General features: G+C 40.6%; 1 protein-coding gene across 2 annotated transcripts; it reads right to left on the reverse strand.

Moving 5' to 3' along the window:
* Positions 1-28,020: 28,020 nt before the first annotated feature.
* Positions 28,021-48,465, reverse strand: TXNRD3 (thioredoxin reductase 3). 2 transcript variants are annotated; one of them, XM_042823548.1, is made up of 16 exons: positions 48,321-48,465; positions 42,149-42,209; positions 40,321-40,430; positions 39,689-39,802; positions 37,886-37,958; positions 36,952-37,071; positions 36,401-36,543; positions 34,918-35,033; positions 34,598-34,823; positions 34,366-34,458; positions 33,856-33,932; positions 32,323-32,479; positions 32,034-32,141; positions 31,145-31,240; positions 29,582-29,716; positions 28,021-29,297 (listed from the first exon to the last, which is right to left on the reverse strand). In XM_042823548.1, exons 1-16 carry the CDS (start codon positions 48,441-48,443, stop codon positions 29,235-29,237), a joined length of 1,815 nt encoding a protein of 604 aa, XP_042679482.1. In that variant the 5' UTR covers positions 48,444-48,465; the 3' UTR covers positions 28,021-29,234. The 2 variants fall into 2 exon arrangements, with proteins under 2 accessions (XP_042679482.1, XP_042679483.1); XM_042823549.1 differs by lacking the exon at positions 48,321-48,465 and adding an exon at positions 43,594-44,610.
* Positions 48,466-72,089: the final 23,624 nt, after the last annotated feature.

Consider the following 72,089-nt stretch of genomic DNA (forward strand, 5'->3'; position numbering starts at 1 on the left):
TTACACTTCATTTGAAATATATAGGAAAAGTTGAAAATATTAATTAGCAAATCCTAATGTGAATCTGCTCTGTAAAATGGAAATATTGTAACTAGAAAAAACAACTCAGTAGGAGGATATGATGCATATACTATACAAAAAAGATCAAATTCTGAGATAAAATTACAGATATTTTGAGTATGGGCAAAACAACCCCATAAGAAACAACTAAGCTTTTTTGCTGATTTCAGTCAGGTAAAAGCTACTGAAGTAATGAAGGATGGAAATGAAGTAATTAAGAAAGAAAATTCCAAACCTTAATTTGACCCTTTACTTCTAATGATTCATTTAATAACATGTACATAATAATATTGAATATCTGATTTGGAAAAGCAGCATGCCCATCATACCATGACTCTCTCAGCAGTAAATCACTGCCCACCACTTTCAGTCTGTGGGGGCAGAGGACAATCATTCCCTTGTCCGTTAACAAATACCCTGTTTTTGTTCTCGCCTTTCTCCAGTGACTTCACTTAGTTTTCTTTAGCTCAGATAACAACAATATTAACAGCTCCTGTCTTCAGGCCAAGCAATTCTTTGCAGGGCTGCAAAGCCATTTTACCACTGGTGTTGGCAGGAAGCAAGACATTTCTGCACTGATCAGGGCTTTGTTTTAAGGTGCCTCAGTCCCTCTGACTGCCTAGAAAGATTGCCAGTGGCTATGCTTACAAGATTTGATGTGTTAAACTCTTGGCAGTATTTTGCAGGAACGCTCCTAGGAAGTTTTGAGCTTGTCCCACATTAGAGAGACCCAATCTACAACATTATAATAAACTCTAGCAGAGGCAGTCTCAGCTTCTCCCTGCACACTTCTTCCTAAGATTATAGTGCTTTCTGTGCCTTATAAGTCAAGTGTTAAGATAAATTATATGAGAAAGAAACCCAGTCCTGCCTTGAAGTGCATTCATATTCCACATGAGCTCTGAGTACAATCCTGGTGGATGCCACCATCTTACTCCAGATATTGATCTGATGGAGCAAGAATTAGGCATCTCAACCCTTGGTCTGAACTAATATGCACCATAATGCTTGGCATAGTATCAGCTGACAATGCTCGACACCGTGTTTTAAATCAATTACCTGAAGTGATAATTGTTTGTTATCAGTAAGGGGAATTTTGTAAACGAGACACTTAATGAATCAGTGCACAGATAAATGCAGACATCATAAAGTAATTTACATGAATTTACTAAAAAGAGACTACTGGAATTACAATATTTTGATACACTAAACCAACATTACCAATTCTTGCAGCTCACTATGTTGAATACATCTCTGTCCATTTTGATCATTAGACTTTTGCTTCTGGTGAGATGATCAGATATTATGAGGAAACTAGGTTCAAAACCTTGATTGTTACTTTTTTTCCCAGTCTTATCATAGTGAGACCACAAGAGGAATTGTGGTGTTCTATCAGCTTAACAGCGTACCTCTGTTGCTGCATACTTGAAATTGTGTATTTAATAATGGACACTACTCCTCTACTCACTTGTAAATGAGAGCTACTGAAGAAGCAATGAGCCAAGTTCTGCTTTCTCAGGTCAGGAATACCACCAATAATGTGAGCATGTGAGCTGGTGAAACACATGAAGAGTGGTGGCAATAACAGACTGACCCATAGTAGTGCTTTGCATCTTTAGTCAACTAAATTGACTACAGTTAGATTCGTTGATCCTTAGGATCCCTCCCAGCTCAGGATGTTCTACGGTTCTTTGAAATGTAGTCCACACAGAACTACGGGTTGGACACAGTGGAAAATCTTGGCAGGGTGACTGGCAAACCTAAACTCATTCAAACTCATCTTTCCTGTGAACTATAGTCCAGTGCAACAAAAACCCCAACTATGAATACCTGAACAATAAGGTTCTTTTATACAAACACTTCCCGTTACCTCACAGTGACTTGCAGAAAATCTGGCTTATCAATGTAAGGCATTATTCTGTGTTGCAATCATAACTCACCGCACCAGAAAGCAAGAAGCACAGCAATGTCTGTGTTTGCTAAGCCTGCGTACCAAAGGCAGATACTAGAGGAAACCAAACATGTTTTTATGAGTTACAAAAGAGGACTATCATTTCTACTAGAAGGGATAGGAGCTTTTGGAATGTGCTTTTGGATATAGGAGTGCCTTTCAAAAACTATGGAATATATCTTCAAATGAAAACCATAAATTAAGTGTAATTACTATTTCTGGCAGCTTGCATGAGAAAAATAAAGCATTTATCCTGTCACCTTGGCTCGTATTTCAGCACAGTCTCGAGATTCCTGATTCGTGCTTCTGGCATGTCTGCACTGCTGTTGATACATACCTTCACCAAGAATTCTAAAATGCACCTAATTTTCCTTCAGAAATTTGTGCCTATCCTTTGGCTGTTTCAGTTTCATCTTTCACTACATTTAGCCATATGCCATTTCAGGTTGGATATTAGGAAAAATTTCTTCTCAGAACGAGTAGTGAGGCACTGACACAGGCTGCCCAGGGAGTGGTGGAGTCACCATCCCTGAGAAGTTGAAGATGTGGAGATGTAGCACCGAGGGACGTGGTCAGTGGGCATGGTTGGGGTGGGCTGGGGTTGGACTACATGATCTTAGTGGTCTTTCCCAACCTTAATGATTCTATGATGTTATTTTTTCCACATCATTACGCATCCCCATGCCCTTTGTCTTCAATTCCATCAGCCCTACAAGGCCAGTCCTTTCTGGAAAAGCCACAAATTACTCCCCCACAAAATCTGTCTGGATGGTTATATATCCAACATACATTCATCTGGTTATACAGGACATTCCAGAGAGGAGGGTCTTTTCTCTTGTGCCTTGTTCAGAATTTTATAATTTAAAATGCTGCCATTATCAGCCTCTTTGAAATGACACTGGCAACACAAATTTGCTGTGATTAGGAGGAAATGGGGTTTAAACTCTCATTGATAAAGAAAAATCAATGAAATGTTTAGTTGAGCTTTAATACAGAACCCAAGTGAGCTTCTAGAATTCCCATTCCAGTGTGGATCATCTGTACAAGAGATATGTCAAGTAAAGGATGATTTTCCTTGGCAAATGACCTGAGAGAAGTAAATGTGCTTGTACTGAGGCATGACGTTTTTCATTTTTTTGCTTTGATTTTTTTTTAAGTATATATATTTTTGAGTACTTTGCATGAAAGGCTGTAACATATGTTACCATTTTCTACTTAGAAAAGTAAATAGAAAAACAAGCATTCCAGACGACATCAAAAGCTGACAACAAAACTACCAGCCCAGTTTCCTGCAGTGTTTCTACAATGAAATCATTGCATAAGGCAGCATTTCAATCAAAGTTAATGAACATTTAATCTAGTAAACACTTCTTCAAGAGCAGGTTTTCACAAAATGGCCAAGAGACTTACCGATGGCCACCAACCAGCTCATTCCAGCAGACACTCAGTAGGAAACAGCAGTGAGGAGGAGGAAGGGCGCTGCATCTGTTCAAAGCAAAAGGAGTTCCCGTGGTGTCCCTGGACAGTGGAAGAGATTTCTAGGTTTTAATATCTGAAATAAACAAAGAAATGAATAAAAAACTAGGTCTGCCCCCAGAAGAGGCTGAAACATTTCTCTTTAGAGCAATAGCTGTTGTTTCTTTAAAGGCAGGCAAGTTGCTTTGCACACAGAAATAGGTTACTCGGAGTAGCCTTAACATTCTTGGGTTTGATTGTATCTTAGATGAAACAGGCAGAAGAAAACCACCTTATGCTGATTTTATTTTCTGTCTGACAGAACTTCATATGCATTAATTGGCTTTTACCCCTCAGGGTTTTTACAGACAGGTTTCCTGCAATAATTCAGGGAGAGGAGGATGCATGGGATGCTCTGGAAACACTCATGCAGGCACGTGCTCCCCAGCAAGCATAAGCAAACAGACCTTAAATCCATATTTGAGACCTTAGGTATAAAAACCTGTTTTTCAGATCACCACCAGATCCTACTGATAACAAAATAATTTACTCTGTGGGTTGCTTTATGCTTAGGCAACACAAAACAGAGTGTTATGGAAGTGTTAGTAACCATCCCTCCTTTGTGTAAGCCTTCTTATGCTTGCGAGGCTGTTTCTGAGTACTTCCGCTGAGCAGAACAAGTAGGCAGGAGAACCCAGCAAGAAGCGTGAGGCTCTTACCTGACCTGCTGTTTATGTTCAGAGAGAGCAGACCAGAACCTACGCTTTAAAGCAAGGATAATTTTAAAGCGTAATGGTAATAATTTTAATAAATCTGGTAATAATTTTACCAGAACTTAGACAGCCAAATTTAAATATTTTAGTCATTACATTTATCTTTTCTATAAAGTCACACAGGGAGCTTTGCATAGGACTTGCATCAGTTTGTCTCCAGCAGATGCGATGGAAGAGTTCACACAGCTCGAGATGACATCAGTAAATTGTTAACGTGGACATAATTTAAATGAGGAAAGAACGGATTCAATTCCTTCTATCTGTAGAAGCAGCACTTGAACAGTCAAGCTTTCAGCCCTCATGTTAATTACCCCTTCAATACAAGCTGAAGAACATCTCCCTTTACATAAAGACTGTTTAGATACTTAAAAAATAATCTCCTATAATAATTTTATCGGTCATTCCATTTTTTTTAAGGGAAGTCTTTCTAACTGATTGCTTTCAGTTCATAATTATGAGCAAGCACATACGGAGAGTTGCCGCTATCTCCACAGGGACTGAGAATTGTCAACACCACAAAATATTTTGTAAAAGTAAATATTGAAGATAGTACTAAATATTATTCAAACACACAGTAGTTCGGGATATGTGTCAGTGGAGAATATTGGTGGCAGTTGGACAGTTGGACTTGATATTCTTAAAAATATTTTCCAACCTTAATGATTCCATGACAAATCAGACACTATTCATCATTGGAGCCTAATTTAGTAAAAAAGATAAAAATATCTGAGCAATACTTAGAATGGGAAAGCGTGGCCTAGAGAGACCACTTGTGGTTCATTTCATATCAGCTGCATCTAGATGGATGGAAAAAACTGCATTAACGTACAAGGAATTACCACTGCCAATATTGGCGAAGAAATAATGAAAAGATGATTGGCATAAACTGTTCGGAAAGCTTATTGCACAGTCCTCAATATTGGATTGAAGTACATCTCAGCTCTGGAATGTCATAAGGTCAGGCTTGCAACATGGAACGAAATACTGTGCTCCAGAGTATTGTAAATAAAAGTGGAATTCTCACCCCATGGGAAATTCCAATATGTTGACATTTTTCAGTGCAAACAAAAAAAATATACTGGGTTGGAATCACCTAAACTCTTATATGCAATAGTATAGGAATATCAAAATAATGTAAATATCATAAAAGTTAAAATGAAAGGAATAAAATGCCAATAGAGAATATTTCAACGTAGTCAGAGAGAGATAAGGGAGAATTATTCGTTTTGATATTTTCCCATCAAATTTAATCTAAATCAATGTATTCACTTAAGATGATTCATTACTGATGAAATTGCATTGTCTGAATATAAAATTGTAATTTTTTTCCAGTTGGCTCATTATTAAAGATTGATCAGATTGTAAAAGTGTTGAGAAAAAATCCCTAAGAACTCAACTTCTGCAAATTGGTTCTGCTGAAAGTCGTTTTGATTCAAGTTTCAAAACCCACAGGAACAAAAAGCAAATAGTCGCTGTAATTGTCAATCACATCCAAAGAAAGTACAGGAGGCTCAGAGTGACTTCATAACAGGCAGCCAACCAGCCCAACAGCAACCACGAGTGCCTCCACTTGCACGCAGCTCTGTCTCCTGCAGGGCCCATGGGGAGACAGTTCCAAAGCCTTGGTCACCTCTGCTGAAATCCCACAGTGAGAATTTAGAGCCTCTTTTGTACCCATTTGTCAGTGCCAATTTATTGTCCTGTCAAGGAGAAGGGATGTTTGTGTGTCTAACTTTCTTCCCATTGATTTTCTGCTTCCCTCTCTCAGCTGCTGCACCAAATTTCTATGGCCTTACGTATCACCTTCTTTTCCTTTCCCGTTCTTATTGCGATCCTTTCGTTCTCTTCTTTTAATCTTCACTTCCCATTTTGTTTTAGGTCTTCTTACAAAACATGCTGCAGAGTTTGTGCTGTCACAGACCATAAACATTTTCTCCTCTCCATGGGAATAATTTCCTAACTCATTGACCTGTCTCTTATCCTACATTAAGTTTAAGCACTCCATAGCTCTTCGGGGAAAACAAAACGAAACATTTTATATAAATGGTGTAACTTCAGTAGTATTCCGAAAATAAAGAATAATGAGCAGAAAACTTTTTCTGCAGGGAAGGCAATTTAGTTCTATGCCAAGCTAATTAAGGGAACTCAAGAAGGGATGCCTTCTGTTCAGATGGTGGTATTTTTCTTCTACAGCCCATACTACTTCTGTACATACACTGTACACACGCTTACCAGGTGCAGAGGGAGATCAAACTTCAGTGTTTCAATGTCTTTAGCTGATTTATTATAATGAAACTACCTCTTACCCAGTAAAAATGATGGCAAGATCAGATTGATGCACCATATTATCCTGGAATTGTTAATAAAGAAAATAAGGAGGACTAACGAAAGAAATTAGTGTAATGTACTTCCTTGTTAACAGACCTTAGATGCTAATGAGTACAAATAAAGTCTAGCTTGGAAACCCAGTTGGCCCTGCTCATACTCACTGAACCTTCTTGCTTCTTAGGCACTGCTAAACTTCTTGCAGATGCTTAAGTGACTTACAACAAGCATTGCAAAGAGCAAAAATGTGAGAAACAGCATGTATCTCTGATTTTACAAGCAATGAGAAGCACTTTAGAATCTGGCCTTCGGACACCACTACTCTAAGAATGGTTTAGTAACTGTAACCTATTTCAAACTCATACCAGAGTCTTTCTTCCTATACAGCCAGTATTTTTATCTATTCTATTTCCAACTGTCTGTTTCAAAAGCTCTCTCAAGGAAGTTTTCTCTTAAGTCTATCTAATTACTACCAGGTGGCCCTGCCTCGTTCCACCCAAATAATTCCTGTTGGTATTTATATACTATAATTGTGGACATTTATCACTGGCAGTTCTCTGGGCAGTCTTCTGACTCAGGCAGCAGAATGTACCCCATGTTTGGCATTTGCTCTGCTTTGTACATTTGCAAAGCACTAAACAACTATTCATTACCTGTACTTGGCAGCTGCCCAAAAACCTCGAGCTTTTCAAGTAGCTTTTCAAGTCCTCATGAGGGTGGGAATGCCCTTAAAGCAGCAGTCCCAGGGGCCAGGATTCACATTAACTCCTGCTGCAGTTGAAGTGCTTCTGAGTACTTTTGAACAGCTCAGAGTCCTAGAAAGACAGCGATGCAATTCCTGTCCCTTCACGGTGGGTGCCTTAGAGACAGAGGTCATAGAATCACAGAATCATTTGAGTTGGAAGGGTCCCCCTGAAGTCCATCTGGTCCAACCCATCTGCAACGAACAGCAAAACCCACAGCTCCATCAGGTGCTCAGAGCCCATCCAGCCTGACCTTGGCTATCTTCAGGGTCAGGCCACCACTTCTGCGGGCAGCCTGTGCCAGTGCCTCACTGCCCTTACTGTAACAAGTCTCAGCTTGGGCTCCGTTACAGGACTACAGAGCTCCAACCAGAGTAAGCTCCAATCTGCCTAGAAGAGATTAAGCAGGAAAATACGCTGCTTACCATTACCTCAGGCAAATGCTGTGGTTGCTTTCTGCTTTACCTTCTTCCAAACAGTCGTAAACCTAGAAGCCTTTGCAGCATGGTTGAAAAATGGAAAATGTACAGAAAAACCTTCAGAAGAATCCTCCAGGTAATCAGTTGTAGGAAATGAGCTTGTCTTTCAGCTTAAGATTTTCTGTTTTGCAGAATTCACGTATTTTTTATTGCTGTTGTTGAGTGAAATAGCTGAATGTTTTCAGGGAAAAGCCCTTCTTTCCCTCTCCAGATTCTGTGCATTTCAGGAGGCACAAGATAAATCACAGATGAAGAGACCTGTTTAGGTGCTGTTTTCTCCAAGAAAATTATCACCCAGTCTACCCTTGCTGGCTGGAACCCAAGAGATTCAAGAGGGTGCAAGCAGTGGGAAACTCCCAGCAGAGACCTCAGGGCAGAGCATTTGGTGTAGCAGTGGGGGGGAGGGGTGGGATGGACTCAGCAAACAAACAGCACACACAGTGCTTAGAAATTAAACCAGTAAACAAATGCAAAGCATCGTGCAAGAAAGTATAGAAAGAAGACAGGGCTGGTAAATGGCTGAAACAATTTGGCTTGATGTGTTTTTCTGGTTTTGCACTGCTGCCTTCTCATGTCTTCAATGAAGTGTCACGTATAATTACTGTTAATAACAACATACAACTTTGCCATGGTTAGTGCATCAGAAAGAAAAATCTGAAAGTCTTCTTTCAAGAACAAACGTATTTGATAAATCAGCAATGATTAAATTCAGCCTTAATTACAGATGATTTTTAGTCATCAAAGCACAGGTAGCTTTGCTAATACAAGTCGCAACATTCATTTAAAGGAGTGCGTGTTGCTAACAAAGAGGATCTGTGAAACAAGGAGGATGTTCACCCATTTATACTATTTTATACTTAATTGCCCTTTGCAAAAGGAGAGCTGATGAGGGCAGTACCTAGAAACACCAAAAGGCCAAAATGCTCAAATATTCAGGGATGTGGTTTAGTGGGTTTGGTCATGATGGGCTGATGGTTGGACTGGATGATCTCAGAGTCCTTTCCAACCTTAATGATTCTGTGATTCTATTTGGTTGAAGGGGGAACTCAGATTCAAGCACTTGGTCTGAGAGAGAGCGAGCAGAAACCTGAACTTGCATTTCACATTGCCTCAGTGAAATCTTGAGTACCAAAATGTTTCTGAGCACAAAATAAATTAAAAAAATAAATACACCCTGGACTTCAGAACTTTTTCTGACGCAGATTTCAGCATAGCTGTTACGCTTCTAAGGAACACTGAGGTTGTGACAAGTCTGAGTCTCTCACTGACTACTAATTTAGTTGAAAAAGTTCATCTCACTCTAGTTAAAATCTTCTTAGTTCCACCCCAGTGTGTCAATTTTATGCTCTGTCACAAACTTCAGAACAACTTTCGGGCAGTCATTTTCTGCATATCTATTTTCTCAGTATGGTGCAGTAATTTTCCTTCTCCGTGAACTTCTCAGAGAAATGGCTGGTCTGCAATTGTGACAATAGATCATACCTTCCTTCTCACATCTCAGGTTGCTACTGCAATGAAGTTTGGGAGTACTCAACACAGGAAAGAAACTATTTGCTGACGGAGAAATCAGCGCTGTTCAGTCTGAGCTCCTGGTCTGAACACTACAAAAGTAATTTTGGATACGCTGTGATCCCGCAGATTGCACAACACAACTCCCAGTAGCTTTAGCATCCCAGCAGTCACACCCATTCCTCCAGAGCTCAGGGTAAGTCAGCAGAGCAATAACCTTCCCAGCTCCTATCATGAGGATGTACCGACTTACACGAACTTCAGCAGAGCACACAGCAAAGCACGTGAGAACACCACGCACAGCCCAAATATCTGTTCACCCACTGAATCATAACCTGCTGGTCTTCCATATCTCCACAGTGCTGCAAGCTATTGCATAATTCATTCAGAACTACGGTGCAACTTGCTTTATTGATTCTGGATTTAATACTGGCTCCGGCGGAGGGAAGGGTCAGATAACGATTACTTAGGGCTCCACAGAGACCCCACAAAGCTAAGTTAAATAACACAGTGAGTCATTCAATGCACTTGCCCCTTAATCTCTGCCTGCGGCCACTGCTCCTCTCACACAAGCTCTGTCAACAAAGAGGGATTGTTGCACCTCTGGGCACACGGGTGCTGCCTCTCTGAGAGCATGTGCATAAGGAGGAAGAATGACTCTGTTTTTGTTTTCCTATTGCTATGCTGGTAACTTCTTCACCATTTTCTGTGAGAAAGTACTTAAATCAGTGGTGCGCCTGAAGATGAAATTCATAGAGGCTGTGCAGTACATTTTAAAATAAGCCATTACTAAAAAGAGATGATAAAAAAAAAAAATGAAATAGATCTGCCCCGCACTTGCAATCTACTTCTACAATCATTTTAGTGAAAACAGATGATTTAATAGCCATTTTGTATAAGCAGCAATACAGCTCCTACAGAATCCAACTTGTATTTGGTAATTCCTCACATCCCATCACCAGTGTCCTTAAGCAGCTTTCAGATGCAGTACCAAACTCCATTGCCCTCTGAAACACCTTTACATACCCTTGGAGACTGCTGGTATTGCAGAGTTACTGCTGAGGGCAAAGGGTGAATTGAAGAGAATCACCTTGATCAAAGTACTGCATGGGATTTGTCCAGCAGGATTTCAGTAGTGCCCGATGCAAGCTGTACCAGTCAGCCTTAGCAATGCATGAGAAACAGCTGGGATGACTTTTTATTAATAAAGCTATCAATTAAAATAGTTACTGACAACTAAGCACAGATCTCACTTATCATAACAATTCTTTGTAGTTTTTTTCTATCTAAGAAGGCAGAACAAAGCTTTGAATGTGCCACTCCAAGCCAACTCTCACCTCCTCAGCACCACCTCACTCCTAAGGCAATACTACCATTAAAATGTTAGTCAATAACTCCATGCTCAGCAAGGGTTTGGGTCAGACACCTACATATGCCTCACTGTTATAGATGAAGTGATTTGAGCTTGTATTACAGCTATCAGGTTTTAAAATGCAAATGAAAGAGTGATATTACAAGGCCTGCCAAGAGAAAAACTGAATCAGACTTCCCAATTCCTAATGTTCAGTCTAAGCCTCATCTTCTTGCCTGAGTCTAATAACTTTGTAAATATACCAGAAAGTGAGATAATTATACTTGGGAAGATGTAGAGAAATCCACCAAGTACAGTACTGACCCTTTGAAGGTTTTTTTTTTCTCCTGCAAGTACCTGGTTCCATTCCCTGCTCTAAATCTGTGAAAAAGGGATTTGTCAGGAATTTTGTCTCCCATGAGCCCGTATCAGAACAAGAGAGCAGGTCTACCTGCCCATTTAGAAGCTTCGACAACAGCTTCTAGGAAGAGATGCAGGTTTCTTTAACTCTGATGGTAAATTAAAAGAAGTTGTGCATTTGAGGGCTGCTTTTGGTTCCTTGGGAACAGAAGATGCAGTAGGAAGTGTCACATCCTGCAAACGCATCACCCTGCTCTTCTGCTCCTGAGTGTGCCTTCCCAAAGGATGAGAACAGCTTTGAGAAGTGAAAACCAGACTTTGAGAGACCAGCTCCAGCTCTTGGCCTCTAGGTTTGATACCTGAAGCATAGGAGGTGTCATGCATGGGTTTGTGCACAAAGACAATCGACATGCTGTCCTCAGTCCTCCTTCCTGCTTCAAAGTGTTTGCATGCCAAGGCACCCAGTTACTGGAGGCAAACATCAGTGGAGGGCTAATCCATGCTAATCCTTGGCCATGTGGACGAATGACATCTATCAACAACAGGTGCACTGACGTGGCCAGAGGAATGGGAACACGAAGCAATAAGTGTGCAGCTTTCTTTGTGACCAAGTTGTTGCTTTCATAAAATAGCTGCTTCTCCAACATAAGGCTCACATCATAGGGATGCTAAAGCACTCAACTGATGATAATCTCAGCACTTCATTCACTGTAAATAAACAGGTTTGGGTAGCAAGTTCAAGGCTTACAGAGAAAAGCTGGAAGCTGAGATTTCCCTACTCACTGAGCACACCTGTAGAAGTAATGCAGACCTAGAGCAGCGATTGCAATAATGTTTTCTATTGAAAAGAGACGAAATTTTAACATAACAAAGAGAAAGCAGAACCCGCAGTCCATTGTGTGTGATTGCTGTAACAATTTGGTTTACCTTTTCCATCTTAAATGTAGCTCTTTCTTGCTTCCTGAGGTACAAGTGAGATGCTGGAATTGTCTGTATCGCTCCGTGATTCTCCAGGGACACATTAGAAAAGTCTTTGGTAATCAGCTCCACTGAAAAGCAAATGGAAGCGTCTTGGAGTCACTATTATATTATAAAGGAGCCACAGTTTAGGAAGACTGGAATTACTTTATAAAACAGAAAAACACAGTCTATTTAGTAATTCTACCTATTTTAAAATTCAGTCATTTTCTGAAATAGTATTTCCTTTGTTAATTAGAATATTTTAAGGGGTCTAGGGAGAATTAAGTATTGCTTTTTCTATTTTTCAGTTAACCTTAAGCTATCCCATTTCCTTCCTCGTGACTTGATTGTAAAGGATATTATACACTTCATCTTGAAATAAAATGAAAATAAAACTAAGAAGTGTTTGCTTGAGCATTCGCACCAGGTAAGACTACAGCCTGCCTGCAACTGCAGCTAATGCAAATATATTTCTGATCAGTATTATTCCCTCACATCATGTATTGCCATTTGGTGAATCTTGACATAACCATGAACAAATACAAAGGGAGTCCATCCTGTTAGTGAAACTTCTAAATCCCACAGCAACTCATGGAAATAAACAAATGCATAGCAACCCTCTCTGCATACACAAATCAATTATCAGGGTGCTACTTGGCAGATGGGGTACTTCCCAAGACAAAGGATATAAGCTTCCACTGAAAATACAGCCCTACCTATAGCATGAGCTTTTTAAGTGCTGGATTGAAATTTGATGCATATTCAGAATACAGTCACTAAAATGAAAATGAATTATCCAACTCTTACTCTCAAGAAAACTTTTCAGTTTCTTCCATCTTCAGAGGTTACAACTGAGTATTTGTATCTTATGTAGGCCAGCTGAATAAGCAGCGTTAGCAAGGTGGAAGCCTATATCAACACAAAAGCCTATGCATTTTTATTAGTATTAGGAAGGGGAACAGGAGGCCATGACAGCAAAGCTTTCTTTACAGCCAAGTCGCTGCTCTGAAAGAATAGCTTCTGCTGTAACATGATGTTCACAACAAAGAGATGCTAATGCACTCAATTGATGCAACACTCAACACTTGATTTGTAATAAGCAGGTTTGGGTAACAAGTACAAGGGCTTACACGAAAGGCAAACAGCAGCAGCACAGAGCAAGCTGCTCTGGTTTGTTTTTCAGGCATTCATTCACCTCCTTAACTCTAGATTTATACTTACATGTTCCAGGTAGGATAAAGTGGCTCTCGCATGTCTCATCTGCACTTTGTAGGTAACTGCCAAAGAGCTGAGAAATTGCAATTCTTTCTCACTTTCTGCCACACACTTACGTCTTCAAACTTGTCACTTCTTTCTCCTGAGAGGCTTTTTCTAACCTCTTGCTCCTATCAAACACATAAATAAAATCAATGGCAGAAGCAGGGGCTTTTCAAGCACTGGAAAAGGAAAGCTATGAATTTTCTGTCATCATCAGCTGTTGAGACTTGGCTCACTGTACACCAAGCATGATAGCTTTCAGTTGAAGTCAGCTTATTCCCACATTCAGTGTATACATACTCACCCCACACCATCATTTCTTCTCATTTCATTTAGAAATTAATCTCTCTAGTTTTCTTCTATGTTGAGAAATTAAGAAAAAACAAAATGGGACATTATTTTCAATACTATTTTGATGTTCCAACACACACTGCAAGCTTGCTCAACTGTCACACTGGGTAGCAACTCTGCATGTTTTCAAATATTGGAAGTTTTCAGACCTTGATGGAAACGTTGCAGCTGACAAATGACCAAATGGCCAATGGCCAGCCCCAGCTCTGCTGGATGGCGTGCTTCCGACGAGCAGCAAGAGCAAGCTTTGTTGGTTGAGACCTTTCCCAGGCATTTCATTTCTTTGACAACCCTACTGCTTGTCCCAAAATTCAGAGCTTAACCAAACCGCACCTGCATTAGCCTTCTTTCTGGAACAGGATGTTTCAGCATTTTGCAATTCCCATTAAATCCACAAACATGTTGGCTCCCGGCACTGCTACATTTATGTGTTGTGCAGCCTGGATTGCTGACAAACCCAGAGTTGGGTAGAACTTTGCAAACACGCAAAGGCTGCAGCCAGAACAGCAGCGTGGCAAATTCTCCTTTATGGGTTACATCCAAAGTATTCTTCCACTGCACAGGAACAGAGCACAGAAGCAGCAAAGAAAGTAATGAATGAAGTGAGGACCAAAGGTAGCTAACGTTAGTTGCAATAGATTGCAAGTTGAAACACACCTGACTTTTTTTTTGTTCAAAGCAAACCATCTTCTCTTATAAAGGAGTTCTTGTATTGTTTTTAAGTTCTAATGGTTTGCCTAGAACTCAAGATCAGTACAAAAGAAAAAAAAAATAATCAATTATTTGCTACAGATGGCCACTGGAATCAGTGGCAGCTGTGATATGGATGGGGAGATTACAGCAGTATGGCATTTTACCCATCTTGTTAGTTAGAGATTATACCGCATTAGATGATATTAAGAGGGTGGAGGGAATGAGAGCCCAGCTAAGACAGTGATGTATAGTGGAGTTGGATGAGCTAAATTTAGGCCATTTAAGCTCAGAAACTGGCAGCAATTTCTTCCTGAGATCTCAGTTAAAACTAATTTACCTTGAATCATGTGCTTCACTCATCCCGCAGATCACCAAAATGTAAAACTATCATGCACTTAGAGGATGAAAAAACACCATGCTAGTTCCTGCAGGTTACATAAAAACGCTTTTAGAAGCTGTAGTGCCAAGAGGACATGACTTGCATTTTTAGGCTTATGAACGCTCTTCCAAAGTAATTAAAAATGACATGCCCTATTAAATCACTTATAACAGACTATAACAAAGCATATGATGCAGAGTTTGCTTGAAGAAACCAATTATGCAGTACAGCTCGGTACAAGGCCAAAGCTTCAAAGCAATTTTCAGATTTCATGGATTACATATGCTTCAGAAAAGGATAATTTTTTTTTTTTTAAGCACAAGGAAGATGCACTGAAAATATGATGCAATATTTTCCACTTCATTTTTTTTGTTACTCTCAATAAGAAGTCTATTACAAATCTCATCTCTGGCACAAATATTTACAAATAAGAGGGGTGCACTTTGAAGGGGACAGGCCTGTCTTTTTAATTAACTTTGGTCTAAGTAAAGCATGGGTGGCAATGATAGGTGGCATGCAGCTTCGGTGTTGCACATCTACTCCTGTCAAAGAATGCTACTGATAGAATTCAGGCGTAGGACCCACTTCAAGTCTTTGTATGTAGCTACTCCAGCATACTTGAAAGACCACAGGTTCTAACATCATGTACCTCATGAAACATTTAAGGTTTTCTTCCACTGTCTCAAACATTTTGGATGTACACACACTTAACAATAAGTCTCTTCTGATTATTTTTTTTTTTTCCTAAGAAACCATTTTATAGTAACATTGTCCTTAAGGAATCACATCAATTCCTTGAAATTCAACCAAACTATTTCATCTCCACATCAACACTTGCGAAGTGTCTGCGCTGTGCCTACCGATTCTCCATTCAAGGATTCAAAGATGAACAAAAATGAAATATTTGGGTGAAAACGGAGATGCGTGAGAACCCTGGTAAGCCTGTGACATATGCAAACAGATCTTTTTATTCTAAAATTTAGCTTTTTAAAATAATTTTTTTTAAAGTCTTATCATATATTGGTAATAATTCACAAGGAAGATAAAGAATACTTCCATCTCCAATTATGATAACACCAATAGAGAACAGACACATTGCAGGGTAAAGAAGGAATTGTTGTAATGACAAAAAGATTAGAAGGCGATGTTGGCTTTTAGCCAGAGGGCTTGTTAAATCTGCAAAGAAGTTTCAAAATGCCCAAGACCATAGCAATTTATTTTTTCTTTAAATAATGAAAGATCTTGCCTTGTCCTGATAATAATCACAACAAAAGCAAAAGACTCTTGATATTTTTTCAGTGTTTAATGTTGGTTTTGACAGTAACTATCAGACACTCATTGCTATTAGTGGAGACGAAATCTGGGCTGCCTAAAGCATAAGCTTATCAGGAACACTTCCACTCTGACCTCTGAGAGGCATAAGTTTATGGCAGATGACAGGCAATTAAAAGCAATGACACCTTATTATAAGGAGTAGAGATAATAATTGAAAAATACAAACATGCTTGGAGTTGGGGCAAACCGAGTTCAGTTGCCGAACAGCCAAACGCCTTCATCAGCTAAGCTTGGTAACCTGCTGTTTCTGCTGTCCCAGAAAATGAATCTTGGTCATCCTTTCATGAAAAAGCTTTTGGAAAATCAAATGTTAATTTGTAAATATGAAGAATTTGACGTGCTTTGTTGCTAGAGTTGAAGATGTTCTAGCACCATATTCAGATTCCATTCATATTTGTATGAGTTAAAGTTAATAACATACATCTCTTTGGCTTCAAGTATTTATAGACTCACTAGGAGCTTTATTTTTGAAAATAAAAAGATAAAATGACTGAAGATGACCAATTCCAACACCTGCTCCTCTGCCCATACCATCTTGAAAAGACTAGAAGTAATACCAAAGCTACAAGGTTAATACTGGGTAGCTCACAACTCACTACAAACTTTGGGATTACTGCGATATATATATTTTTAATTTTATTGTTATTTTCCAAGATACTTGTGCTGGTTTTGATGAAGAGACATGTCAGTTGATGGCTGTACTCCTATTGCATTACAATTAGCATATACACTACAGTAAAATACGTAAAGTGCATTATAAAAGTCTTATTGATCTCCTTTTACAACAGCAATAGAACTTTCTTCTATCAGTGATTTATCCCATCTTCCCAAATCCTAGCAAATAACTCAGAACTCACTGCTATGTGCTGAAATGACAACATGAAGAATAGCTCTGGTGTGTAAAAGCATCTAAGAATTATTACTTGGCCTTTGAAACCAAATGCCCTAATCATCTAGAGTCCAATCCATGATTCTCAGAAAGCCATAAAGCTTTTAAACATTCGTTCTATGCTTCAAAGAGTTACATCTCAGGAATTTCCAGGGCAAGTCCTTGAATTCTCTGCACTGGTAGCATTCGCCTCCCAAAGTTCTAAAATTAACTTGGTTGCATTTTAATAGATTTTAGATCTGGACATTTTTAATGCACCAAAAAAGATAGCTTTGGATCGAGTATTATCTGTTTAATATGTAAAGACTATTAGTGTAATATGGGATAAGGAGAAGTCTCCCATGTTTGGCTGATCTGTAATCAGAACTAGATTACAGCTTTTAGGACTGAGAGGCAAAACTGGAAAGTGTGCATAAACATCTCCACTCTGCTATTGATTCTGAAACTCTCCCAGATTCTACAGACAGCCTTAGGAAATAGTTACCTTAAGATGCAGGGTGTTCTCTTGCCTTTACGACTCTAATTTCTCTCATAATGAGATCATAACCAGGTAGAGCACCAACACAAGTGACTACGATTTTGAGCAAGCAGATCTCTTCATACTTGTGTACCTTTTTAAACTCAGCCCAACACTTAGTAGAAGCTTATCTGTGTAAGTAAAAACATATCTGTCATTTAAAAAATAATGGCTTTTAAATACTCCACATTCTACTGAGAGTTCAAAATAGCCTTACATTGCAGATAGATCATTTCCTATTTGCAATGTTAAACAGCAATTCTATTTACTTGCTGTAAATGAAAAAACAATGAAAGTTTAGATATGTTTTCACCCCGGGATCATACAGAGACAGATGTGATTCCTAATCATATTCAATGGATCCAATGCAGCTGGCCCAGATGAGCCCACCATGCTCAGTGGTGCAAAAAACACTTTCTGCATGCTTCTCACACCCCCAAACTGGATAAGACAAGCAGACCTCCCTTCTCTCTCACGTTACCCCTTTTCCCTCCGCCCCCCCAACATGAGGACCTGAATGTGTTCCACCAAATTTTAAGGAACAGTTTTGTGAGAAACCTTAGATGTTCATTTGACAAAATGCACTGCTGTTCCTCAGAGAAGTAATCCACATTCCCTTCCTGCTCACTTTATGGGCCTCTGTTTTGGCAGAGATGAAAATACAGAAAGGCTTCATCATAAGATCAGAAACAGAACAGCAGTAAGACGAGTTAATTGCTTTGGTTCCCAAAACAATTATTAGTTCTTAACAACAAAATCAGCTGGAGGCTTTCATTAAAAATGCTGCAGCTATTTGGTATCATTTTCTGCTGCCTGAAGGTCAGAAGGTACAGTTCAATCTACCAGATTCACAGGCTTCCCCACCACCTAGAAAATATTTTACCTTCATAGCGTACAACACAGAAATGGAATCCCTGCCCACTCACTCACCTCAATCCAGGTAACAGAAAGAGATTGCAGCTAAGGCAAGTGATCTTGGTGCAAAATATCCATCCCATTTTTCAACTGTTATGCATCTCGCTGTTCATTTGGTGCTCATTAAGAACACTTTCCTTTTTTAAAAAAGAAATCAAAAGATTTGAAACGTGCTACTTCGTGAAGTTCTGAGTATAAGAGAGAATATTTTACCTACTGCACCTCTCATTATAAAACACAGCCTATCCTCTGCTTTGGAAAACTTGCCTCCTTTTCCACATGGATTCATTCAAAAAGCAGTAAAATATCTAAAGATGAATTTGCCCCCCTTTTATTTTAATTAAGACAACTGAATTTTTCCTATTGTGGTATCTTCAGAGAGATAACAGATGTCTCCAACAGGTTAAAGAAACCTTCACAAAAATGAGAAGAAAAACGAAAGCCTTACTCTCCATCAGGATTCTAATTTTGTACTTCATCAGGACTTTTCATTTTTGGAAATGTTATCACAAAGTCCTTTTCTGCATCTGTTTGGCACTACAGCATACGCTAATTTGGATTTATTACTGTTGCAGTAACCACTCAAACAGACCCTTGTGAGATAAGGGTTTGCTGATGCGCTTTGGTTTTGCACATATGATTCACTTCAGCATATGCAGACATATGGTTTGACAGTGCAATAATTTGGAAGCAGGGAAGATAGTAAACACCTGTTTTGCTTTGAGTAAAACCAGGACTCAGGAACTGGCACTAGAAACACTGCCCTGTTTATGATTTTTAAGTTAGACTATGCCTTTCTTTTTGAGATAACCTGTGGCTTCATAAATCAGAACCATCGGTTATTTATTCAGCACAGATCCTATGAAGGTTTATACAATGCAGTAGTGTACAATGTGCTACACACTGCATGAGAGCAGGATGTTCCTTCAGGATGTGTTCTGCAGGTCTGACAGATGAGCTGTAGACCTTTCAAACAGAATAATTCTACTGCTTGCACTGACTGCTGACCCTCTGAAGAGAAATACCTTGGGGAAAAAAAACCTGCTTTTAATGGCTACTTGATTTCATCTAAGAAAACAAGAAAAAGAAGCAACAACTGAGGCTGAAGTAAGGCTCTGTGCATTAATCTGTACGTAGCTCACACTGGCATCCTGAATTCAGTGTAACACAAATTAGTGATAAAGAGCATAGGCTATCATTTAGGTTTTTTCCCCCCAGTAGGTATGAACTCCTCAAATTAAAGGCTACAATTTTCCATGTTGTAATATTTAATGAATACATTTGAAGTACCATTTCTCTAATAAAGGATGACTTTGGAAACCACAAGAATGAGAAAACAATTTACCATAAGAATTATCCTGACATTTTAATATTTCACTTTGAAAATCATTTAGTTTTAACTATATGTTGCTATTTTTGCTAGCTGGAAAAATGATTTTGGTCTTCAGAATATTAATCATCTACTTAAAGCACAGAAGCAATTAAAAAGCAGGAGGGTGAGCACTCCATAGGTTAGCCCACCTTCACCAGAAGCAGCAGTGATGTGCAAAAATCCATGGTTCTGACTCCATTAATGCTGTGAAAAGAACCACAGCGTTGATCAGACATGAAGATGGTCCCTCTCTACTGCATTGTATGATTCACCCCCAGACACAATGGGAGTTAGATGACAACTAGACTTCAGTAAGTCTTTACTCTTATGGTCTGCCTTCCTTACTTCTGTTTTCTTCAGCTATTAAATCTCCAAACCAACCCAAATAAACAAAAAAACCCAACAAACCAAACGCAGAAAACCAACCCCAAGTAAAGCAATGTAACATTAACAACAGAATGCACTAGTGTGAGCAACTAACCCAGCTTACTTATGTTAGGCTTAAAGATGACAGTGCTTTTTTATCTCATTTTGGTATATACAAAAATCGCCAGTGGTGATTTTACTTAGTGGTAACAAGAAGTGCTGAAATCCACTGCATTTTGCAGAACAGGAAAAAGAACAACAAAGATAAGGAAAGCACGCTCAAACTATTCAAGAACTCATCTTTAGAACTTTCTGAATTTTGAGATATGATGAGTTCTTAAGCCCTGACCAACAAAGCTGTCCTCCCTTCCTAGTTTACTGGGACAAAGTAACACAATCCACAGCTTTTAGGAGCAATCTATGCTTGCTGTCACATACCACTAGAATGAATTGCAAGGATAGTTATTACAAATATCATCTTTTGAAACACTGGGGTAATGCACAGACACTGTGGCACCAAGTGCTCTGCCCTGCCTTTTTGAGGGCAGTAGGGGACAACAGGAAAAGTGCCAATTTCTTAACAGCTCAAAAGCATTGACTGCTTATTTGCACCTGATATTAGAACAAGCAATTCACGACAAAAGTGCAAATCTAAGTGCCTGAACACACTCCCTCCCCCTTACTGCAACACCAATAAAGGGGAGCTATCTGTATTCGGAGCTTACATAATCACCTCTCATTTCTTCAGTAGCTCCTCCCTCAGCTCTCTCTTCACTTAGGCCACAGATCTGCTTGTCACAGACATAGCATTTTCTGTATGGAGAACGCACAAGAACTCAGGACTATCTGGATGCTAAATCGAAACATCTTAAAGCTCCTCAGCACGTGGCTCAATTCCATTCTGCATGTGTCTTACTGAATCTTCCTTTAAACTGCCTGTGTGCAATGATCTCTTTTCAGAGACTACAGCAAAAAAAAAAAAACAAAAAAAAACAGCAGCATGATGAATGAGAATCACACAGCTAAATCCCAAATCACAGCTCTATAAATGAGCTTGCAGCCTCTTCTATTTGCACAGCTAACCTTGTCTACACACTCTATTTCACATATTTTACTGTATTCTCCCTCAAATTGGATTTTTTACTTCATTTATGCATTGCTATTAACCTCCTTCTTGACAAAAGATCGCTGTTTCATTACCTTCTGCTATATGTCAGCTTTACCTAGTAAACTTTCAGCCAGAGTCCAAAGGCTAGAAAGTGAACAAAAATTGCTGTAGTTCAGCAATGAAAAGACTAATTGCTTAATTTAGGGTTAAGCCTTGCATAAAATCATAGAATACAAGAAAAATGTGCCAGTCAATAGCAGAGCAATTTTTTTTAAACAACATTATTATACTAAAAAAAATGAAATAGACATACCATTCTTTATTAGTCTCATAGCACTTGCTTATGTAGCTAGCTGTTCGATTATATTTATCTCATTTTCACTCTGGACAGAAGCATATGCTAGCTGCATGAAAGATCATCAGCATCCCTCACGTTAATCTCTGTTCTTTCACATTGAGGGCAACAGAAAGGAACCAATAACTTTGGATCCCATCATTTGTTGCATCTAATCAGACTAATTGAATTATTCATCTAATTCATCTAATTGGAATTGAAGCCCTTCGAACTAAGCTTTCCACTCTTAAAAGCAGTCACAAAAACTATTTAGCATACAAAACTTCACCAGAATATGAATGCTATTGCATTTCCTTGAAAATCCTGCTTCCTCTCTGCAAAGAAGTCAATACATTATGTAAACAAATAGCTTGATATAAATATGATCTCCCCTGAAAAGTTCACATTTGCTCCTGTAAAACAGTATTGAGCAGTCAAAGCAAAAACATTTAACATTAATGTGATGCATTAGCAAAACTCCAAACACACCTCAGCAGAAGATATTCAGAAGTTTATCTGCAAATATTTATCTAGAACAATTATTCTTTCAGATCCTCTGTAGATAATGGATCCCCAAACAGGTAATTGTCCTTAGGGCTCCTCAATCACATGACAGAAGTACTACAGCTGAATTAAGCAGAAATAAAACACATTAGGCTCAGGCCACAGAACAGATGCAGAGATCAGAGACGTAACATTTTGTCTTTTCTGAGGGAAATGAATCATGGCACCTGTAAGGAGGTCAGAATACATAACCCAACTTCAGCTTGCATGGAGAGCAATTTGTTCCATGACAGGTTTAGCCAGTGTTTGCATGCTAAAGCAATTGTTAAGTGCAGTGTGTAAGAGATAATCATAATGAAATAGGTTAATGCATTGCTTCTTTCCTACAGCCTCTAACACACTGGATTTTTAATCACACTACAAACACTCAGATACATTTGTAGCAGTTCAGAAAGGAAGTAGAAAACTATTATTGCCTCAAGTTAGAAACCTTTTTTTTTTTTCCTTTTCTTTTTAAAAAGTGGAGCAATAGCTGGAGAAAAAAAGTTTGTTCTGATCAATTTCACATCTACTGGTTAATTGTTTTTGAAGACAAAACTCAGATCAGTTGCTAGTGAAGTTACTACAAGACCAAGAAGGTACGTGTTTTAAATTCTCTTAGTTTATAAGAACATGAAGAATATGGAAAGGTAAATTCATGAATTTAGTTTCTTGTAGGGCCTCTAGAATGCAACTGCTGGTGATCAGCCTGAAAGAGACCTGCAAAAAGCTCCTTGCCAATGTTCTTAACACATCCTGTTTTATAACTTTAAAACGCTGTGCAAAAGTAACCAATCTCCTCGACACTCTTGCAACATATGCTTATCCACAGAGAGGTTAAGTAACTGACAGTAAGACAAAGCAGCTCTAACCTTTACTGTCACTGCCACAAACCCTAACCTAAGTAGAAGACATCAACAGTTTAAAGATGCGTATTTCCTGTTGATTGAGGTCTGGATCAGGCAGGTGAACTTCCTGAGAAGTCTGATCTAAACTGCATGCAGTGTCTCAATAGCAGACTCCTAGGCTTCTTAATTTAGCAACTCAACTCCTTTACCAAAGAAGCTTGAAGGGAAGGGTGTGGTTCCACCATGCTTCATCCAACGTGGGAGGCAGTTGGCTTGTTTCCCAAAGTTTCTTCTCCACCTCCCTGGCTCTGCAAGATGTGGGATTTTGTGGACACATTGATCTGGCAATCAAAGAGCACTTTTAATCATCTTCCAGAGGAACAATACTTCTAAAAACTTGTTCCATAGCCAAGAGGAGGGCAGGGATTGTCAAAGATAAAAAAAAATGTTTCAAGAGTAATAGAAATACAGTGAGGAGATGACAGCTGTAACTGAAAATATGGAAAGTGACAGAGAAATGAAAATCGGGGCAGTTTTGGAGGTGCTTGTTCCAGGTTAAGTATGGACACATTTTGGGGATAGACACTGCAAGAGCCTCATATTTTACATGGTAGACAAATTCGTCTGGACAGATTGAAGGAAGTTCTGCCTATGGAATAATGGAGTACACAATAAAATCTTTGTTTCCCAGTCCACTTGCTTACTATGTATACCCAAAAAGAGATGGAATGGATGGAGCAGATGCACCAGCTGGCAACAAACTTTGCCATCTTAGCCTCAGCATAAGGTTTTACTGAGACTGATGAAAAATCCCACACAAAACCAAACCTTCCTTTCTTCCCCTCACCTATTCCCCAGTTTCTTCCTCTTCTGCCCTTTGCCTTCCCTTCCTGCCAATGCATTCCACTGGCACATGACTTCCACTCAGTTACCACCAGCAGTAGCTCAGACCCCATCAGTGCTCTAAATCACCTTTCGCCCACAAGCTATGCAAGCCCAAGTCAGAGCAAGTCAGAAGGAAGATTACATAAAGCCAGGTATCTGTGCCAGGTATCCAGGAATCACATTTCTTACAAGGCTGGCATGTTTCAGCACCTTCTTGCTTCTACCCACAACTCAGCTTTAGTTAAGAGCAAACAGCAACAAAAATAAATGTTACTTAAATGGAGTTTCTTGCCTAGAAACTCTTGGACTCACAAACTGTGAACGTAACTTTTATGTTTAATTCACACATACTTACCATTTGCAGGCACCCTACTCCAATCAGCAGAAACAGGTCATATCAATCACAAGCTGGGGACTGTTAGTATGGTATAGGGGGGAAAAGAGACAACAAATTTGTCTCTTACTCCTTATTGAAAATTGCAAATATACGAAACCTCCTACTTCGTCCTCCTTCAGAAAAAAATAAGAAACAGTATTCAATCATTTTTATAAAGTTAGCACAGAAATAGCTTTTTTGTCTTTTTGATGGACAAAGGCATAAAACTGCTGATTACAAATCTGGTTTGTTAAAAATGAGATCTTCCAGAAGTTTCATTCCACCTCTACTTCTCCCAAGAGATCCTTTTCTGTTTCAAAACAGAAGGTACACTTGTAAGTTTATTTTTTTATTTTATTTTTTTTTTTAAACAATCATGTTCATACTGCAAGCAGAGTAGAAAGTTAGTCAAAGACGGTCTAACTGAAAATACTACAGTTCAAACAAAAATTATCCCTGCTAGAGTTGAATCTCTAGGTATGAGACATTCTTTTCTTTCCTACCCAAATACATCTGCTCCAGGTACATCTGCAGCTTGTTTTGGTAATCTGATCTTTTCTCCCTTCAATGCACACACAAATGATTGTCAAATTTGATGGTCCAAAAGGAAGCACAAGTAACCAACAGAGCAGTCACATAGGCTCTGCAAAATAAACAGTATTTGCCATCCCGCCTTCCAGCTAACAAGCAATCAGTGGTGCCTCCCAAGCATCTTGTCATTATAACACTTCTGAGCACAGGATTGCTCCTGTTTTTGCCATGCAAAGAAATTATCTTAAAGGATGGTTGCTATTTTTAGATGCAGCACTGGAAATTGAGCAAGTCATCTCTGAACCGTGAGCTCATATACCTTAATGGAGGTGAAGATGTCTGGGATTAGACTCTTTTCAGTGTACTGTCAATTAAAAAAGGTCATTTAAGGAGTTCCTAAACTGCCTCTCATTTACTTGAATTACAACCTTGAGAATAGATTATATAGTACTGCATACCCACAAAAAAAGCTGTTTGCTTCATTAGATCCACTGTTTATTTTTAATTAAAATACTTGACCTTTTCTTCCTCTGCCATTCCTAACTCCTAAGGTACATCCAGGAATTTTTTTCCTGCCAGTATTCCAGGGAGATTTGACAAGGTTTAAACACATAGGAACTCCAATACACAGCCAAAAGAAAACAAACAAACAAACAAAAACCAACCCATTATGTTTCACATTTCCAATTGTTTTTCCCTTCAATATTTGAGATATGTTGAATCAAAGCAAGCACCTCAAGTCTTTGTCCAAAGGTACTCCAAAGGGAGCAATGAGAATCTGAAGCCTTACATAGTAGTCAGGAAGAAAAATAATTCTTTCCTTATTCTGGCTTTTCAAGGCTTATTGCAGAATATTCAGCTCCTTCTTTTGCCTCTGACAACTTGCCCCCACAATTTCTGCTCAGACCAAATATCTGCTTGAGTTACTTAAGACCAGTTACAACGCTCAAAATATAATTAAAATTCATGCTCTGTGGAAAGCCATCCACCAACTTGATGATTAAGTGTTTTTCATGTTTTCATAACTATAATCATAACCACTCCTAGCCCTGGAAAGGATAAATGTCACCAATAAGTCAAAAAGCACATAGCTTTGCTGTTTGTTCACTGCTGCAAGAACTAGAGTCCAGATACGGAATACCATAATTACCAGTGACCCAGACGAACCATTACTTCAGCTAACAGCAGATGCTGTAAGCAACTGAATACTCTCAACTGCAGTCTTTAAAATGTTATCAGTGCTTTAAGGACACAGAACACCTCTTTAGAATTTGGTGAACGTTTATGACAACAGAAACATAAACATACCACGTTGCCTTTGATGTCACTGCCCAAATGTCTGTACTAGCGAAACTTATAAACGATTCAGAGCAAATGAGTTGCAGAACAAGGCATCTGCTTCCTCATTGGCCAGGGAAAAAGAGTTTCAAAGCATTGTAATCCCAGTTAGAAGGGCAACTGCTATGTATCCATCAAAACAGGTTAGAATGCTGAGTACAAACACAGGCAAACATTCATTTAAATGCTACCTATAACATCAAAGGCTCTCCTGTAGTTTTCAGTGGCTACTGTTGTCACTAAAGCAAACATATACAGAGTGCTAGTGCTTACTACCTGCAGTTACTTGGCCTACTGAGAACCATTTAATCAGCTTGTGTAAACTAATGTCAGATTCTCACAATTACTTTACCAAGCTAACAACCTGGCTGTTACACTTCATTGCACTAGAATGTACATAATTCCCCTTAAGCCTCTTGTCAGAGGGCAGACCAGCAGAAACTACAGAAATTGCAACATAACGAAAGAGGCATGAGCTGTCTCACAGGCTCTTCAGAACTACACCAGGGAATTCTCCCCACACTCGGTCATTAATACTGGGCCTACAATTTACTTTTTGGTTTGAATAGTGCCAGGCAAAAGAGCATTTTGAGAATGTAATGCAAAGCTCTAATACTTGAGAAAGCTGCACTTGAGCATTTATGATAGAGTTCCTCTCCAGAAGTAGATTTCTTGAAGAGATACTTTAGAAACAACTGAAGCAGGAAGCTGTTCTACTTATTTAACTCTGTTGCAATCAAACCAAAACAAGTGAGAAAACCTCTACATTCAAGAGTGTTCAGCTTGGTTAGATTTTTACTTCTCAGATTCTAACATCTGCTGTCAAGCATAACATCTTGGCTTTTACCCACATGTCTTGTCACAGCACCTTTGAATTTACACACCACCCTACTGAAACATAAGCACGTTCACCACGAAGCAGCTTGCTTCACTTCAAATACTGCTTCTGTAGAGTTAGATAAATTTTGTATATTACAACAACTGGAGAGTTTTAAGCTTAAGAGACTAACTGCACAAAGGTCTCAATGTGTGAAAAGTATTTAAAAATCACTGACAGCCCAGGCAAGTCCTTGACATAAGGAACATCCACAATTAGTATAATGTTACAGATACCCAAGTGGTAATTATCAATCAATTAATCTGAACCTGCTAATCAAATCAAAGTAGGAAATCAAATTCAATTAGTGCCTGTTTACCTAATAATAATTCCAGGAAGACATTATTCTTTGCCTTAAAGTTTGTTTCCTTTTCCAGGAATATATAGTATAATATGGCTACCCTACTCAAACTTTGTCATTGCAAGTCAGTTTCTTACAGCACAAACCCATCTGACTGACTTATAGTTTCCCAAGTTCCATCTCAGCTACTCATATTGTGCAAAGTCCACAAAGTATTACCTGTTGTAGTTCATCCTAATCTCTACTCACTTTTTAAACAGCTCAGACGAACCTCCAGTTCACCCACTTCAGCTTAGAGTTTTTAGTCACCTCTACATTATTATGCCTATTTTATTTCAAACTACAACATTTGATCTATTAAGAAAACTTTCAGACACACAAGAATGCTGCAGAAGACAGCAAACTGGCTCTAGCAAAGGAACAAGCAGCTCCCCGAGTTCTGCAGCACAGCAACAGCAAAAGTTCAGCAAGCGTCCTCAGTGAAAGTACTGTGGAGTACTGCTAGGCATCCATAGCAAAACCCCAAAACCTTGACGTTACTAAACAGAATACCTGCAAGCTGTGGTAACAAAAGACTAACATGCATATATGCAAAACATTCTGGATTATACAGACTGATATAAATTTGCCCTCTCAGCTTGAACAGCAAAATCCACACACAGAAGTATAAACATGTTAGATTTCTGGAGCAAGCCCCCAGACTTGACAAGAGAATTTCCTTCTCTGTTGAAGAGATCACAGAACGCACAAATCCATGGAAGCATTAGTACTGCATATGAAAATATGTAATTCCAGCACAAATAAGACTTATTGTGTATGCATTAATGCAAATCATGAGGTCAGACAACAAAATGTTGTGCTATTTATTGAACTTCAAATGCCATATTACATCAGATTAAATAGTTAAAAATTGTTTAATATAATACAGTGTTCAAAACAGTCTTTCAAAGCATCTCTTTGAACAAAACTAATAGCCAAATTCAAGCATAATTCCCCCAGAGCAGAAGGCTGGGATGGAAGAAAACTTCGGAGTAATGACTGTACACAACACTACACAAAGTATGACAGCATACCAAGTCACTGTTCTCTGCTGCAACACATGCTCCAAAGAGACATTCTACGCAATACACGTTACCATCATGGACAGGCATTTACTATATTAACAGGGCAGATTATTCTGAGATTCTTCTCTTTCAAATTTCAATACTGCACAGAAAAATACAGATGTAACATTTCTGGGTTCTGTGATGTTTTACACTAGAGCTGAAGCTAGATTTGAGACTGTTAGCACTAAGTACAGCCATAAATAGCAAGAGAGAATTGACAAGGTCCTGCACTTATGCTCTTCAACCCTGACACACAGAATTCCTACAATTCAATTTCTCATCTTAAAGACATAATGCCACCTGAGGTCAAACTACAAATGTAACAGCAACAACATCTTCAAGGTTTTGAAGTTTTAGACTGGTTGAAGGGCGATAGTAGTACTTTAACTGCACTGTTCATCCACTGCATCCAATTTGTGCCCATCTTGCCTCAACTAGACACACAGTTAAATAAAACAAGATGCATCAATGAAATTAGATAACTTTAAACTGCTGGTAAGATTCATTCAGTTATATATTTGTCTTCTACTTCAGGCATTTAGACAAGACTCTGGAGCTTAGAAGTGTCAGCTTTAATTTGTGCAACTTGAGGATTTCCTTCAGGAGAAGTTCAGTCATCTGACTGGATGAAAATATCTCCCAACCTTGCATGGCAGCCATCAGTTACAGCTCACCTCACAGTAAGGTTTTGAGCCAGAACGTCAAAAAAGCACGTTAGTGCTGATTCCAAGCAAAATCAGGATTTTCTGTTCAAGATTTTCCTGCCGTATTACTGTTTCCACTGCAACACTATTTAGTGAGGAAGCCTTACTGCACCACTCCCCACTGCACTACATACAGTGGTACTGATGCAAATGTCTATTTTATCCCACAACAGTTCGACGTAAAGGACTTCCACAGAACTAAGTGTGAACAGTATGAAAACAAGAAAGACAGCAGGTTTAACCTCAGCAGCCCCGTTGAGTGATGTCTTGTCCTGAAGATTTTGTAATATCCATTGTAGTGAACACCTGCAAGATACCAAAACAATTGCTTATTTACTATTGCTCTGTATCATAATCCACATGGCTATCAGGCTCTTCTTGTGAAATAACAATACTAGAGTTCCTCAAATTGCTACAGTGGAAAAAGTTGCAGCGCACAATTGACGCCTATCACATCTCAACATCTTGTAGTCAGAAGTTAAGCAAATACTAAACAACACTTAGTATAAAATGCACTTCAGTATTCATTTCTTGCATCTAAGTAACCATCTTCACAAGTAGGTTTGAAATAAAGCTCTTTTGGCCCTTACCTCTGCACAAGTCGGATGGATACCAATTGTTTCATCAAGGAGTTCTTTGGTGAGACCACATTTTATTGCAGCTGCAAAACCTTGGGTAACTTCACCAGCATTAGGTCCAAGAACATGAAATCCCACCACACGGTTCTTTGAGGTGAGAAGAAAACAAGAATTAGTGAAGTAGGTAACATTTAACACAGCTTCAGCACATAAACTCCTACACCTAAATGTATATGCTATGCCAGCAGGTCAACAGCATGGTCTTGGGAGGGGAAGAAGAAACCCACAAGCCACTCTGAAGATAGTTCTATGGCTTATTTCAGCCTTCCATGCCATTGTATCAGAAGAAAACAAGCTTTAACATGAGTTTTATAATTCTTGAACAGCACTCAAAAGACTCAAAGATATTAAAACTAAACAACTGCAGTTGACAAAATTATAATCTATTATTTTGTAGGTAAGCAGTATGTTCAGATCTAAATTTTTTTTCTATAATCAATTCACATGAAGGAGCTGCTTATGTTGCCTTAAAACATCTGATACTGAACAGCTTCACTGGCTGTTCTCTCCTTCCCCCAAACTATTAAGAATTTCCTTCAAAACATAGTAGGTTTGTATTTTGAGCAAGTTGTCTCTGTAGCAAGATCTACAGATCTACAGATCTACAGTTGTGGCTGGAGCCTACAAAAATGAGATTAAAATTACTGTCGCCTGTTTCAGTTTGCTGAATTAATTGATTTACTGAGAGAAATACAAAATTTGGCTTAAAACATTTTCCCAAAGTGTTCCACAACGCCAGAGCAGCTCTAGTACAGGTCTGACCATAATTTGCAAGAAACAACAAATTCTTTATTTACATTTCCACCACCACCATACTAGAAAAAAGAAGGTTCTGTAAGGCAGGTCTCCCCTCCAGGGTTTTCATTTGGCAGTTTTTGCCTTCAGTAAACGCAGCCTTTGAGAAAGGCGTAAGTAGGTTAATAAGGAAGAGTAAGTATGGCTAAGATAAGAGGAAATAAGCTATTTAATCATGTAATTCCTTCTCTCCAAAGTCATTTTAAACAAAGTTTTTGTATCAGACAGGTTTTCCCACAGAGGTGGGTTTTTTTGCAAGAAATCCCACCAACCACCAGAAATTCTTATCACTGAGGTTCTAGGATCAAGATGTTTTACAGGTTTCTGCTAAACACACAAACATTTGAACACTGCAAAAAGCACACGGCAAAAAAAAAAAACCCAACCCCACAAAAGTCCAGAAGCCTAAACCAGGACTGTAAATAGTACAGCAATTCAAAACCTGAAGAAAAATGCTGGAGAATTTCTTCAATGAATTCATCCTTAAATTCAGGATGAAATTTCATAATCCATAAACTATCATTTGCTGAAACAGCTGTTACAAGAAAACCCACACAACACACATCAAACAATCTTTCTGAAGCGATTAAATCTATTAAAACTATGCTTACATTAACAGATAGAGCTGGCCTAAGTCAAGACAGATAAAATATTAAACGTCTGACTGGTCCAAACAAATTATGAATACACTGAACACACACACTTTGGCTTGCTACTTACACTGTCAAGTTTATTGCAGATAATCTTTGCATAACAAGTATTGTTATCTCTACCTGGTACTGTCCATTCAAGTGGCCAGAACAAACTGTGATAAACCTGAGGAAGACAGAAACATAATTGTCTGATGAATTCAATCAATGTTTATTTTTTCAAACCATACCTGATAGGTGATTTGACATTTAACCCACTACATTTTATTTGTTATAATACAGCGTTTTCTTCTCTCTCCCCACCACCCCCACTCTCACCCAGTCCATCTTCCAAAAGTTAGAGGAACGCTTGGTTAAAAACACATGCTCTAACTTCAACACTCAATTTAATACAGCTACAGCTTATGATTTAAATTGCAGAGAGAAAAGTTTTTAAATTAGCATAAATTTAATATCTAGTTTCTCTATACTTAACCCTACTGTGCAAAGCAATTAAAACAGATGCTAAATAACAAAGTGTACTTGAAGGACATAAGAGAACTGTCTTCAAGGGATCATTGAAGCCAGAAATCAGGGTAAAACAAATTACAGCCAACTCTCCTGAAGTCTAAGAAAAAGATCAGGAGAAGTTTATACCCAATTTAGGTATAGAGAACATATACAGAATTGGCAGTCCCAAGAGTCTGGTAGACTTCAGCAGTAACAGTACTTACATTCTTACAAGAGAAAAAACTACCCACAGCTTTGCAACCTGATTTTGGCCTCCTGAAATCAAACACTTCTCAGCAGCATGCAAACTGCTATGCACAACTCTACTGTTATCGAGTCCAGTTGTGAATTTCTAGGAGTCCAGTAACTTCATCTTATGACAACACTTTCATGATCAAAGGCCCATTGAGGTAACCTCTACAGACAAAAAACATCAAGCTCCAGGATAATCAAATATTGAGTGCTCTCACCTCCAAATTTTGCTCTCCATATTGTTCTATGGCTTTCTCTTCAGCTAGCCCACAGCTGCCATACTCTAAAGGAGTAAACACTGTCGTTGGTACGTTGACATAGTCACACTGAAAATGCAGAATATATATTTAGACTGTGCAATCAGTAATCCATAAGAAAATTTATGAGCCTTTTCTTTTGTTTACCAAATGCTCGCAGTCCCCACAGTCACACGGACAAATTGACCCATGTTACTGAAAGTCTGAGGCAAAAAGTATTGAAATTAAAATTGTTTTCTTACAGATTTACCTTTGTGGAACTACCACCATAGAGCCTGCGGGCCAGGAGTTTCCCTGCCTGAATGGCAACAGGAGTAAGTTCAAGCTTTCCATCCAAGATATCCCCAATAGCATAAACATAAGGCACATTGGTTTGTTCTTCATCATTTACTGGTACCTTCCCATTCCTTTTTAAAACAAAACAAAACAACAGAAAACAGAACAGAGTTCAATATCACAACCTTCCTCAGAAGCCTCCAAAAACTAATAAGGGGGAGATGTTCTGCAACAAAGATGTTCAGAAAACATGCTTAGTACTTAAAATAAGTACACATCTTTTCCACTTCATTTGCAAGCTCTTCAAAGCTTCTACACTGTTGAAGTCAGTTTTCAACACAAATCTGATGACAACTAAGCTGCTCAGAAATCTTTGGACATTTGATTTTTTACTTGAATACCATACAGATCACAAAAAAAAAAAAAAAAAGCTGCATCACTCACATGTTTAAATCACAGAATTACAATGCAAGGGACCTCAAGAGATCACAGTTCAAACCCCCTGCTAGAGCGGGTTCCCTACAGTAGGTTGTACAGGTAGACATCCACTTGGGTATTGAATATCTCCATTGAAGGAGACTGCACAGCCTCCCTGGACAGCCTGTTCCAGTGCTCTGTCATCCTTACCATGAAGGAGTTCTTCCACATGTTAGTACACAACTTCCTATGTTCAAGTTTTAGGCCACTACGCCTTGTCCTAGCGCTATGCACCACCAAGAGCCTGAATAGGTAGGAGCTTTAGTGGGAGCTATTGGGAATAGGTGAATGGTTGGACTGGATGATCTTTTAGGTCTTTTCCAACCTTGGTGATTCTATGATTCTATAATAAGCTTGTTTAATAAATTTCTAGCTGCTGCAAGATGATGAATTCTTCTCTCTCTGATCTACATAATCCTGCCTCTTCCTTTGTACCACGTTTTGCAACTGACTCTAGGGAGAAATCAAAATCTGTAAGGGAGTGTGAAGTTTACTTCTTTAAATCCTCAGACTGACTTGCCAAATAAGATCCAGGACTACAGCATTACTTGAAGACTTAAAAGCCTACTACAAAAAAAAAAGTAAGAAAAAACCATCACAAATATACTAAGATTCCTGTAGATCTACAGCTTAAGCTCACATATGTGGAACAGCTATCAAGAAATGCTGAAGCGAACACTAAAACCTTTAAAAATGAAAAGTTTTATTTTTATTTTTAGCAGGCTTCCCCTCAGAAATTAACAGAGTACTAGACTGTAGTTTCTGAACATATTAAGTAAATATTAAGTGCATTCCAGGAGTGCAGCAGCCAACAAATAGGTACTAGAATAGTTCTTTTACGGAAATGAAGTTTGAGAAATTGTACTCAAATCCAGGACAGATAAGATGTCAAAGATTCATATAATTGCTTGGCTTAAAAAAAAAAAAAAAAAAAAAAAAAAAAAATTAACAAAAAGTGTCAGTATCATTAGATATTATTAAAAAGAAGTTAAAATAAATCAGTGGCTTATAGGAGCTGAGCAATACTTACTTCTCATTGATTTTGACACCAATTGTCTGTAAGCCAATATTTCTGGTACATGCATCCCGACCAATGGCTAACAAAACCTAAAAGAATTACATACAGTAACTTTAAAGAAGTGTAAAGCTGATTAGGTTTTACTTTCCTCTGAAACAGCTTTAAAGCATTCATAATTGAAGTGACTTCTCAAAAAAATTGTATGAAGAGGAGTCACCAGTCCAGCCTCCCTCACATGCAGCTTATTTCAGAAATGCAACATTAGCTACAGAACAAAACAGAACAACAATGTGCACAAAGACTGAATTCCACACATTTAAGTTTCACCTCTTTTGCTGATAAGGTGCAACTGGAGATGATTATTCAATTCCTTTTTTTTTTTTTCCCCCCCTGCCAGGAAGCTACTTGAATTATTTGCCAGGACAGACTTCTCTTTGCCTTATCCTGAACAGATTCTAAAGTACTTCAATGCATTTTCACAGCACTGTAATATTTAGTTATTTCAAATCCAGAAGTGCTTACAGTGTTATATTCCCCTTCAAAAATTTCTGGACCCTCAGTACACTTTGCTGTCACTTTTAGTCTTCCCGGTGTGCCATCCTCCAGCCTTTCTACCTGTATAAAGATTTGCAAGATTAGAATGATCTTAAGCAATAGAAAGCATATGTTTGTTTGCTTTTTTTTTTTTTTTTTTTAAACCTGTGTTGTTTAAGGTAATTTTGCACAAAGAGAAGGAAGCTAAGAAAGCACTTGCCTGAGTAGGTACAAACTTTCTTATGAATGTTACACCATGCGTTTCCATGTGGGCACCTATTTTTTCTGCCATCTCTTGGTCAAAGCCTCGAAGGAGTATGGAACGCACCATGACTGTGACATCAAGACCTAAACCAGCAAGAAATCCTGCACACTCCAGTGCCACATAGGAAGCACCCACAACTAGTGTTCTGCCAGGGCAGTAAGGCAGGGAGAAGAGGTCATCACTAAAAAGAAAAGAAGACACATGGCTCTTTTAATACAGGTCTTTGCAAGCATTAGAGCAAAGAAAATTCAGCCCGTGATGCCTTTTAATCTCACCTTGTAATACAGTATTCTTTATCTCCAGGAATACCCAGATATCTAGGCCTTTCTCCTGTTGCCAGAACAAAAGTCTCTGCTGTGTGATAGGTTACTTGTCCTTTTCTATTCGTTGCCTGTTTATATAGACACAAAAGTCTTTACCATACGAATAGGTTTTACAATAAAGTGAAAAACAAAAAAAACAATCTTCACCTAAACATTGTAGATATATTTCAGAACATACATACAAGTAGTTTCAAACATTTAGACAGGCCATACAGATCACTGATGAACTACACGCTTAAAGCATAGACTATTACTCTGTTCTTGTAGGTTACAGCACCTGAAATCCTTTACTGCTTGAATTCTGCTCATATGAACAATTAGATCCACATGAGTAGTTGATAACTTTAAATTATAAAAACCCACAGCAAATGAAGGGTGCTCTTCCACCCCTTGCTTCTAAGAAAAGCCCAACTAATTACAGAATAACATCAATCACTTCTTATGCTAATTTAGAAAAATAAAAATAGAATCTACTTAAATGCTTTAGGAGGGCCTAATACTTTAATAATATTTTAAATGAATTTAAAGTGATTTAGTTACTTTCTTGATCTCTAAAGGCCCTCAGGGAATTTTATCCTGCCAACATCTCTTCTGAAATCCAATCTTCATTCTTGTTCTTTATTTACCAATACAGAAAGAGAAGCTTCCTCCCCAGCAAGTTGTCACATAGCATAGGTTGGAAGGGATCTCAGAGGTTCATCAAGTACAACCTATTACTGAAAGTTTCTGTTCTACTTTATTTGTAGAAAAAGAGCACTACTAAGCAGATAACCTGCATATGCAGACACTGAAACAGTTAGCTTCATAAGCTCATACTGAAAACAGACAATTGTAGCCACTGATCCAGATAGTTTTGTTCAAAACGCAATTCTTCTGAGTTAACCTTGCTACAGTACTACCACTCATAGCAGGACTGCCAGCACATGCTCTGTCTTGCAAGACAGTTTAATTCTTATGCTGATGCAGCATATGTTTCTATCTAGCACTATTATGCAAGTGCTTAATCCAAATTTAATTTCTGCAGTCTGTGCAGAATGCAGTACATATCTTAGTCCGAAGAGTTTCCAAGTGTTATATTGTTACTGCTGAAGGTTTTCTGTGCTTTTTTTTTTTTTTTTTTTGGCTTGGACAGCTCACCTTCAGCAAAGCCAGCCACTGAGAGAAACTACCTGGCCATATTCATGCAAGACTTCAGTTTAACCAATATCCACATTACTCCTATGTTTGCCAATCTAGTAACTTGCACTGTGACATGTAATAAAGCAAAACATCAATTTGAATCAGTAACTTATTTCAGGAACAACTTCTTTTAGGCTGAATGAAGTAGGCAATGTCAGAATGAAGATTTTTTTCCTAGATGGAATTTAAATGGCAGCTCAAGAGCCCAAATTTTCCCTCTCAACTAAGTAAGATCTTTTAAACATTAAACACATACCTTAATTTTGTGTGGCTCAACAAATTCTCCATAGGCATTTTGGTATGTCACAGATTTCTCTCTTAAGGACAATCGATAGCCCCAGTTTAAAGAGCCAATGTAGTTTTGAACTGCTTCTACCATGGTCTCCCAATTGTGTTTAACTGAAACAAGCCATTAATTTCATATTTTAGAAACCAAATGAACTGTTAAAAGCTCAAATCTTATTCATTGTACATCTTGTTAAGCAGCCATCATTATTAGTAATGATTATGTCTATAAGAGTCTTAAATCATCGTGATATATTTACCTGACTTGTAACTATCTGAAATAAGACCATCCAAGAAGCTCATCTATTTATTTGAGATAATACCAGGAACAAAATAACTAGCTTCTAATCTTAAAGATTTTTTTTATGTATGAAAGAAGGATCAAGAAGGAAGAATCGTTCTTATTTACTTGGTAAACAGAAGCAGAGTTCAACAGTTACCTAAGTTTGAAGTACATAGAACTGTCATAACTATCTTAGAGTCATCTGTATACAGTCCTGTCTGTCCCACGTTCTTACTAACCTTGCTCTTCATACTGCCAGCCATATGCTCTTGAATCTTTGAGTGCCTGCCCCAGAAGTGCTGCTTGATGCATTAGCTTCTTGGGAATACAACCTACATTTACACATGTACCACCAAGTCCTAAGACGGGAAGAATCATGTTATTGCTTGCAGGAACAAAATATTCATGCTTCTGTACATGCTTGGCATAGTCACTTATATATCAGTTCATGATAATGCAACAAAACTAACATGAAATTCTGCTGTTAGAAACATTTTAAAATGAGTACACCAAGGTTACAAGTTTGTATTCCGTTTAAGAAGTCGTTTGACTCATCCAGCCAAGAGGTTTAGTATGATGTCTTCAATGTAGATCCAGGATAGCTACTTACAGGGTGCTTTGCAAGTTAGTTGGATCAGCAAGAAAGCGTGACAAAAAAACCCAGAGTTCAGTATTATCTATTCTGTGGAATCTGAAATACGAATTTGCTTTAAGGCTATGAAAGCACATTCACACTTCGACTCAGTCTGACCATTGAAATTCCTTACTATTTCTCAATTGCCAATAGCATTAATAAGGTCAGACAGCAGCTGTTTAATTATAAAAAGGTGATACATGCACACCCATACAGTCACACTGTTTTAGACATAACCTAGATCAGCCATTCATGAAATAAAAGCAGATGAACTGAGAAGTATTAAAAACAGACAGAAGATTGTGAACACACACAGACACACATTTGGCCACAGTTTGTAACTGAATTATAACAACATTTAACAAAGAACAGAGAGCTAGCAATACAGAAAACAGAAATAACCATCCAGGCATGTCAGGAAAGCAACTCCTTTGTTATGTTTCAGAATTACAGAATTCTGCCATAATTTTGAAGAATACAAATCCACAATATCTTACAAATCAATACATTTCTCACTGGTACTCAAACACTGTATTTACCCCAGGTGGTTCCCAGGGGCGTTGGCACAACATAATCTAATACCATCACTTTCTTTCCCAAGGTAGCAGCTTCCTGTATAAAAAAAAAAAAAAAAAAAAAAAAAGGAAGATAAACCAGCATTAACAAACATTTCCTTAACGAAGAAACATGACCGCTTGTTTGCACTGATGATATGCTTAGCACAAATAAAAGGCTCTTTTGCTAGTCAGTCTCATTACCATGTGTACCTTTTCTACCTTCTCTACTATCAAACATTCATGTCCTATAAGAATAATAGGAAACTTGGGCTTCTTCAGTCTGAAGAAAAGGTTATGGGGGTAGATAACAACCTTCCAGTGCCAGGAGTTACAGTACTGGAGCCATGCTCGCTGCAGTGGCAAGTGGTAGAAGGATAAAAGACCAAGTCCCTACGTTGAAATAGGAGTACGAAGAACAAACTTAATTCCATGAAGACGGTCAAGCAGGAAAGTAGGATTCCCAGACACACTGGTGCCCCAAGATTTTGAACATTTTCAAGACCCAAATAAGGCCCTGCATAACCTTAGCTCACCCTGCTTGAAGCCAGAGCTTTGATTAGATATCCACCTAATTTCCATTTCAAACTGAATAGCCCTATATCCACAGGACGACCAAGCACTTGAGTGAATCTACTCAATATCAGATTTTTTTTTAAGGGCACCTAAAGCTTTGATCCAATCTGTTTAAGAGCTTCTGCATACAATTGCTGTGATTCTCGATCAAACAAGTTTAGAGTTACCCACTTATGTCCTATTTTTCAAATAACTGAACTCTTCCACTCTGAACAAGTTGGTAATTACCACCAAGTTTATCGTTCATGTCCCAGAAGGCACCGAGGGAAGATTTCTAGCATTCTGAAAACGACTAGCCAACTGAAGGAGTTGTGGGGCAAAGTGGAGGGAGATTTATGTTTAACAGCTTATTATACTGTAACGACAGGAAATAAGAGAGCCTTTCAGAAGCCCTCTTCAGTGCAAGGACACCAAAGCCACATCAACCACCTGTGACTGACTATTACGATATACACACAATTCTGGAGGAAGAACTCACACCTTCTCCCACAAATTAGAATAAAGTACAATGTCGTATCTCCTTTTCTACCTTTCTTATGTTGATCTAGTTATAGCTGCATGCTTAACTGTATTGTTGTATAGAAGTCAGCAAGGTTACCAAGAGCAACCTCACCATGTCCAAACCAAAAATTGACAGCTAAGATGGCTAACTGAGAAGTTGGAAACATGGGTTCAAATTCCTCATGTCGAAAACTGAACCTACATCTCAGGCCTAGTGGCACTCTGAATAACAGCTAACTGTGAAAGAGGTGCATAATCTGTTACTATTTCTGAAAAAGGAGCTAGAAGGAATAATGAAGCGTGAAACAGGTCATTCAGGTAACAGTTGAAAACACTTTATTTTAGATTACTGGTAGTCCTGGATCCTAATATGCAGAAGTACTTCAAGAACAGTCTGCAAGTTTTCCAGATTACTGTTTGGAAGCATTCAATCGCCTGTACAATGCACATAAAGAGGAGATACTTAAAGTTCCACTCTCAGCTAGGAGCCTAAAACCTATTATTAGATCAAGACTTGAGTTTAGTCATTCTCTAGGAAGTGGTCCATACAGGCTGTCATTCTTTGAATGAGCAAACTACCAGTACTGCTACTGATTCATTAACAAGACTAACACTATTAATCATCATCATATATACTGTTTTATTCTACCGTGATTAATAAGGAAACTTATTTTTTGACCAAGTTTCATACACAACTTGTTCATGTCATACCTTGGAACAAGCGAGTCCGCCTGAGCCACCACCAATAATAATGAGGTCATAATCATAGGTCTCTGCATCTTTGACATTACCAAGAAGTTTTTGCAGTGTTCCATTCTCATAAGCCTGTAGAAACATGTGGTGACTTGATTTTAAGCAAAAATTGAAATACAATGCCTTTTCTGACCTAGACCACTCAGTCTAATTACTTCCCCTTCAATATTATAGCAGAAAACACAGCTGTTCTGGATTTTTATATGTATGGCCAAGGACTCCAAGCAATTTGATCTAGCTAAGTCTGCTCTGAAAAGGGGATCCCCAAAAATGCTGCAATTGTTAAGTTTATGATCCTGGAAAAGACTCAAACATGTTTGTGTTTCATTTACACAACAGACTTCAGGCCACAGAACGCACAAGTTAAAGATATTTGATGGCCTATTTCCTCAGTCCTACAGCTTAGATTGAGTGCTGCACAAACTTTCTAAGAGTTTGTCTGCAGACAAATTCAAGAAAATGCACACTTGCATATTTGTAACAGAAACGCAGAGCCTAAGTTAATTCACCAACAAGCTAGACAGCAGAAGGACATCACCTAACATCACCCCCACTCTTGTCTAGTCCTAGTTATTTTTAAAGGAAGTTACCTTGTAAGTTGCATCACAGCCACCTATGTGTTTTCCATTGACAAAAACATTAGGCACAGTCCTCTGATTAGTTAGCTCCACTAACACTTGCTGAATACTGGGCCCATCATCTAAAAACAAATGAAAAAGGTACATTAAACAATTACTTTCAAGAAGGGGCTTTTTATACAAGCTGACATTTTAAAGGTGTAGACTGCAACATACATAGGCCTGTCAAGAAAACCATTATTTCCTGGGCATCACATTTCTACACAGACTCGACACAAAATAGTTTGTGAAAAGGCTGGCTAAAATATGGAGGATAAACAGGTACTTCAAGTCAAAGATCTTCAGGCTGAAGTAGTTGAAGTAATCAAGTTTAGCCCCATGTTTTCTGGATTCTTTCCAGAATCCCATTCTGGCAGTATAACATTTGGTGCCACACTTAAATTTTAAATATATTTATCTTTCTACATATACTTACACATTATTTTTTGTATTAGTCTAAATATTACTAAAAACTCATAATAGATGCAAAGAATTAAATACAATTTAGCTATGTGTATATTTATATATATACACACACACACACACATATATTAGATAAAACAAGAAATCATACAGACAGCTTTTTTTCCCCAGTAGAATTGTCTGGTTTTGGAGTTCTGTTCCACTTAAGTGCACACAGTTTTGCCCAGCAGCTTTGTAATTACAAGAATTTGGAGATCAGAAGAATAAACGTGGTCATGTTCACAGCATCTTCAAGCTTTTTCTATCTGCCACACTGCTTGAAATCTTCCTGTTTTAAGATTATCATTGCCTGACCTGACATCTGAATCACCAGCACCAATAGGCAGCCTCAGTTTAGAGCTCTCAATAGTTGTACAGTAGTAAATGTGGGAAGGTTTTACAGTAATCACTGGTTAGAAATCTCTATACTCCAAGATTTATTTACAATCAGTGATTGAAATAACTGCAAAAGAAACATTTTCTTAATTACAAGTAATTTCAGGAAATCAATCAATCAGAGAGCTGTATTGTGTATATACAGGGCCATGCCTAGTTTATAGTATTTTTTTACTTTTTAATTAATGAAAGTTGAGATAAGTCAGAAGAGGTACTTGGATTACTAACACATTTTTCCCCTCAAATACTGCTTAAACACACTTGAAAAGAAAGGATTAGAAACTACGTTTTATTTCTATGCATAGGAAAAATAAAATATAAAATCATATGGGTGATGATCCATAATCAACAGCTTACTAATGGTGTGATGAAGAACTCAGTATTATTTTAGAAACTTTGTTCTTAAAACTACATGCATTACATACACAAGTATAACATGCTGCAGGAGTGGTGGAAATAAAGGCTTTAGAAAAAACTCAAATGGAAAACAGTCAAGACTGTGGAATTCACACTCTTACCAATGACTCAGCAGCTTTCCCTCTGAATGTCACTGTTACACCACATCAAACATTAACAATTCATCTAAAAGCCATAACAGAGGTAAGAGAAAACTACCAAAGGCTTCTTCCTGAAAGATGAGACTCCCAAAGGAGAAACCAGATCTCACATCCTCTGCACATACAGTTATTAGGTGGCTTGTACTGAAAGAGGAAAGAGGACCTTCAGTGAAATTAAAAATGTATCCCCCACACTAAAATCCACAATGAATCCCAACTACCTTTTCATCTCTGTACACTTAAAGTTGAGACTCAACGATCCTCACGAGTCCTTTCCACGATTCCTTAAGACTTACCGTTAGTTCAAGACAGCTTAAAGCCATGCACATCCACCCAGTTTTAGTTACATTAAGCAATACCTGATACACTTTCTTTCTGCCACTTACCAGTTACATCCAGTTCCAAAGCATAGTACTGTACACCTAGCGAGCTGAAGAGTTCTTTCACCTGTAACAGAAAAGGACACAATGTTTTTGTACCCAGGCAGACTGCCAAGGCAAACCTTCCACAAGGTCCAACGCACAGTTCAGGGTAAATGCATCCTTTTAATTCTCAATTATACAAATGCATAAGGACTTAAGACTCGATTATAATTCTTTGAGGGTATAGCCATAGATATCTTTCATAAAGTTTGTCACTAATTCTACATTTTGCACAGTCCTCATTTAAAGTCAGGCTATTTAACAGCATTCAAACAAAGTATGCCACAGATAATCTCCTACTGCAAGTTCAACAGATCTTAAGAGACAACTTCTTTATACAGTTGGCTTAGCTGCAGATCTCAACATCCCCTGAACAGGCAAAAACAATGACAGTAATTGCTATGTAGAAAAATATCATGAAGAAAAATAATGCAGCAGTCAGACTTCCCAAGTACTAAGGAAAGAAAGAATGGGGATTAAAGATAACTTGCAAAACAAACACTGTTAGGCAAAAAAGCCATTATAAAAAGCCACAAGAGTAATCCCTAAGCATACAGAGCAAAGGCAGCTCAAGCCTACCAGCCCTGTATTCAGTCTTGCAGTTTTGGTCACTGCATTACAGAAAAGATTTAGAACAAGTGGAGAACAATTATTCTAAGCAGTCAATGAGTTTAACTTAAAGAAAAGATGTGGAAAAACAGCTGTGTTTAAATAATTAACCGACTGCCGTAATGAAGAAGGAAAGTAGTGGTGGACGGGACTGAACTGCTTCAAGAGATTATTAGACTGCAGGAAAAGGTTTTCCTGACAGCAAGACACTGAAACACGTTGCCCAGGTGGAAAACAATCCAGATCAGTGAGCGACTTCAAAGAGCACATCAGATGTGCTTGAACTATCTTGTCTTCTACTCTGAGGCTTGGGACAAGACTGGAATTTTTTTCTAGTTCTGATTTCGGGTTTCTGGTTTAACATCTGCCCCAGCCTCCAGGATCAGACAGGAGCAGTTCTAACATATACGCCTTTTATTTTTGTTCCCCCATTTAAATCATTCATATCTTAAATGTTTCAGGCATCCAGGAGCCAGCATGGAAACAATCAATCACCTCTATGAGAGCCTTGAAAAGGAAAAAGCCACCCTACACGACAACTTGAGCTATTTCTTTCCTCCATGGGGAGGAAACTTCCTCTTCTAATACTAGCTTTGAATGGACAGAGCAGAGCACAACTACTAGATTCAAATCAAGCAGCCATTTAGAAATTAGATTTTTTTATTTGCAACATCTATTTGTAAAATCAGCAAAACTGAAATTGTGTGAACTGCTCTCACAGTTTGACAAGGACATACTTCATAACAAGGTAATGTTAAAGCTGGCATATTTACTCCCAAAATATATCTTGGCCGACTTACCTCTGGCAAAGAGATGTTGTAAGGCATCGGGTGAAATATCTGCTTTTCATCCTAACTGTCTTGATACAAGAACAGCTCTAGCAAGAAGCTGTAGCTAAATTTCTGCATGCTCCTTGCCAGCCTGGATTCTCAATGGCAGCTCTGTGTGCTTTGTTGTTGATTCAAGAAAGAAAATAAAAATACTTCAACAACCAGCTTTCTGATGAAACTCACACTTACTGACAACACTCAGAGTAAGTTGAATCACATTTAAGATGCTTTAAAATGTTAAATGTGATAAAAGCCTTTCGTGTCACTGTGATCCATGCGGTCACTGTGCCAAGCACCAAGTATTTCACTGCCCTCTACTTTCTAATGGCTTCAACTTTATTAAGACAGAAATAAACCTTTTATATTATGTATTAATGATACAAGTTTCCTTACGTCATATTGAAACAATAACATACTAAAACAAACCCTGCTTGTATAGATGACAGCATTAATTTTACACCTACAAAATAAAGGAAGTTGGAGTGGACTTTTCCAGAGGTCACCAGGTGCAGCTGCCTGCTCAAACAGGAGCAGACATGAAGCTGGGTCACCTTGGGCAAAGTACTGTCCATGTAGGTATTCAGAACCAACAAGGACAGATGACACAAGTCTCTGGGCTGCTCCCATGTCTGACCACCCCCAGGGAAGAATTTCCCTTTCATCTCATTGCAATATCTCTTGTTTAACAGTGTGCATGTTGCCCTCTGTTCTTTCACTCTAAAACTGAGAGGAGTGTGGCTGTTCTGCCTATCAGGTATCAAGTGGACGATTAAAATATAATCCCTCCTATCTTCCTCTTAAGGCTGAACAAACCAATCTCTTCCTAAGACATCCTGTGTCCCAGATCTCTGAAACCATCTACACAGACCTAAAAACTTTCCTTACAAACTCATGCCACTCTAAGGCTTGCTTACTTACTGGAGTGACCACAGCTATGGGCTGAATGAGTGGGAAACAGCAGCAAAACTGCTCCTGCCCTGCAATCCTGCAATTGCTGTTATAAGCCCAAGCTGAATGCCACAAAATCTAAAAAAGCAAAAAAAAAAATCTAAAAAAGCAAAGCTCAAAGAAGATTGCTGCTACAAAGTGGCACACTACGATTCTGCAGGGAAGTCACAAATTTTCCACTTGGCTGCTGTTTTACTCTGCAGCAGAACAGCAGGACACAAAAGGCAAGTTTTCATCAGTGGCTTTAAAAAAATACATACAAAAAAATGCATCTCAAACAGTGAAACAACAGACAGCAGGGGGAGGACAGGACAGAGGACAGTTTTAGAACAAGAAAGGATTACACAAGAAAAGACAAATTTAAAGCAGTGCCTTTAGGTGATGTTTATTCTCTACTGAAGATACAGAGTAGAGAAAAAGAACCAGACAAATATCAGGATCCTAATTAGAAGCAGTGATTATAGATGATATGAATAGATTACGCATGTGTTAGTGGTGATGAAGCAGAAACAAGAGTGACAACTATATGCCCAAAGTTATGAAACCTTCAGTACATGCAGGAGAGACTAGATCTTGCTTTGGAAAAGAAAATAAGAGGAAGAATAGAAAAGTAACAGCGATCATGAGTAGTCTAGAGAAAGCACACAGGAAATGATTTCTGGTAAACACTAAGGATTCTCCAGACCAAGCAGCACAACTGAAGTTGCAAAATACAAAGCCTTCTCAGGTTTCCAAAAAAAAGACTCCAGAAAATTTTTTACGTAGCACTAAATATGGAAATAGATTGCACAAAGCTTAGAAATTGGTCTGGCACTCAAGAGAATTCGTCCTGGAGATGCTTTTTGTCGTTAGGGGAGCTAAGTCTCACATGCAGTAAACTCAAGCAACATGGTAAGTTGCATGTCTGCCATTTCAAATATCAACTAGTATTTAATAGCTATAGCCAAACTGACTGATGCTCCTGTGGATTTGGATGACCTTTAGTAATAGAACAACACGTACCTGGAATAACTGGCAGTTTTTATACAGCTACATTGGCTACTCTTAAAATAATTTCTAATGTATCACAGTGTTCAGATCCAGAAATTTCTCACACTAAAAAACCCCTTTGTTTTCTTTATACATCTTACTTAGCATTAGTCTTACGAGAGAGGTAAGAAGTTAATGAGCGGTCAGATTCAGTTATGATGAGGAAGTCATTCTAACATCACCCCTTCCCACCACTGCCTGACTTAACTGAACAATGAATCGCACTTGCAGAAAACTGCATAACTGCCTGGTCATGCTGCTAGCTATGCCAATCAAACACAGCTACCTAATTCATTCATTTAGAGAGTTATTTGCAGATCTTAAGGAAAGTATAATCTTAAAATTCCAGCGTGGCTACTTCCATTTGAAACAAATAATCATACAATGGTTTGGGTTGGAAAGGACCTCACAGCCCATCTGGTTCCAACCCCCACCATAGGCAGGGTTGCCACCAAGGAGCTCAGGTTGCCCAGGGCCCCATTCATGCTTGCCTTGAATGCCCCAGGATTGGGAGTGTTTGAAACAAAGAATTCTTCCCATGTATCTTTTAGAATATGAATGCACTGTGACCTAGCAATAAACATCAACACTGTTTCAATTAATGTTACCAAAACACACTGCTAACAGCCATCCGTGGTGAGATGCATTGCATAGTACTAATATCTCTCTCTTTATGAATTTGAAACTACGTGATTATAGGCTAAATACCCAAGCTGTAACAACTCTTCCAAATTATATCCACTTCATTAACTGTACAGACTAGATTAGAACACTGCATCATCCTTTGTTCTCTTGTTCCTTTCACTATTTTATAAGTCTTCATAGGGAGGAGATGATAATACTCATATTATTGCAGATATTTCTTTCTTTTACCAAATGATGTCTCATGTGGCTTCTCCCTCCACAAGCTTTCCTCTAATCATCCCTCCACAATGCAAACAATTTCTACTGGCTTCCTTCACCATACTATCTTTCTCTCCAGTTCAAAAAAAGAACATAAACCAAAGAAACTCACCATCAGCTCTTTTCTGCTTCACATCCTGCCCCTCCAAATTTACCACCTGTTACTTAACATTCATAAAGTCTTTTAACTCTCCTGCCTAGGAAGGGCCACGAGAGAGGCCTCCCCCTATTCCAGATGCATGTTCCCTGCCTTGTGGCACTAAAGACAGTATTCCCCAGATCTGACTGTTTCCCAGAAGCAATTAATGCTGTCTGATGGAGAAATTTCATACAAATGCAGGAAAGGACATTAATCTGGAATTTAATTACTGGACTGCAATAAGCCTATTTTTCTCATTAGCTCCTTGTGTTAGTCAAGTCCCAGTGCAATGCCAAAGAGATGAATGAATAAGTTCCAAGGTTTGAGAAGCTACTGTGCCATCTTATGACTCAAAAAGCACTGGACTGAGCACCATGCATGCCAAAAGTTGACTGGTCAGGACCACTGAAAGCACAAAGAATAATACAGTCAGGGACAACTTTAAGTACTTCTCAAAGAACAGCACTGAAGTCATCAACAAGCAGATCCCCTCAAAAGAAGATACCGTTTCAGCCAGATGGACTGCACTTACGCAAGATAACCAGCCAACCATTAAATCATTTTCTCAAACTTCCACTGATAAGATAAACAAGTTTCATTAAAGGACAGCTGCTTACTATGCTAACTTTCTGCCAAAACACTCTTGGTGAGAAGAAACTGATGTTTGCCCTGTTGTTTTATACACAGAAACTTCCCTTCCCAAAACCTCGACTAAGTTGCAAGTTGAGGCAGAATATACTCAGTATATACTCCAACAGTAGGCTCACAACATAGCCTCCCTCACAAGAGCTGCTGTGACTAAGCCCGAACTACACACACGAGTGCAGCTTTTGAGTCCTTTTCCTGGTTGTCCGCTCCACTGAAGACCATCAGAACTCAATCCCACACCTCCTTTCACATTTTTTCCTCGCTACATCCACATCAGGCACAGTACTATTAGGTTTAAATATCTCATTACACAGTGTTTGCAAATATTCATGATTCAGTACCCACAAACACCGTGATTCTGTGAGAGGTATAAGTGAAGCCTGATGGTATTATAAGATTCTAATGAAGACCCTGCTTTTCTTTAACAACTTTTGCTTACCAGTTACAGCTATGTGTGATTCACACATAACAGGGCTAGAAAGATTTCTGTTCCTTCTAATCATCACAACTCATCACTAGGAGCTTTTCTTTGGTAAAACATACACTGTGGCTGGAATTTAGAACTTACTCTCTTGCAACAGTCAGCCTTCTCCCTCCAATTTCAAAACTAGCAGAAAGCTCAGCCTATCCTCTGAGCAGCAGCTTTGCTCAAGTTGAACGCAGCCAGCACCCCGACCTCCAGCTAACAGCCCAGCAGAGGGAAAAAAGCAAAAAGCACCATGCAGCGCTTCCCACTCACTCATCTGCTCTAGAAGAGGGAAAAAAAAAACCAAAAAACAAAAAATCGCCGATGACCCAGCTGGGACCTCGCATCACTTCAACGCTGTGGGCTCCAATAGGCGGGAAGGACGCGGCACGGCAGAGCGCGGCGTAGTGCCCGCAAGGTCTCTCGCCCTCTTCCACATGCGCTGCCCAGGCCGGAGCTTCCCGCCTCGCCCGGGGGCCGCACCACAGGCCTGCTCCAGCCTGCGAGGAAGGGAAGAGGCTGCGTAGGGCCCAGGAGAAGTGAGGCCCCGCGGCGCTCCCTCACCCGGTGGCAGTAGGGGCAGTAGCTCTTGCTGAAGATCATGACGCGATGCGTGGCGATCAGGGTCCGCACGCGGAGCTTCAGGCCGTCCCAGTCCGGGAGCTGCGTCTGCCCGGGCGGCGGCATGGCGGGGCCGTGCTGAGGCGAGCGGCGCTGAGGTGAAACCGCCCGCGCACGCCCCGCTCAGCCAACAGCGGCGGCGCGTGCCCGAAGCCCGCAATGACCCCGGCGCGGCCACGCCCCTTCCGGAGCAGGGAAGGCTACGGGATGGGCTGAACCATTCGCACGGAGGGAGGGGGATGGACGAAAAGTCAGAGAGCTTTTCGCCCTTTATTTCAATGCAACTAAGAATCATCAAATAATCCATATCACTATTTGAGGTAATAATAATTACAATTTAACGAAATGCGACGTGGGAAAAGGTGGGTAAACTTACGTTTGTACAGATGCACATCCCCGCTGAGAAGAGGAATGGAGTGAGCCCGGAGGAGGGTGGCGACAGGACGCATGCGCGGGGGTGGCGCTGTGCCCCGCTGGCGGGAGCTGTGTGGTGTTGCTGTGTGTCCGTCGTGGTTATTCTCAGGGCTGAAAGCTGGCAGCCCTCGTGGCCAGCTCCCCCACCCCCGAGTTTTATTTTTCTGCAGGATATCATAAGGTGTGGAATTTCCCTTTGGCCTGTTTTAGTCAGCTGTCTTGGATCTGTCCTCTCCCAGCTCCTCGTGCACACCCAGCCGCCTTGCTGGCAGGCAATGTGAGAATTTCTTGACAACAATTAGAACTTGATGTGTTACCGACGCTGTTTTCATCAAAAATCCAAAACACAGCACCATACCTGCTCTTATTAATAAAATTAACCCAGACAAAATCAGGATATCTCTCCTCAAAGCTGGAGTGGAGGAGTGAGCAAAGAGGTCTGGCCTTTCCCTGCTGGTAGCTGCTGTTGGTGATTGAAAGAAAAAGAAAGGACTGATACCCAGAAACAGAAAAGGGATGAAGACTTCTCAGTAATAGAGTCAGGAATCACCACGTTATTAGTCCTGTCCATGCAACTCAGCAGCTTTTGGTAGCTCTAATTACTGTTAGCAGCATAAGCCCTAGCCCCATATTTTGAGCTCTGCTTCATTTCTTAGAATATCAGATGGAATTCAGCCCTCAGGATTTTACCCTTCAGATGGCTCCCTGTAAGCGTAAGGAGTTGACTAGAGCTGGCATGCAGTCTTTGGACACACATTACACTCACTAGCAGACAATGCTGAAATGTTTAAGCAATGGAAAGGTAAACATTTCTAAATGAGGTGGTTAGTGAAAGGAGATTCTGAGGAAGGGGGGTGTGGCTTGTGGAAAGAACCAAAAGATTGTTTTAGACAGGAGCGTGTGATTCTATTCAACTAGAACTGTGGCTCCCTGCTGGCCCATCATCAATTACAGAAACAGCCCAAAGAGTAAAAGTAAACTTCCCCACCTTCCACATGAAAGGTCTTGGTCTGTCTTCTCTAGTATAAACATATAGAATAAAAAAAACTGGCCTCACTAAGACAGTCTTCTCTTATGGAATTACTTATCTAAATCTGAGTATTAGTAAAAGCTAAGCCCTCTAAAATAGTCTTTAACAATGTAGCATAATGTGCCATGGTAAGATACTGCACACAGTAAAAAATAAAATGCACACAGGAGAGATTTAAGAAGGGAAGGGGAGGGGAGGGGCGGGGAGGGGAGGGGAGGGGAGGGGAGGGGAGGGATATAACTTCCACATCACTTGCACAGGACTAGACAGCTCTTGGCATCCTAAGTGTTTGATCTCATATTTAGAAGTATAAACTTACACACCATTCTTGCAAACACAGAGTAAAAGCCATAAAAAGGTTCCAAAGGACAAATTGATGAAGACAGCAGATGTTGGAAGTATTTCCAAATGAAATTGCTAGTTTGCAAGTAGCGATTTGGAGAAGAAACAAATGGCTGGTAGAAAAGAACCAGGGAAAGGCTTAACAAGGTGGCTTTAGCCACCCTTTTGTCTAAAATCAAATTCATGTGTCACCTGGGCTTGCTCCTGTTCCTCAGGGACATTCAAATAGCTAGGAGTCTTTACGCTGCTGAATGGAGTGAAGAACAGACAGAGAGCTCCCAGTCAGACCTCTTTATTCTCCAGTTCAATCCTCATTGGAAAAGATCATGGCCTATGTCCAGCTTCATATTCCACTGGGAATCTGTCCACAAGACCATATTTACTGAGGTTGCTGCCTATCTGATATACCCAGAATGCTCTAACAGAGCTACGAATGAATAGAGACTGTGCCTTAACATCAAGAAAGGGATAAGAGCCCTAAACCATGGCCCAATGTTTTCTCACGTTATGCCAGTGCCTTCCTTGACCTCCTGGGAATTCACTCTCTGCAACAGGAGAAGAATAAATGTACTGTATTTTAGAACCACATTTCCTAGTTTGCACAAGGAGCTCCAAATCTGCCCTGAGCTTCAAGCATTACTAAAGACATCAATCTTAAACCAGGAGACAGCCAAAATCCTTGGCCATGAGCATGGTTCCACCCTTTGTCAACATTAACATTGGTGATACTGAGCCATGCTGGAGGCTGCTGAAAACCTGATTCGATAGCCACTGACTTGGATGCAGATTGCCTGCAGCTCAGGATTTATGAATTAGTGTTGAATGGCAAATGATGTCAAAAGCCTTCTGGCCTACTCATGGATTTTGGCACCATTAAGCACATTACCATCAGCCTGTTGGAGGGCTGGTTGGAGGGCATAAAACACAGGCTGTGTAATAAACTTGTTCTTCAATTCTGAGATGGGAGAGCCTTTGGATCAGAAGAGACTTCAGCCAGGGAGGGAGGGGGGAATGGTTGTGTGTGTTTGGTGGCCCTGCTAGGCAGGGGGGTTGGAACTACATGATCCTTGAGGTCCCTTCCAACCCGGGTGATTCTGTGATTCTGTGATTCTGTGTAATGGTTGTTCTTCCTTCACTGAAGAAAAGGAAAATAAGCTCATCAGCTGAGAATCAGCACTCTCCAGGATGGGCTGGGCATAGCAGTTACTTCTGTGAGCAGCGGCAGTACTAAAATACAGAGAGCTACACACAGCAGAGGGCAATCACATCTTCATTGTCGTAGAGATTCAACATCCCACCCTGGAGACAGTGGTGGAGAATAGAAATGAGGTCTGGATGTTAACAGCTATTGGCAAGTCAATGGGGGGAGCTCAAGGCACACCAGGAATTATTTTTCATGAAGATCTTGAGCAGACAGTGAGAAGCCTTTGTGCTCCTTTTCAAGGGATGTCTGAAACAAGGCAGTTAAAATGAAATAATTGAGGTGGAAGTGTTGGGACCTGCAGTCGTTAATGATGTACACATATTTTTTTCCATGCAATGCTCATTCTTGTGAAGTTGTAATAGACACAGTGCGTTCTGTAAATTTGCTTTCCTCATTTTTCAAACTATCTGCTGGTTTGTGTCTGCAAATGAGAGGTGGCTGTGCTCCTGCTCTTCTGCAGATGTTATGTTGGTGGGCCTGTGCTTCAAAATTTGGCCCTGCTGAACGTATCACATCTAATCTTATCTATCACACTATCAGCTTAAAATGCATGGTGAGTGTTCTTTGAACAACAATTAATCATTCATTAATAATGATAACAATTAACATCTTTATTATAATATACTAAGGTGAGCACGAGACTTTCTGAATGCATCGTAATTAGATTGCCAGTATTTTGGCTCAGGGAATGTCTCCTCCCATAGGTGTAGGGCACAAGGGCACAGTTTATGAAGAGTTACATATTTTGTTATAAACAGCTTTATGGCAAGTGCTGGTTTTTCTTCCTTGGGCGGCAAGAGGGGAAACAACGAGGCTGTCAAGTTCCAAGGATTTATGCAGACCAGGCTCTTCCTTTGCCCAGATGAAGCTTTAATGAAGTCAGAAAGACTCAGTCTGAATCTAAACCTGCAGAAAAAATGGCTTCCACCATTCAATTGTGTTTAATGCTGCAAGCTGAAAGCTTTTCTAGAGGTAACAGAAAGTGTCAGTGCTCAGCTGCTTTACAGAATGCGCCCTTTATTTGCCTGCTTTAATGAACAGCATGGTGTCCATCTCCTGTGCACCGAAGTCACCTTTCTGTGCTAAATTTCTTACAAGGTCTTCTTAAAAGAAAAAGGAAAAGAAAAGAAATGAAGAGAGAGGGGATAGAAGAGTCTTTAATCTTTTAGAAATATGGAAACTTGGCTGTATTTCTAAGCAAAACCAGTTCCTTTAAGAAGTTGCATGCTACACATTTCCCAGGAGAGTATTTTAATGAAAGGTTTTTTCTTTTTTAATTCTAGCCAGCTTTAGCAAGACAGCTCTTTTGCACTTGCAATGCAAGGATCTTGGCCTGGGATCCATTCCCTGCTGCATTCCTCCAGTGCAAATTCTGGGATCTAGAGCTGCCCACTGATACTGCACTATTCTGCACTTGAGAAAGAGATGGTCAGAAGCATCAGAGGTTAATATTTCAGAACAGGGAATATTCAGATGTTTCCTGCCTCTTCAGTTAGACCAATTTATTTTATCCTGCAGTTGCACAGGAATGCTAAGCAGGGAGGTCAGATAATAAATTCAAAAGCACAGATTTCTACATTGCCTTTTGTCATAGATTTATTATCAAGTGTGTCTCTTAAAGTCTATTTACATGGTTTTTCCTTTAGATAATTAAACACTGTGCTGAAGAGAGTAAGGAATCTTCCAGTTTTTCTCCCTGGGGCAGTTGTATCAGAGAAAGATCTCCTTCTGTATCCAGATTCCCACCCAGTTTGTAGTTGCTGTCTGGTTGTTTTTTCTTCCAATGTGTGGACAAGCTGGCTGGACACCTCGGAATCCTTAGTGTAAAGAGCTCTGCCCTTTGTGGCCTTTGGTTCACACATACAGTACTGTCTGCTGATCAGAAGGGTGCTGTTGGTTGCCTTGTTCTTGATTATTGTTGAAAACCATTCTTTCAGCACTTCCTCTGCTTCACTGGAACCATAGAATTGTTTGAGTTGGAAGGGACCCTTAAAGTCCATCTGGTCCAACCCCCCTGCAATGAACAGGGACACCCACAGCTCCATCAGGTGCTCAGAGCCCATCCAGCCTGACCTTGAATGTCTCCATGGATGGGGCTCCCACCATCTCTCTGGGCAGCCTGTGCCAGTGCCTCACTGTAAAAAAAAATCTCCTTATATACAGTCAGTGAGATGGTTCTAATGCTGACGAGGACAATCTGTTGGTTGAATTTTGATCCATTCAAGGTTTTGCTTTTGCTAAGGGCAGTTCCTTCGATACAGTCCTGCCCAAGAGGCTCCTAATGTTTTCTTCTCCTGGGTGGTGATCTCAGACAGCCATCTTTCTTGTGGTTATTTGATGCTTCCAGACCTGTCTGGGGCCCAGGAAGGTGCAGGCAGCACAAGGGAAAGTATTGTGGAAAGAAAAAAAGGTAGAAGAACCTGCATTTGCCAAAGATTTAGAGACTGTTGAAGCTCATATTTCAGAGAAGGGTGAAATAAATTTAATTGCACAAGTAGTTTTCATGGCTCTGCTAGATAACAGCAAAACCTAGACACAAACCCAGACTATTGTCTGCATTTTAAGACAGTTCTCTCAAATTTTTTTTGCTTAAAACAGTGATGGGAAGGAAAACTCAACCTTCCTTTTAGCCTTTGTTGCAAATGATGGCTTGGAAACATGGGTTTGATCATCTCAAAGATCAGGCTGACTGTGCAAAGAATTCTTAATGGCACGGTTTTAGAGCCAAACTTGATGATGTTTATGTGCTTTGGTGGCAAGGCTCAGCACTCAGCTCGTTAGAGTCTGTGATCTGATTGACTCTTGATCCTGTTTGTGGGTTGTCCCTATTTTTCTAGCAGCTTAACCCAGAAACCAGAATAAAACATGCCCAAACTCTGATGTGTGCCAGACCTTATTATCTTTTGAAGTATCTAAAATCGTTCTGTGCTTCAGCTGCCAGCGGGGTGCTACTTTAAAATCCTAATGCCAGTGCACTCGTTGGACTCTCTGTATTCAGAGGAACCTTGCTTTGCTGAGACAATATTCACAGTTTGTCTAGCTAATTTTAAATTATTGACTTTATGATTGGTGAATCTGTGGAGGAAAGCCTTAATGTTGTTCAGTGAAGGTTTAAAATCCAAATCAGAGCAAATGCGTTTATTGATTTTAATTAACTGAACCCAAAGTGATAGTAGCTCAAAGTAAGAATTGCTGAAGTGCTGCTGTTGGCCTTGGAGTTTCCCTAGGCTGCCTTGTGTTTGTTCTTCTACAGGAATCCACAAATCCCTGTCCCCTTGAATGTCAACACCTAGCACTGCAGTCAATGTGAAGAGTAGAACAACAGAAATTATTTTGTCCAAACCCACTGCTGTCCCTGTGCCTGCTTGCCAGCTCCAGGTACTGCACGCAATGCAGCATTGGGATGCTATGGGTACCAACACCTTTGGTCTTGCCCATCTTGACAGAATCATAGAAAGGGTTGGGTTGGAAGGCACCTCAAAGATCACCCGGTTCCAACTCCCTGCCACAGGCAGGGTTACCAGCCACTCAGTCAGACACTGGATCAGGCTGCCCAGGGCCCCATCCGACCTGGTCTTGAACAGCTCCAATGATGGGGCACCCACAGCTTCTCTGGGCAGCTTATGCCAGTGCCTTATCATCCTCTCAGTGAAAAAATCTTGGATATCCTTGTATCTGCTTATGTAGTTCTTAACAGTGTTTTGTCACAAGAGGTTGTGGTGGATTGGCTAAGGGCAGTGGGAAGGATGAAGCAAGGAGGCACAGTAGTAACCAGTTATTTAACTTAAATAATTGCTTTTGAAGCTCTGCTTGGAGCAAAGGGACAGCCAGGCAAGGCCGTGGAGCTGTGGGTGCTTCTGCGCTCACTTCTTGATTTTTCAATAGCTTTTCTTCTCCATCATACGGAATCCATTTCGTTGTCTTCTTTCTGGCTAGAGTGTTTTATGTAGTACCTTGGATTGTTACTGAGTCACTGATAAGTGCTAACAAACCATCTGCTTATCTCAGTTTGAGCCAGAGGATAGGCTGAAAAGCACAGCAGGGCTTTTTCCCCCCCTTTTAATATGTCAGAGAAAAATGCAGCAGAGGGCAGTGTGTTGTTAGGTTTCAGGGGAACATTTCCTGAGCTAATCCGGGTGACTGGGAGTAGCCTCAGTCCGAACTCCTGCACAGCTAAATAACAGAATATTAAAAGCACTTCCTCTGAGCATGAGGGCTTTAGGGCTTAGAAGGCAGTCTTTTTTAATGCTATAAGAACTTGCCTGTTTTAATTTTTAGAATACCTGGGAAGTGCTAGCCATGGGATATTTTTCTATTACGTACAGGATCAGAAAGACAGCCTCATTAAAGAAGCAGCATAGAACACAGATGACATCAAGTACGCAGGCTACCTGCAATAATGTCGTGTTTTGTCATTTATAATAGATAGTTCTTCCAAACCTTTGGGACTCCCATGGCACTCAGCAAATTAAATATTTGAGCTTTGTTAAAGGGAAGCCTGTGCAAGGAGACCGGGCAGCTGTGAACTGGGACACAGGTGCAGTCATGGGAAAAGGTGGAGTGCTAAAATTTCATCTGAGGAAATTCCGCACTTACACAAAGCATGCTGTGGGACATTTCTTAAGACTGTCTTCAATAAATACAGCCTAGTTTAGGACATGACTCGAGGAGGCTGGATGTAGTAAATAACATGCAGTGCTTTCACAGGCCTGTGCTCTGCAGCATGGCTCAGTGCACAGCAAGCTGTGTGCAAACCCCATGCCTTCAGCTGGTGGCAGGAAAGTGAATCTGATGCTACTGGAAACAGTGTCCATGGCTTTAGGAGGCCTTGTTTGTTCAGACTGTGGGCTGACAGTGCAAAGCTGGGTTACTGGGTGAGAAAAAGATAGCCTAAGAGGAGGACAGATTGCTTTGGGTTGTTGATGAACTGCTAACATGACAGGTAAGGAGCCTGGCAAATGCAGTTTGATCTCTGGGGAGCAAGGAATTGGTCTGACCTGTTTGGGGTCACAGGCAGGACATCCCAATTCAGTGCAGCTTCATGCCCTTTCTTGTAGATTATCAAGAGACTTGAGAAGTGAAGAAGCAGCCATAAAAATGAACACCATTAAATCTCCAAAAATTAGAGGAAGAATAAAAGGAACAAATGGAAAATCTCTCCCCCTCACATAAATGATGTTCTTATCCTCATAACGGTGACAGGAGGTGGTCAGACGACATTATTTAGCTGAATGGCCCGTGTCTGCATGTGTGTTCAGATAAAGTTCAAAATGACCTTTAAAAAAATCCATTTTTAAAGATTCTTTTTGCTTCAGAAAGGTCCGACTTTAGTAGCTTAAATTTAATTTTGTTCTTGAGGGAACTGGCTGCGGAGGAGTGAAGGCAGCACTGGAGATGCTCACAGTAAACTAATAGCAGGTAAAATGTCATTTTAAAAAAGTGGGTAGAAAGCATGTGTCATTGCAAAGAGGAAATTAATGAATCCTCTCACCCTAATTTCTTTTCTCAGGTTTCTTTTCTGATGCCTCTTCTGACTGCCACTGCCTGTGCCTCTGCTTATGTTAGCTAAAACTGATTAGCTGGCTCGTTGGTTAGGCTGAACCCAAGGTCACCAGAACAGGAGGGTCATAGTGGTCAGCTGCACTTGCTTACAGGCACAGTCACGGTAACACAAACTTCTCAGCTCTGGAAGCAAAGCACTCAGGCCGTTCCCACTGCTCCTCAATTGCTCCTCAGCAAAGACTCTGCTGTTTTCCTTTAAATCTCCAGCAAGAGAAGGATAAAATGACTGCAAGCAGTGCAGTTGTACCCCATAAGGAACAACAGTGACATCTAAACACCGGCAGGCATATTGTACAAGGCCAGGGACTTCATCACTTCTTTAAAAGCAGTAGTTGCCTCCTAGGTTCCCATGCGAAGGACATTGGCCTTCAGGTATGTAGTGACACAAGGCCTAGGAGAGGCTGCAGGGAATGTGTAGGAGTGGCCAACAGAAGAAAAAGACCACCTAAGCCACTGGTGTGAGCAACTGCTCTGGTTGGCCAATTAACCCTGTAGTTATCATTACTGTCCATGGAAAAATGTTTAATTTTTGTCTTGTGCTTTCTCTTGCTGTCTGGAGGATCCTGACTGGTTGCTGGGGACAACATAACACCTTCATTCTCTGAATTTGGGATCTATCATAAGATGGATCCATAGGATGCTGTCACTTTGAATCTCCTTTTACCACAGCACACTCCGACCATTTCTAATGTCAGCCACAGACTGGTTGCTGAGTCCCATGGGACACTTCCATTTTCTTGAACTTGGAGCATCCAGTGAAGTGAAGTGAACTTAGCTGTGCTGGCAGCTTTGCTTTTGCTTCTCCTTTGGTTAAGCTGCCGACAAGCTAATTCACATCACTTTGTTTTCCCTGGAGATCTCAGCCCTTTTCAGGGATTGCTGAGAAGAATACAAGGTAGGGGTGGAGATAGATGGACAACCAGGACTACCTATGCATAAAGACAGAAAGGACAGGCCAACATTGGCAGAACATTGCGTTGGTTGGGTCTGCTAGTGCCTAAAGATAGAGGCACAAACATCACGCTTTGCAAAGATGATCCCATGGATGAGTTTTTGCACACAGCCCCTCTCTGCCACGACCCCACTGCAGGATGATGTGTGATGGCAACATAGTGCTGGCCAGGGAGCAGCCTGGCCCTCTTCTCTCATCCCTGCTGAGTCCCAGAGATAACAAGCAAAAGAAGATCCATTTAGCAGCTTGATTGACTCACCAAAAACAGCAACTGGAGGCTGAATTTGATGTGACTGCTATGGATGGATGCTAATCCATCCAAAGGCTGCTATTGGAAATTAGTGTATCTTGCTTTTTTATTACTTAGGAATAATCTGTCTGCTGCTAGACCTCTGATGGATGGTGTCAGCACCCTGTGCCCTTTTGGCAGTGCAATGACTCATCCACAGGGGTCCTGTAATTCTTAGCTTTCTTTCTCTTCCTGCCACCCAACACAGTAGATCTTCCTCTAACAGTGGTTTTTGAGGGAGTCAATTCTCTGCTGAGCCATTGTTATGGCAAACAAGGCATCTCATATAATCCCATCAGCTTCTCTCTGCAGGAGGAGCTTGGACTTCCACATTGCTGCCTTTCTGGGAACATGGCAAGCTCAACTTTTTAGCTCTGTAGTTTAGAGTCTGGGCTGCTGGAACGACCACAGGCAGATAGGCAAGGATAGCATGTTTCACGACTGCATAATCCCGCAGTAGCCAAAGGGTTCAGAGTTTCTTTGCACTGTTTTTGATGTAGGGCTTATTTTAGGTTTTATAAAGAAATGTTACTTGCTTAACTAACACTGCAGAAGCTTACAAGCTGTTCTGCAGAGGACCTGTTTCCTTTAGGCTCTCTGTGTACGAACCCATACTACTCTGAGGGCTGTGTTAGGACATGCACATGGGTAGAATGGGTGGAGACATGCTGGCCTACGGCCAGACATGCCCCCCAGAAAGTACAAGTAGTTACTATACTTAAACTGTCATATGAAGGCAGATCCGTACCTTGAAATGGCAAATCCATGTATATGTGCAAACACATGCTGGCATGTGCACAGACAACTGCCTGTCCCCAGGTACATACAAAGATCCATGTGCCTATCTGGAAATGTGCAGGTAAAAAGGTATGGATATACTTGAATTAAGGGACTTTTATTTTTTACAGAATCTCTTCACGTAAACTCTTCATGAAAATATTATTCCTTCTATCCTGACTTTTTTGGAGCTCTCTCAGCTGGTAGATTCAACTTAGTCCAGAATTCCTGAGTTAGTGATGAAATCTGAGGAAAAAAAATAAAGTTCTAATGTAAGAGAATGTGGTAGGAGTCCATTTTGAACAATTATTCTCTCCCTTCTCCCTCAAACCCTTCTGTTGAGTGATAAAAGATGTTTCTCCTGTTTTTTTTTCTCCACCATCTTTCCTGATAACCTTTAATAGTAATCAAGTATGATCAATGCCAGCTGCTACTCTCCTGCTCCTGTGCTTCTCATTCTCGTAAAGAGCGATTCTGTAAAAATGACCTCCCGGGGCTCCTGCATTGATTCCCTCTCAGCTGATCTGAGACTTCAGCCATTTTCCTTCTCGCATTGTTCCTGGCACAGCCTGGGAGAATGGGCTCTGCTGCTGTGCACTTCAGTCTAAAGCCTGAGATAGCCCCTGTGGGGCCATGGAGCTGGGCAGACCTGGCCTGGGATCAGACAGGGAACAGAGAGGGAGAATTAAAGGGGTACTTCATCATTCTCTCTTTCTTTTCTTTTATCCCTTTCCTTTAATTTCCATGAGTAAAATTCACCATATGTTTTCTTGTTGTTGGAGGAAGGGAAGGGAAATGCAGCAAGGTGTTAGGAGGGTAATGATCTCTTCGCCTGTCCTCAGTGAGCACAGGAGTTTCACCAGGGCAAGGTGAGAGACAGCACATGGGTGTCCATATGAGGTCCAAGCAGATATCCATCTAGTCAGGTGAATGGTTGCCTTTTCTGCTACTTCTGTCTGGCAGCTGACAAGCTGCAGTTCATGGCACAGCCCTGGGACAGGCATATTTGCTAATACTGGGCATTACTGCAAGCATGCTGGGTTTGCTGCCCTATTGTGAAGCTAGAAAAAAACCAAGGATATTTTAGGGCAGTGCTATGGAGACCAACCTTATGGCAGCACTGTAAGACCAGATCAGAAGTTGACACTGTGATCTTAACTATGCTACAAACCCAGCATGCAAAGAGTATGCAGACCTCTCCAGCAGGAAACTCTGGAGGAATCAGCCTCACTGTACCATCCCCACACTTGTCCCCATTTAGAGAATGAGAGTTACTAATGGACTATAGAGCTACACTCATGGTGCTGATGTTGGCTCTCATGTTTTCTACCTGACACCGATGGAAGCACGGAGGGTTTGGGTGTGATGAATACATCACCAAACTCTGACACAACCTACAACTCTCCCCTGGCAAGTCAAAGGGAATGGGTGAAAGTCCTAACATCAGGGCTCTACAGCATACACAGAATAACAAGATAACTAAGGATAACAGATGGTTAGAGCCCCAAGTACCAGAATGCCTGTGCTTTCAGCACATCTGTGTTTTCATTTCAGATTAACTGCTATGGCACCCTGTGATACAGGAGTCACCCTGCAGACTATTTGTAGCTGTAACCTGCAGAGGCTGCTCCTCATCTCTCCCTCTCCTTTGCCCATCACTGGAGTGGGATGAGGACAGGGAAAGCCTCCGACCTCAGCGTGCTGCCTTCCCTGCACCTGGGAGGATAATATCTGCTTCCTCCCTCAAGCAATTATGAGTGATAGCTATTTTGCTATTCAAGGACCATGATTTCAACACTCGAGGGGTTAATGCACCGGGGAGGCAGCTGATGCTTTCATGCTTCTGTGCTGTATCAAACAGTTCAGTTTCCAGGAAGATGAATATCCGTAACCAAGTAGCACAGCAGAGCCCAAAGCCTGTTCAAAAGAATTCTTTTTGATGATCTGGTTTTATTACTTTCAATGAACTGGAGTCTCCAAGGTACCAGTGAATAAGGGATGCTGTAAAGCGGCATCTTGTATACACGTTTCAAGCTGCGTCTGCTGGTGCTAAAAAGGATGAAAGAGAAACTGCTTAGCAATGACCCAAGGGCCTAAACCTAGCTCAAGTGTTCCACGGGGCATTTGCTGAGACAAAAAGAAGATCTTAACCATTTGCACTGGGACATGACAACCAGGACGCAGCCTACATCATTCGCTTTCCCCTCTGGGAAAAGTAATCCATTTCCAGGACAGAGCATGAGGCATGTGCTGTGTGTTTCATAAAAGCTCTTTGTCAATTGGGAAAAAAAGAAGGAAAGTCAAATCAGGAGCAGGTAGTTGTGAATGATGGGGCTCTGTGCAAACTGGAGAATCCAGGTGATTTAATAATATGTTTTGTGAGACATTACTCTGGCAAAAAACCCTATACAGAAATATAGAGTGCATGTAAATCACAGAATCACAGAGTGGCTTATGTTGGAAGGGACCTTAAAGATCATCCAGTTCTAAACCCTGCCATCACCAGGATTGCTAGCTGATACATCAGGCACTAGATCAGGCTGCCCAGGGCCCCATCCAATCTGGCCTTGAAAGGGATCCTGGGCAGCCTGATCTGGTGGTTGGCAACCCAGCTTATGGCAAGAGGGTTGAAACTAGATGATCCTTAATGCTCCCTCCAACATAAGCCAGCCACCTTTCTTGTTTTGTCTCTACATAATAAGTGGATTTGTAACACAGATGGGACTGTAAGAACATGCACCCACCTTGGAATGTGGTCAGCATCACCCCCACCAGACAAGTGAAGGAGATAAAGCAGAACGAAACCAGAGGAACAGCCAGATATATTCTCTTTTGCAGGCACCAGAGCACTCTGCCACTTCTGTAACAGCACTAAGGAGAGATTTTATAGCCGTGGACTGGAATCATTGAATCATTAAGGTTAAAAAAGACCTCTAAGATTCTCTAGTCCATCTGTCCACCTACCACGACCTCAGCTCCTAAATGGATAGAGGCAGAAATGCAGCCTGTTTGGAAGTCCTCTTATCAGTGAAGGACGCCAGCCATTGCCCTTTCCTCTCAGCTCCGTGCACATCATTATAACAATATTAGCCCGTGCACTGCCTCTCAGTGCTTTTGCTTTGGAATTCAAATCATGTGTATGTTTTATAAAAGGCTCTCCAGTGTGAGCCTCAGAAATACATATGCACTCTCCAACTGTGTGGGTTTTCTCTTTCTTGCCTGGTGCACAAATTACTCATTGTAACATGATAAATGAATGGGACTGTGTAACCCTCTTTATAGTTTACAGTTTTTATAGTGCTTTGCCACCATATGTTATAAATTCATGAAGCAGTTGTAGCGTGTAACAGGTTTTTCTGTTTATTTAGTTATTTGCTAATTCTTACAACTGTATATACATATATGGGTATGTATGTAAATACATATGGATTTTTGCCTGGTGGGCTGAAGCCTAGAGGAAAAAATCAGCTGCATCTGGAGAGCACTTGGGCAGAAAACAAGAAGGGTAAAAATATTCCTTTAATGTCTGGTGAGAAGTGAAGAGACTGAATAGAAAGTAACTTCACAGGGTGAATTCACATTTCATGGTCTGCAACATTTTGGGGCAATTTCTGCTAAAATCAACCATGTTGTACAGTGAAGGCAATACAGAATATAAAGTTGCATTATGAAAAGCCTGGGGAAATCTTCCTGTGATCCTGCAGCTTGCAAACTTGGGCAATAGAAGCTGTAAGACAAGGATGGAGGAAAAGCAGTTATAGTAAACTTTAGAGATTTCTGATAAGCATCGTCACTGCTCCTCCTGAGGAATGGCAATGGTGGGGAAGCAGCTAAAAGGAGTGGCTGATGGCATAATGACTAGATTCACAGCTGGAGATGGGAAGACACCTTCTGCTTCAGCCTCACTGCAGTGGGATTTACCTACAGCACCTACAGAGCTCACAGAAGTTCTCTGCAGTGCAATTGCAGGAGGAGCAAACCCAGCTGGCCCTCTGGGGGATATGTTGGGAAGGGGTTATCTGTGAACTGGGGTTTCTTCTTCCCTATTATTCAGTTCCTCTTCTCTCTTGCGACTCCTCCGCAAATACTGTTTGGTTTGGCCTATCTGTTTGATTCATCAATTGTGAATAGGGAATTATATTCACCGAGTACCCAGACAGGTTGATTTAATTTCCCCATGTTTCCTGGTGGGAAATCAAGCTGGTGTTTTAGTGGAAATCCCTAGGCATTAAGCCTACTTGCAATCAACGCCTGACAAAAGGAATACATATAAATCTCTCTATATCTATATCTGTGTAAGCATGCTTTTTTTTTCTTATATACAAGTATGGCTGCATGCATAGTGTTATCTGTGTGTGATCATGTGTATTTATGCCTGTGCATGGCCGGTTTCATTATCTTAGCAATTCCTTCGACATTCCCATGTGTCTCACTGTTTAGCAGAATTGGACAGGATGTGTTTACACTTTATTTAAGAAACACTGTAAAAACAAGAGGAACTTAATCATCACTAACCAGGGTAGCTGCAAATTAAATATCTGAGCTCTTGAAAGCTCATTCATCATAAATATGCTGTGTGTTTCTCTAAGAGGGGGACCTAAAGAATCTTTACTTGTTCTACCAGAGGAGAAATGCTAGGAGGACGTATGTAATGCAAGTCAACTGTAACAACTTCTACAATGATGGTGCTGGTAATTCTAATCTGCATAATTCCTCAGTTTTGTATGTCTTGTTTTACTTACAGCATAGTCTTTCCTCTTCAGAAACAACTTTAAGATGGGAAACACTCTTTGAATCTGTAGGTGAAATAGAAGAAGAAGGAAGGGAATCGGGGAGAATATAAGGGGCCAAACAGGATGGAGGATAGGGGCTGTCATGAAATCACAACAATAATTTGCAATATCCTTTCTCTAGGCTCACCAGATCAATCACAAGACCCTTTTGTCTGGTAGCAATTACAATACAGCTGATGATTCAGAGAAAGAAGACTAGCTTAATTAGTAGTTTCATTAGGCCAATTCTCTAATAGCTCAGGCTGAAGGAAAATTCTTTGCTCTCCTAGAAGAGTAAATTATGATAAGTGTTTTCCCAGCAGACTGTTTCTTTATTTACCTACGGATGTTATGTTTGTGTGTAGATTCTGGAAGAGATCTGAATCTAAACAGTGGATCTGATATGAGTGAATGTTGGCTCATGAAAGCATTATGCCAAAGCTTGGAATGCAAATTTGGCTTCACCATCGCCACATCAGGCTGAATAATCCTCTTCATAGGTCTTATAAGAATCATACTCTATCTAATGAGTGTGATTTCCAGCTCTTGATTTACATCAGACATGCCAGGTACTCAGCCCTCCTGGAAGTCAGACCACTTCATTAGGCTCCTAAGCGAGGCTGTAGAGAGCTTCCTTCAGCCTTCTGCTTCTGAAATGAAGAAATGCAGATTATCTTATTTGCATGCATTTGGGTTTCGTTGTAAAAATGTTCACAGTAAGCTAAAGACATGCAAGCTGTGCATATTAGCTTCACCAAGACCATGCAGACTGTTAACACCTTGCTCCTGCAGATGAGTAGAGGGGAGAGAGAGAGTCTGACTTTTAGAAACACTGAGAGATAAAGGAGAGAAAAAATGAATCAGCTGTCTCATTCTTTTCTCTGTGAATCGATTGAGGAACATTAAACAATTTATTGAATCATTACCAATCCAACGAAGCATTTACCAACACAGCTCGAAGAGATCCCTGGAACAAGAACAGAGATTCCTCAGCTCTGATAGGACTTAAAAGGGGTTGATGCTTCAAGGCAAGATCTGAATCTTGCTGTCTTGGAAGGAGTGGGCATGGTTGTGTTAACTGTTAGAGCAGATGATCTTAGTGTTTTTTTCCAACCTTAGTGATCCTGTGATGGGTCCACCTTTCTTCCTTACAAGGAAAACAAATGCTTGCAGTGCTGTAGAATTTCTCAACTGCCTCCTGCTTGGGGCGTAATCTGATGGTGAGACCCAGGAGGAACTCAGTTGTTGTGTGATCAGTGAGATAAGTGTTTTATTGCAATGATGTCACTGTGTTGGTGTTGCAGAGGCTGGTCTGGAACCAGACCCACTGGTGGTTCTTTTAGGTCTCTGAGCTGTGCTAAGGAATTTCCCTGGGCAGATGTTTTACACAGGTATCTCCAATGTTATTTACACCCTGGCTTCATGGGACCATCCCAGCACTGCATTATTCTGTCCCCATTTATTGCCTGAACAAAAGGAGCACTTAGTTGTCACCCACTTAACTCAAAGACATTTGCATCCTCTGTCTTTTGACAGCCCTCCTGAAAATCCCCTGATGATGATCTTCCTCCTTTCTTTGTTTCTTGTTTTACTTTGGCCAGATCAGAATGTTAAGTTGTGGAATCAAGAACAAAATGGAAATGGACACGATGTGTGATATTTACTGATGGTAGATCTAGATGTGCCAATTGTAATTAACCTAGCCTGCAGTCCTGTTTGAGACAGAGTATTTCACTCAGTAATTCCTGAAGAATTCCTTTGATTGCTTTGATGTTATTTGACTTTCCCTTTGGCAAACCATGGTCTCCTATACGATTCAATCTCACAATTACCTGAGCTCCCACTGTTAAGTAAGGAATAGTTCTAGCTCCCATGGAGTCTGTTGAAATCAGCTCTGGGCAAGATCAAGCCATGACTTTATGCTCCTTCCTCCCTGCCTCCTCCCTTGCACATCCAGTTTTGTTGCTTGTTGCAAGTGAAGTCCTGCCCTGAAGAGTCACTGGGCACCGAAATCATACTGTTGTCTGCCTCACTCCCAAACCACCCAGGAGAGCCTGTGTTCAGATAGCACATCTTTATTGTAAAATGCCTTTTGCCAAGGATTCCAAATGCCATCATCAGATGAAATGAAGCTGACATAGGTAGTACACGCAAATTCAGCCAGAGACCCACATCCAAGTTTGCTGTGTAAAATCCTCACTCTGACATCTGCAGGCACATGCCCTTGGCTCGGGATCTTAAGTACATCACAGAAAGTGGCTGCCAGGCATTGACTTCTGGATCAGATTTACAAGGAAAACTTGCACCACGGTGTCATAACCTTTTCACTGCCTTTGCTCTGAGCAAAAAAAGTGGATTGTTTTAGACAACTCAGGGCATGTTCCCAGGACTGCAAATGGTAAACTCAGACAGAATCGACCGTCAGCAGAACCACAGTGCTCTTAAACCTTCCCCAGTGGCAAAAGAAAATGGTGTTGTTTCAGCTCACATGTTTGTGTAGTGAGCAGAAAGAACCAGGTTGGGCTAGAAGAGTGATAAGCAACTTGGGAAGTCTTCCCACTGAGGCTGCTCAAATGATTCAGTGTGTGGCTATGGGCACTTGTATCTCAGTGATCAAGCTAGTACAGTACCCATGTGCTTCAGGACTGGCAGGGCATGGCCATCAGGCTTACTTATTGTTCTCTTTCCATATGGGGCAGAGGAGCATTGTTAGGGTCTGTCCATGTCCATCCCTTTGTCCATATGAAGGATTCCCTGAAAATATTCAAGACCCACCTGGACACTTTCCTATGTACCTACTGCAGGGAACCTGCTTTATCAGGGAGTTGACAAGGTGATCTCCAGAGGTCCCTTCCAAACCCTACAATTCTGATACTTAAGGTTTCTGCATTTCTGTCTTTGTCAAGGTGGAGTAGCTCCTGACATTATAAAGATTAGGAAGGCAAAAAGATCGTGCTGTACCAGGCAGCATCAGTGGCTTGGGGGCTCAGACCTTCCTCTTCCCCTGGGAAAATCCGTGCTATTTATCTCATCCTGAATCTCTATCTGTAATATCTGCAGCTTCTTGTTTCAAATGATTAGTGGTCTGATGACTGGCATTAATAATGATTAACAGGAACTCTGCAGAGGAAGAAGCACTGACTGCATATACATGATCTGAACTAGGCCAGTCATTGAGTAGACTCAGGAGAGATTTATTTTGTTTTACTCCCAGCCTTAGAAGAATGATGCTAAACTCTATCTCTGCTTTATGAAGCCTCTTATGGCACCCCACTGCTAGATTCAACAAACCATTTTGCATATATTTACTGTCTTCCTAGCCCATAAAAACTGGCTTTCCTTTATTAACTACAGTTTACTGCCACTCTCAGCAGAAGCAAGTAATAATGGAAATAAAACTATACATTTTGAAGACCTCTGTACGCTTCCACATTTTGGTCACACTGGTAGTGCCATGTCAGACTATAATTGCATGTGTTGTGATTACAAAATGGTTAACAAACAAGTGTCATCCAGATGTTATCACTTCCTCTGCTACTGCAATGCACAAATCCTTTGGAGGCTCCAATGCCTGATTCTCATAAAACTTCTTGTCACTGAAGTGCTGAGCACTCAATGCTGGTCCTCTCCTCCCTGCAGGAGCTCAGAATGCATGAAGGAGGAGGTGGGAACAGGACCTAGGAATCTGGCTATAGTGGAGGAGAAGAAGTGAACAACAGAGCAGACTTGTCATGTCAGTGCCTGTGCCTATGCCTATGCCAATGCCTACTCCAATGCCAGTGCCATCTATGTGGCAACTGATTTTGTTCTGCCCAGAGACCATTCTGGTGTGGTGTTGCAGGACTTCCCTTGATGCTCTAACACATTTGAAAGAAGGTTGGTACCTCGGAGGACAAAATCAGAGTGGATCTTTGCACTGCATCTACGGTGTGTGGTCACTTTGGTGATGAGTTCTGACAGCATAATCTTATTAAAGTTCATTCCTGACAAACAATATAGATATGGTATGGAGGGAAAGTCACATACTGTTAGCAGTGACAAGGTAACCTTTATCAGGGCACAGTCCTATTAATTGCTGTAAAATTCCTACTTCATTGGGTACACAGTTGTGACTCCCTCTTCTTGCTTTTGTTGCAGGATAACTCTGACACTGTAATTAATTTGCTCTCCTTTCCCTCCCTGGAGGCCGTTTGCTCTGTCAGCCCACAAAGCATTTAGCAGCAATGTTTAGGAGCAGCTTGTAGGCTACCCAAACCTATCTGGCTCTGGATACCAAAATTTGGGCCTGTTTCCACTCCTTCTGTGCTCTTGGCCTCAAGAAGCAGAATGGCCTTTCTGATTTAGTGTCTGATTTCTGTGCTGAGTATAGAATGATTCAATCACTACCATTTGTTTCTGTGGTAGCTTCATTTGTAGAAATGCATCCTGGATGATTCATAGGCAATTGCGCTTGGTAGGTACCAGGATGTTTGCACTGAATGGTTTTTTAGTAATGTATTCACTAGAAATTAAGCTGAAAGTTAGCAGCTCATTTTCCAGATGCCATCTATGCAACTGTCAGACAGGAACAACTTCCAGTGCCTGCTTCCCTGAGCCAGAATTGAACTGGAGATTTGCAAGTAAAAAAGCTTTGGCTTACATTTTCAACCACCACCACTGATTTTTTGGCCTTCAGCATCACTGAAAGTGCTGAGAATCTACTCTCTCTAAATTGGGTCACTTTAACGTGTCTCAGGTGGGATATCCATATGTAGAGGCACTGAAAAACACCAGTGGGTTGAGAAAAAATTATGTTTGCTTCCAGCTACCAAACTCTGAACTTTCATGCCTCCTACTTTTATTTATTCAGTGAAATTTACTGGCTCTAATGGAAAGCCTGTCATCCTAAGCCCCATACAGGCATATGGTGAGAAAACCGTCTATGCCCTGAGTGAACTCAGAGGTGAAAAGCAAAGCCTTCCAAACCAACCACCTAAATTTAGGAGCCGTGCTCCCATTGCCCAGGTTGTGGAATAAGTCCCAATGGCAGCCAGCAGCATTCAAGACATCTTGAAAGTTTGATGATTTTCACATGTCTCCCATGGCCCATGGAGCAGAGGTAGGAGCTGTGTCCAGTGCCCACAGGTCCTTGGCCAACACCTCAACCACATCATCCTGCACCACAGCCCTCCCCATCTGCACTAAGTCACAGTGTGGAGCTTCAGCAGTGTATCTTCTTGTATTGCTATTATTTTCCTGCTGAGGAGAAGATAATATTAATTATTCTGTATTTGGGAAAGCAATAAATAAATAAATAGATGGAGATCCAGAGGAAAAAAAAAATCCATAAATTAGGAACTGATGATTTACAAGGTGCCACCTGAGGAAAATTCTCCCTCTGTTTTATGCTTGGCTATTTCAGTCCCAGCTTCTCAAGCTGACAGAATGAATCCTAATATGCAGATGAGGCTGTGATAATGATTTTGTGCTGCCTGCATTATAGAAGTGTATTTTTGATGCAGACGTATTTAAAACGTCTTAGCAGGGCTTTGATTTCCCTGCATAATTTGATGAACAATAAGTAAGACACAGGTATGCCATGCAAGCAGCAAAATGTTAAAAGGTTATAGAACTGTATTACATCCAGTCATGTGAGAGAACAAATTAGCAGCGCTGTTCTTCTGAAGGCGCACAGGCTGCAGAGGGAAGATCAAGTTGATCTCACTAGGAGAATTAAAAAAAATAAAGGATTTGCTTCCTTTATGGACTTGTCAGCTCTTGGCAGTGGACTGCAGGAACTCGGCTGTGCTTTTCGCTGAATTTGAGTTTACTTTTTATTTATTTAAATACATGGGTAAAATGTATCTATGCATGCCGTGGCATTTCCTGTGCTGGAGACGTCAGTGAAAGTCTTGGCACCAAAATCAGCCACTTTGGAATATTTTCCCATTAGTTCACCCTGCCAGTAAAGTGGGGAGCATGACTCCTCGGCGTACAATTCCTTCTGACATCCAATCAAAACATCTGACCTAACGTTTTATTACTGACACTCAAATTACAGGGCACCTCCTGAATAGCTAACCATTCCTTTTTTCTTGTTCCCCCCTTCTCTCTACCTCTTTTCCCTTCTCCTCCCCGTCCCCTTTCTTCCCTTAATGCAATGTGTGATTGTTCCTTGTCAGGCTGGAGCACGTTTCCGTCCCGCTAAGTGTCAGCGTGCTGCTATCAGCTTGCAGCAAATTGTGCTTTCCCCGAGCGGTGGCTGATGGAATGAATGGCAGCCCGCAGATAGCCCTGTCCTTCACAATGCAGAGAGGCCGAGAGTTCCCACAACTGCTTCTCCCCACGAGCGCATCATGGTAGCAGGTTAAGGGAGCTGGAGAGCCAGAGGGAAGAGAGAAGAAAATTTAAAATAATAGTCTGGAAATGTTGGCAATGTCCTGATGGAAGCAAGCAGTAAGGGTGTTAAAAAGCCCTTGCTCAGAAAAAAAAAAATTAGATTTCTTTTTTTGGAGTATTTGTGTCAGCTGAAACAAATGTGGTTTTGCAAGGCTGAGGTTCAAGACTTTCAGATGTGGTTGAAGATATAGCTCCATCTCGTCTTACCATCATGGGCAGAAAGGTGATGTTCAGTGGCTCTCACAACTTTATGAACTTGTCATTGAGCTTCTTCTGCCTGTTCCTGTCCTGCGGTGTTCTGTGCAGAGAACTTCTCCTCAAAGGTTTGTCAGAGCTCTGGCATAGAATCGTAGAACTGTGGAATTGTTTGAGTTGGAAGAGAACTTTGAAGACCATCTGCTCCAACCCCCCTGCAATGAACAGGGACACCCACAGCTCCGTCAGGTGCTCAGAGCCTGTCCAGCCTGACCTTGGCTGTCTGCAAGGATGGGGCACCACCACCTCTCTGGGCAGCCTGTGCCAGTGCCTCACTGCCCTTATTGTAAAAAACTTCTTCCTTATATCCAGTCTAAATCTTCCCTGTAAGTGGAAAACAATTTCTTACAGCCCTCTTATGGATACTGGAAGGACTCCCTCAGGTCTCCCTGGAGCCTTCTCTCCTCCAGGCAAAACAGTCCCAGCTCTCTCAGCCTGTTCTCGTAGAGAGGTGTTCCATCCCGTGGAGCATTTTTGTGGCTCATCACCATTAGGAACCTGGGGGTAAACATAGCTAAGCATCTTGGATTTCCAGCTGTTTTAATGTCACATTTCCTAATGTGTCCCAAACTGTCCTTCGTCCTCATCTGCCACTGAAATACGTGCCATGGCAGCACTGGCCACCTGCATTTTGCAGTTTTCACTGTGCTGCTTAGGCCTAGGGCTCTGCCCAGCTCTTCCATCCAAAATCATCCGCTTCCATCACATTTACCTCATGAAAGTCCATGGTGCTTTGGACTGACACCCACACAAGAAGCCCTGCTACTCTGCAGCAGGGTTTTGTGTCCACTATCTCCATTACACCATTGACAACTGCAGGTAAAAAGAGTCCAAAACTAAGTAAAAGCAGGACTCAGACCTGGATTTATTACAACCCACACCCCTCATGTTAAAACATTTTTAAAATGTGGGCAGTAAATTGCATTACACACTGCATTACACAGAGCTGCTGGTGAAATCGGAAGGTGGAGCCCAGTTTTCCTTCCAGACATTCCTCCTGGCTGATGAGCTGAGAGGGAAGGCAGAGGCATTTGGGATGGGGCTCCTATCACCTGCCTCACTGGAGTGCAAAAAGCCCAGAGATTTTTTTCCAGGAACTGCTGGAGCAACGCCTGCTTCACCCCTTCTGCTTGCAGGTCAGGATGTGGTGGAGCTGTGTGTTGCTGTGTTGCTATGTACAATTAAGGTGTCAGTGTTTGTCTGTACCCAGAGGCTGCTGGCTGAACCGTAGCCTGGCCCTGGTCCCTGCCCTCTGGCCCTGGCGTTGTGCAGAGGTAGCAGGGGCACAGAGAGCATCACCCGAGTGCACCTCTGGTAGGCTGCCCCAGGGAGCCTGCCTATTACACTGCCAAAGACGCCACGAGGCTTTCCTGAAGAGCTCTGAAGCAATAAGCACTTTCTTGCCCTCCCGCCACCCCAAACAGTAACAGCAGCTGTTACCAAGCCAACAGGAAAGCAAACGAAGCCCTGGCGCCGGGGCTGGGCGATGCTGCTGATGAGATGTGGAGCAGCTCTGCATCCTGAACAAGAGAATGTTGGATGCTGTGCAGTCTCTTGGCTCTTCACTGCCTCTCTGCTCTTTTGAACTGGAGGCTTTATGAGGAGAATCCAGAGATGATCATAAAATAAGAAACAAGAGCTACTTTCTAGGGGCCCAATCTCACTGCATCCCTGTTGCCACGTGTGGGAGTTGCACTGGACTCTGAGCAAACAGACGGCTTCTCTGTACTGCCTGGG

The sequence above is a fragment of the Centrocercus urophasianus genome, unplaced genomic scaffold (genome assembly GCF_019232065.1).
Source record: "Centrocercus urophasianus isolate 14NV4802_14NV808 unplaced genomic scaffold, USGS_Curo_1.0 seq_22, whole genome shotgun sequence".
In the NCBI taxonomy this organism is placed as follows: domain Eukaryota; kingdom Metazoa; phylum Chordata; class Aves; order Galliformes; family Phasianidae; genus Centrocercus; species Centrocercus urophasianus.

What these genes read in the sequence shown, in the direction of transcription:
- TXNRD3 (XM_042823548.1), bottom strand. Translation starts at nt 48,443, where the DNA reads ATGCCGCCGCCCGGGCAGACGCAGCTCCCGGACTGGGACGGCCTGAAG. An exon ending in AAAGAATACTGTATTACAAG is followed by an intron (nt 34,824 to 34,917) that starts GTGAGATTAAAA and finishes TTTTCTTTTTAG; the next exon opens with TGATGACCTCTTCTCCCTGC. An exon ending in GGTGTCAAAATCAATGAGAA is followed by an intron (nt 32,480 to 33,855) that starts GTAAGTATTGCT and finishes TGTTTTAAAAAG; the next exon opens with GAATGGGAAGGTACCAGTAA.